The sequence below is a fragment of the Corapipo altera genome, unplaced genomic scaffold, assembly GCF_003945725.1.
Source record: "Corapipo altera isolate COAL_440 unplaced genomic scaffold, ASM394572v1 1, whole genome shotgun sequence".
NCBI lineage: Eukaryota > Metazoa > Chordata > Aves > Passeriformes > Pipridae > Corapipo > Corapipo altera.
The window spans coordinates 39394919-39467007 of NW_020884873.1; the positions used below are offsets into that span (position 1 = coordinate 39394919).

General features: G+C 38.0%; 2 protein-coding genes and 1 long non-coding RNA gene across 5 annotated transcripts; 2 read left to right on the forward strand and 1 right to left on the reverse strand.

Moving 5' to 3' along the window:
- Positions 1–12541: 12541 nt before the first annotated feature.
- Positions 12542–48150, reverse strand: PNPLA8 (patatin like phospholipase domain containing 8). 2 transcript variants are annotated; one of them, XM_027657958.1, is made up of 10 exons: positions 48028–48150; positions 45838–47050; positions 44753–44902; positions 43378–43529; positions 42626–42720; positions 39149–39320; positions 34335–34392; positions 31923–32117; positions 15418–15613; positions 12542–13390 (listed from the first exon to the last, which is right to left on the reverse strand). In XM_027657958.1, exons 2-10 carry the CDS (start codon positions 46957–46959, stop codon positions 13116–13118), a joined length of 2415 nt encoding a protein of 804 aa, XP_027513759.1. In that variant the 5' UTR covers positions 46960–47050; positions 48028–48150; the 3' UTR covers positions 12542–13115. The 2 variants fall into 2 exon arrangements, with proteins under 2 accessions (XP_027513759.1, XP_027513769.1); XM_027657968.1 differs by having other exon boundaries at positions 48099–48137.
- A 271-nt stretch (positions 48151–48421) lies between these two features.
- On the forward strand, positions 48422–49796 carry LOC113958439. Its single transcript, XR_003531520.1, has 3 exons — positions 48422–48646; positions 48753–48965; positions 49645–49796. It is a non-coding gene; the product is annotated as an uncharacterized LOC113958439 (long non-coding RNA).
- An 11004-nt stretch (positions 49797–60800) lies between these two features.
- On the forward strand, positions 60801–68377 carry LOC113959094 (arg8-vasotocin receptor-like). 2 transcript variants are annotated; one of them, XM_027667870.1, is made up of 5 exons: positions 60801–60826; positions 63526–63763; positions 64817–64953; positions 66331–66343; positions 66375–68377. In XM_027667870.1, the coding sequence occupies exons 1-5, from the start codon at positions 60818–60820 to the stop codon at positions 66470–66472; spliced, it is 495 nt and encodes a 164-aa protein (XP_027523671.1). In that variant the 5' UTR covers positions 60801–60817; the 3' UTR covers positions 66473–68377. The 2 variants fall into 2 exon arrangements, with proteins under 2 accessions (XP_027523671.1, XP_027523662.1); XM_027667861.1 differs by lacking the exon at positions 60801–60826 and having other exon boundaries at positions 62703–63763.
- The last annotated feature ends 3712 nt before the right edge of the window (positions 68378–72089 follow it).

Genomic DNA, 72089 nt, shown 5'->3' on the forward strand with positions numbered 1-72089 from the left:
TCACATTTTTCCATTAGAAGAGATTGGCTGAGACAATTAAAAACTTCTTACAACCCTACTTCATAGTTCAAGGTTCTTGAAAAACTACTCCACACAGATCAAAAGCCTACAGACATCAGGCAATTTGTCCAAGGGACTTCTAAAGTGCCGAATACTAAGCAACTCCATTTTCAAAAACAGGAGCTTAGTATCAAGCTTGACATTATGATTTAACGTGTCTCATCCTTCAGCCAAGTGTCTCATAGGTTGAGTTTGTCTTCAGTGGAGTGTTTTCCATTATGGAAATGAGCTAGGAAACAATGCCAGGATTCTGGAAAAGCCTAATAATAGCTATTAGAGCTATAACTCTTGCTTTAGTGAAACTTTATTCCAATCTACCCAATAGTCATGCATTTATTTATTATACGTATCTATAATGTGAATGGACTTAATGATTTTCACACACACTCACAAAAACTAAGCATGTGCTGAAGTCTTTTATGATGACAGAGAAAAAGAACAAAGTCATTGAAAAAGTAAGGCCTTTTTCCCAATGTATGAATATAAATTTTCATCACATGTAGAAAGGCTTAGAATAAAGGAAAGGTTTTGCTTGGGAAACTTAGCAGAAGGAGAGGGAAACTTTGGTGAAAAATTATTTCAATTAAATCCTTTTGAAGTTATCCTTTAGTCTTGAACTACAAAAATGCCCAAAGGGCTTTTCTAGTCTGCTTGCTTAGGATACACCTTGTTCTCTAAGTCTGCTGGACCTTCTGAGGATGAAATTAGTTTTAAATTACAAACACACAAGTGCCCTAATGGCTTGTGTTTGGATTTCTTGAGCAGTGAGAAAATCTCTAGATAAATTGCCTGGCTCTACTGGGTTCCTAGCAGAGAGACATCACTTCATGGTCCTTGGAGCTTTCTGAAGCAAACAGTGAAGAATCAACTTTATTTTTTTCTGCATTACCAAACATATTTCCATCTATTGGTCACCATATCAGGATAATAGTGTATTTTTAAAGGTCCAGAAAACTATAATTACTTTAAATGAAAGGTTTCACGCTTCATGGTTTGTTTATGGTAGTCCAAAATACCATAGAATAAAACAATTTCTTACCCTGCAAGTGTACAATTCACAAAGGCAAAACACCCAGGATATGAGGAAAAGCAATCCTTGTACAGCCCATCACCTCAGTTACCATGTACTGCAATTCTCTGTGTGTGAGTACTCTCAATTTTAACTGGACTGAGGTAGTTAATAAATCCTAGGGTCACAGTCCAAGCACCAAATGGTGCTAGAAGATGTGATTGATGATCACCGGAACAGCTAATCACTAGCCTTTTGGGAAACCTGGAAGAGGAGAAAAGATCCCCTGAGAATGTTCTAGTTGTGTGGACCTCCAGGTATGAATTGGAAATTTAGAAGGATTCAAGAAATCTGCCCCGATGAATCAAATACTTCAAACTACTTGGAAAAAAAATTGCTGGAAATGTTTGTTATGGAACAAATTAATTAAACCCAGTGCATTTGTGCATCACAAGATGTGTGATTGCACAGATTTAACAAAAGAAAGGAATTTTAAAATTAAAAGATGCTGATATTTTCCAAAAGCTATCTGGTGACATACTGTTGGAAATAATTTCCACATGCTTTTGAGATTGAGGTGCAATGAATTTCATAGATAAACAGCAAGCAGATCTGTTTAGTTTTACTATTCTGTCTCTAGCAGATCAGCTTTTGCTTGTGTTTCTGTATTTTGATAATTTCCAATTCATGGTATACTTGTGTAGCGCTCCTCAGTACAACACCTGAATGTTTTACTATGTTCTCTTGTGCTTGATCTCCCCCAACCCCCTTCTCTTTGCACATAAGCCCCGAGATTCATTATTTTTCCATTCTTTTCTGGCAAGAGCATCTCATTTTCAAACTGGAGGAAAGTTACACAATTTCTAAGAATACTGGAAATAACTCTGTCACTATTTACACTTTGCCAGAAGAGCAAGTATCACATACAGCAATTATCATGACGTTTGGGTATCTTCCATGTCTATGGTGTATGTCACTCAAATACATGAAAAACTGTGGTTAATGATGTATGATCCCTGGTGTTCACACATTCCTCTCACTGGAAGTGAGCCCTTTTCCAATTTGTGTTCCTAAGATTGTCAGTCTTTCGTTCTGTAACTACCTTTGCTCCTTCCAAAGTGCTCAGGCAGGGCTCACATTTAAATGATAATCATTCATCTCCTCTGGTGCCAGAACTTGCTTACCTGCTTGCTGTGATGCTGCCTGCTAAAAAATTCCAGCAGTTTCCCCAGCTCAGGAGTTCCCTCGAGTATTTTGAAAACTTGCAGAAGTAAATTAGCGTAGTTACCAGCTATGTGCCCTGGAATCAGGTGACTGGACAGAGCACAGACTGTGTGATAATTCCTCAGTCACCAAGAGTGGTGCAAAGAGGTTTCCCTGATTTACTCAAAATGACTAATACCAACTGAAATTTTTTTTTGTTTCACTGCCAACCAGTTGAGGGAGGTGATTGTCCCACTTGACTCTGTGCTGGTGCGGCCTCACCTTGAATATTGTGTGGAGTTTTTCACTCTGCAATTTAAGAAGGATATAAAGCTATTAGAGAGTGTAGAAAGAAGGGCCACAGAGATGAAGAATGGTCTAGAGAGGAAGACCTACAAGAAGCAGATCACTTGGTTTATTCAGCCTAGAGAAGAGGAAACTGAGGGGAGACCTCATTGCAGTCTGCAGCTTCCTCATGAGGGGAAACAGAGGGGTGGTCACGGATCTCTTCTCTCTGGTGATAGGACCAGAGGGAATAACATGAAGAGCGATAGGACCAGAGGGAATAACATGAAGGAATAGGCTGGATATTAGGAACGGGCTCCTCACCCAGAGGGTAGTTGGGCACTGGAACAGGCTCCCCAGGGAAGTGGTCACAACACCAAGCCTGTTTGAGTTCAAGAAGAGTTTGGACAATGTTCTGAGGCACATGGTGGGATTCTTGGGGTTGTCCTGAGCAGCGCCAGGAGGTGAACTTGATGATCCTTTTGGGTCCCTTCCAACTCAGAATATTCCATGATTCTATGACTTTAATAATAAAGACAGAGAGGAAGCAAACCTAAAAAGGTAAAGCATTGCAGTTTTGTTGCTCCTTGGTGCTGGAAGTCCCAACTGGTGACAAGCAAAATGGTCTATTGACTGGCACCAGCCCTCACAGGTGTAGCTAGTGGGCTCTGATGCCCACAGCTGGAGACAATGTTGGACAGCCTTAGGAGAGGCTGTGGAGACCTCTGGATCTATGGGACTGATTCCATGACTTTTTAATCTAATACGGTCTGTAAAAGGGAGTACTCCTAACTGGTTGTGGATACATCCAGGTTTTTTTCTCTATATGTACATGCATGCATTCATTATTTTCCACTACCATGGATCACAGAAACAGTTTTTCTGAGTTCCCTCACATATTTCAATATGCTGAATAACCATTTTATTTAGCAATTCAATAGTAATTTGCTTATTTGATATATGAGTATCTGTAATCATTACACAAATGAATTTGGGGCTTACTGTTTCAATCTGTGACTTCAAGCTCAATAGATTCATCTGTCATCTAGACTTCTCTTCAAAAACATGGTATATACATTACCTTTGACATCAAACTTTGTTTTTTCTGCTAACATCCACTTATGTTATGAAGTTACTTTTTGTTCTTGTGATTAGCGAGGAACCTTCTACCATCAAAATAAATCTCTTGGCACCATCTATATATGGTTTTCTGTTATTTTAGCTATGTAATAATGATTTTCTTATATCTCTGATCATCTGTTTTTCTGAGAAAAATTTGTGCTCTGCTCAAAGGTTTAGAAATGCTGTAACACTGACGTTTTTAAAGCTGGAGAGACAAGACTATTGCTTTTTTTTTTTTCTATAACACTTTTATAATTCTGTGTTCTGTGGCATAAATTCAAGAATTAACATGAAGAGAGCTATTTTAGGCAAGTACACTCTTGTCCAGAAATAAACAGAGAAATAGATGAACACAAGGGCTGTTCTATAAGCCATTTAGCAATTGTTTGTAACAACAGCATTAAGTTTCAAAATTAGGCATGTGATTATTAAATACTACTTTACAACACAGCATTAGAGGTACAGGATGTCAGAAGTCAGACAACTTCTACAAGACAGAGCTAAAAAAAATAGGAGTTCTTCAGAATGGGGAACAATGACATAGAAAAAAATTGATCTATTCTAGGAAAGAAAAAGGGAACATCTTGAAACGGTACTCGGGTCAGAACTCCTACAGAAATGCCATCATGCCTTTTGTCCCTAAGGAAGAAAACCTAGACCCGGATTCACGACAGCTTTTGTTCTAGACCTTTAAAGCAAGATGAGAATAAGGCTAGATGACTTATCTGAACAAAACTATGAAATCTTAGGTCTCTTTGCAGTGATGTGGAAGGGTAGGTGCAGCTGAGTGCATGGCTGACTACTTGCCACTATCTTGTTTTATTGGGACTGTAGAGGCAGATGCTTAGAGATGATACACAGCTCTAACACATACACCTGAGTAAAAGCTCAAAGATGTAAGACACTAACATTGAGCCTTATGTGATCTGATTTGTTGACCTTCACAGCAGTGACTGTAGACCGGAGGCTAACACTAAAACATAGACTAGCTGCAGCAGTTATTGTTTAATTCAAGCTAACAGAAGGCTGCAGTGTTATATCTATAAATCTATTTGAGCCTGTCTGCATCAGATTAGAAAATCAACTGTATTCAATCATTTTCTAATCTGCTGTTTACTGTTGTGGAAAGGGGTTTATAAGATGCAGAGTGTTTGTTTTTACAAATATAGTCTGACAGGGTGACTTACCTTCTGAAGAAGCTCTTTATTCTCATTTCTTTTTAGGTAACTAGGGAAGAAAAGCTGTCTAGAAACTGTCATTGTAAAAAAGTACATACTTCTGAGCACCTAATTAGAAAGTTCTCTTTTCTACTTTGAACAGGTTTTGGCTCTGCTTTGTGTAAGTTCAGAATTCTTCATTGTCTTCCCTTAACATGCCTCTGGCTGCATCCATAATGCTTTAGGCCTCTGGGAAAGACTCAGCTCAAGTCCAGAGGACCTATGTTCCTCAATGAACAGGACTTTCACATGACCAATCAGATCACCTCACATGCTCTGCAGTGATTTCAGCCTGCCAGCTCGTATTCTGTGCCCCCTCCATGAGGCATGCTTTCGTAGAGTCACAGACAGCAGATCTCTGTGCATGGCTGCACAGGCACGTATCAAGGCCAATTAGGTTTTTCCACCACCAGCAGAAGGGTACCCTCTCACACAATAGAAAACTAAATTTTGAATAGCAACCTGCCTTCCCCAGGTCACTCCATGGTTACAGCCAAAGTCACACAACTGTCTTGTAGGCTTAGCAGAGCAGCACCCATGCTGATCCTTTGGCTTGCTCAAGAAACACAATCCCTTCCACACACATCTGAGAACCTGGCCTAACACCCCTCAGCCCAACACTGGATCTGGCTTGGGAACTTCGTTGTCTCATTGTACAGTAGGACAGAAGGTTGGCATGGGAGTCTGCTTTTGAAGAACTGTCCCAGACAGAAAGGAGAAGGCTTGGCACCAGCTCTCTGCTAAAAATAGCTGTCTGCCTATTTCACAAACATCCCTATCTGTCAGCTGGGCACTTGGTATCAGGTCTATCAAGGATGATCTTCATAGCAAAGGTTACTAGAACAAGGTATATACTGTGAGATGAATTTTACTTGTTATGGGAACTCCACATCTCTGAAGTGTTTTTGCAATGGGGACCTTCTGCAGAGGGGCCTCTTGACAGTCTTTCACAATGCCTTCAGGGTTGGCATGTCCCATTATAAGCCCAACTGGAAACCAAACATTTCAAAATATTTTGGGCACCTGAAAAATTGTCTTTTCTAGTGCTTTTAGTGACTTTGAGTTGTTGTGACCATGGAGTATTGTTTTCTGAGGCCTGGCTGCAAGAGCTTCTTCTTTACAATGAGCTATTGTGAGGAAGGAGAGCAAAGGCATTGTGTCCTGACTGGTAATAATGATCTAAGTCTTCTTCCTCATTATCTCCAGAAGGAAGGAGAACTATCTTTTTCTGTGTGCTTTGACTTATTAAAGGCCTGATGGGACAGAATGACTACTAATAGGAAATGGCTACAACTCTAATGTAGAGGAAGAGAGGATCTGCTGCCTGTGTGCAGCAGCTGCAGTGTCTGGTGCCAGCAGGGACCATTTGTAGAACGACCAAGTGTCCATGCATCAGGAACTGTGTGGCAGTGATGTTGCTTTCTGGGAGTGCCACAGGGACAGCACCTCATACCAGTGACCAACTCATACCAGTCGTTGACAAAAGAGAGCAGCAACCCCATAGTTGTGATCTAACACATGCTGGATATATTTGGTTGAGGAAACTAACCTCTTTTTTAGCAGTATTTGTTTTAAGTTGAATTATGAGGCACCTGCTGCAAATGCATTGGTTTGAAAAGAGATGATGTTTACCTGAGAAGCTGCAGTGTGCTGAGCCCTGCATAATGCATGAGGAAAAGCTTTCAGTTTCTCAGAGATGGCCTGAAGTGAAAGCACTCTCCAGACATAAAATATAATGGAACAACATCACACTGGAAGTATTTTGGCTTTTTTTTTCTTTATTATCTCTAATATACACAACTATTTATATATATATATGAACCCACACAATAAACAGCTGTTCAGAACACACTTGCTTCCTGACAATCTCATCTAAGTTACTCATCTGTAGCCCTTCCCAAGGATTTATGACATATCTAGTGCAAATTATTAAAACTTTGTCTTCTATAGAAATATTATTGTCTTTCCTGCTGGATTCAGAACCAGATTGTTTAGACCTGCTTGGTGATGTCCTAAAGTCTAATATTTAGCAAGAAATAAACCAGCTAGAATGCACACAATGCTCAAGTTTTGAAGTTATGGCATGATTATGCCCTAATAGATTATGTAAAGTAATGCTTTGAAATCAGATTTAGTAGTGTAAATGACTTTGTCCTTTGATTCCACATATTAAGCAGTACCTGAGATACCTACCTTTCCTTGCAGGATGATAGAAACATTCCTTACCTTGTAAACTCTCCAACAGTTCTGCTTTTTTTTCTTTGCAATATATAGGTCTTGTCATTCCATAGTTAGAAGTTTTCTGTGACTGCCCGACTTGCCTGCCTGAAAATACATTCAAATGAGATGTACAAAGGGACAGGACAGGCCCATATGTCTGATTTCTACAGAGCAGTCAGTGAGGAAGCATGGAACAGTAGCTTTGCTGAAATTATGCCCTGGACACAGACCAGGATTTTAAGATGTTACTTTTGGGGATTTGCTATCCAAATTTTGAGACATTCTGGAAGACTGTTTCCCTGTGGTATTAGTGTGATGATTATTGCATTATTCAATTAGAAAATAATGGTGTAAGAACAAAAAGCTGCTCCCTTTCCAGTTTACAAGGTCTTGAAAATGAACGAAAAGCTTTCAAATGCTAAAATCACAACTTTGCTGAATTTACAGTGCACTTTAATGGTATTTAGTTCTATGCCCACGTTGTCTCTGTGGTTTTACATGAAAATTTTATATAACAGCTTCTTCCTGAAAAGCAAAGATTTCAAACTACTACTGTGTATTTATGCTATTGTGATTATATGGGGAAATAGCTGTTAATGATGTTGTTATGAGAAACTGATAAAATAAATGAAATAATAAATAAAAATAAAGTTGAATTGCTGCTAGGCATGCATTACCAGGGATGTAAGTACCGGAGTGTTTCAGTGCTTGTTTAATTTTTACAATATGTGAAAAATTGCTAATGGTTCGCCCTTACCAAAATCTGCTAATTTTATTAAAATAAATAATAGAATTGTCCTTGTTAAATCTTGAAGAAAGAACAACTAAAAAAATTAGTTCATGTTTATAGGAGTATCTGCAAACAGTGAAGGCCATCAGCTGGACCAGATGTCACACTGGAATTAATGGGTAAGTACCAGGAGCAGACATGACTGTAGGTTTGGGAGTGAGGAAGCTGGAAATGAGGAGGGTGAGCAGTGAACAGGGCAGCAGCCCCTTGAGTTCACAGCTCAGTGCTGTGTGGCTGGAGCAAGGAAAGCCTACTCCTCTTGTTCCTGCAGTCTGAGGAAGAGGCATTTGGTATGCTTGTTTTTCTTTGTAAATGAATATGATTACACTAAGAATATACCTTACTTCTAGCACCAAACTATCCCTCAAATGGAACAGTTCTGCAAGGTCTGAAAATTTGACTCACTTTTCAAGCAGCAGTGAGAAAAAAAACCCCAAACAATGCATTTCCCTTCCTGCCTTATGTAGTTGAGTGTAAAAGACTATGGGTTTGTAGCACAGCTGGCCTGGGAGTGCAGTCCTTAAGCAGAAAGAGGAAGCCTTAACACATCCTCTCCTGCAACAGATTATGTTTGGATTTAATACTTATCATTTTGAGAACAGTCTTTTAATAAAAGAAAATCAGCACTATTTGTTGAGCCAGCAGCATGAAAATATTTTAATCTCAGATGAAAAACTAATGGTGTCAATGAGTAGGATGCACACACCAGATTTTTCCTTCACCTGTCATATGTCCTGTAGTATTTCAACCTGTATCAGCTCCCATTACCAGCTAGGGAAGGAAAACAAAATAAATAAAACATAAGTGATGGATCAAAGACAAGACCTAATCCTTATCTGTTAGACCTAATGAGAAGGAGCTGTTAGACACTTCCACAAGCCTAAGGCTTCTGATATATATGCAGGATTAAAAAGTTCTCACCTGCCAAGTGGGTTAGGGAGGATTCAGTTGGCCATGGAGACTGGTAGCCATTCTCACAGTGTGTTATAGAACCTCATTCAGCAGCTCAGGTTCTAAAACTCACACTAAAACAGTTTCTTTTGCTCTGTTACATCTCTGTATAGCCATTCTGTTTAAAATCTTTCACTTTCTGGTTAAATTTACTTTCTGGCTAAGTGTGAGCACCTTTGGTTTTATGCAAGTGCTGTCTTTTAGCCTACTATCTTCTCCTTCTTGAAGTATTTTTACATAGTAGTACATACTCTCCTTCCAGCCCTTGTTTTGTTAGAAACAAACTGCACCCTCTTAATCTTCGCTTTGGCAGCCCTTCTTTGCATCTGTTTTAGTCTGAAAATCTCTTTCTCTAATAGCACTGACCAAAACTATAATTATATTCAACTGCTGTTGCCCACAGCTTGTGCAATAGAATTGCACAATCTTCATATCACTGTTGAAATGGACACTGACAGGAAGTATCTTAAAGTGATCACACTTCAACATTTAGAAGTTTTACTTTTTTTGGTAATGAAACTTTCTCCAATTACTATCTCTTTCTGCACAGATAATTAGAAACTAAGAGGTGACCTAAAGGTTATCTAAGGAAAACTTAAGAGGCTTTTCTCTTTCTGACTTTGCATAAAGGAAGATTATTTTATGGCTACACCTTTTCATTTCCCAGTCTGGACTCCTTCTTGCCTTTCAAAATCAGAGCAAAGACATTTATGTCAATTTTACAATTTACACTTTCTCAACTCACTCAACTAAAGCATATCAAAGAAATAATAGAAAGGCTTGGATTGGAAGAGACTGTAAAGATCATCTTAGTTCCAAGCCCCCTGTCATGGGGAGGGACATCAACAAACCTCCTGATTTTCTTTCCAGGATACAAACCTGGAACATTTTCAAATGGCAACACTCATCTGGTCAGACAAACCTTGTTTTCTCTGAATGCACAAGCAACCTAAAATGCTTATCTCACTACCTTCTTGTTATTGCTTATTCTAGATTCAAAATTCACATTCATCTGTTTTTCATGTTTGTTCACATTTTCCTGGTCAAGGAATTTGCTCGTGCACTGATACACTGTTAGTTCTGTAGCTGTGACTGCTGCCTCAATTTCAGTTTTTTAACCGTATAATCACACAGCATTCCCAAGGGTACTTTTTCAAAGCAAAGTTCATTTTATGTGTTCTGCATTAGAATATTCCTTTTCCCGTTGTTAATTATACACCTTTATTCTTCGGAGGCACTTTTTTCATTTTAGCTATTTTCTTCTCAAAGCCAAGCTGCACTGAAATCCTATCATTCAAAATATTCAAGAGCCCCTCCTAGACTCATCTGTAAAGGGAATTATGTTCTTTGGCCCATCCAAATGATCGGTTAAAATCTGCTAGTATTTGACCCAGCACTAATCCTCCTGCTTGCTATCAATAAACTCCCTTAATTTAAAATTCTTTTTCCTTATTTCTTTATTTTGCCAGTCCTGATTCCTCTACAGTTCTCACTATTCCATTTTGTTCTGTTAAAGTATTATGCAGTATTCCACATCCAATAATGCCTCAATAAACTTCCTGAAAATAGTTTTACTTTATATATTGTAGGAACACACCCACAATAGTTAGGATCCTTGCAAACTGCTAAGTTTTTGAAGTAACTAAAGACTAATTACAGCTTGAGTGATACAACTGTTGCATCTCCACATTTTAAAGTGATTTAGAGAGGAGAAAACTCCTAATTAGTCCCTGATAGTGCAGCACTTGTGGCACTGAGGATCAAAGAGTTTAGTTTGAAAGGATTCGACACATTCATCTTGTGAATTTCTATACACAGTAGCCTAAACCAGTCTGAATTAATTACTCTACAGCTCAGCTCAATTACATACATACTTTTAAAAGCCACACCTAAGGAAAATACTGTTACAGAACTAAAGAGGAGGGAAAAAGGGTGAATGAAGATAAGATAGTAGCTTGCAGCAAAAACAGTGTCATCACAAATCCCAGTCTCGCCCTAATGGAAATAAATGCCTCCCTCCATGAGGAGGTTTTATTTGTATAAAAAAATTAAATGGAAATGTTATGACTTTGTTCACTAAAGGTCTGTGTTTTCTTAAGTAATACTTGCTCCAAAAAGCTGTGACTGGAAACATGAATTCAGATATCTCACAGATGATGGTGTAACTTTGCTCTTTGACAGGGAAAGAAGTGTCTTACATGTGTTGTTCCATGAGATTACCCGATATTGTCTGTTTTGACTTAGGATGCGGCAACACAGTTCAACTCTATACAAGGTGCCTTCGTTAGAATAATGCAGACATTTCTTTTTTATATGCTCCAATCATCTCCAATCATCATGAAAAAAGTTTGATCTCTTGTTACACTTTTACTCAGTTCTTAGTCATTGGACTGAAAAAGGTAAGTTGTATGAATTTAAGTGGCATTAAAATCATAAAACATTCCTTTTTAGTATCTTTATTGCCCTACACAAGGCATTACTTTTAGTGCTTATATTTTAAAAAGGGATGAACAACACACATTCTTTCACTTATCTTTAAGTTGCTCTATCTTTTTAACTTTTCTTTCTCTCCATTCCTCCTCTTCTCCCTTCCTCACACACTGAATGATAAGGCTTCTATAGCCCTTATGCACCTAGAATTTGTTTGCAACAATTTTAAAAAGGTGAAGGCTACAGCTTCTGCACTAATAATAGTTACTAGCTTCATTGCCAAACCCAAGGCAGAGAACTGAGGGAGAACCACAAAAGTATGGATATCTAAGTAAAATGACAGAGGTAAAAATAAAAAAATATATCAAATTAAAAAAAGAACATCTCAATCAAATGTTTTCTTGCACAGTCACAGGATACTATGCAACAGCTCCAAGGATAACAAAGGATCTCAGCTGTCTTCCTCAAATTCCTTTCCTAAAGACAGTTTAATAACATTTTCAATGTTTTAAGATAACAAATAGAGAAAGTCACTATCAAAATGTTGTTTTTAGTAGATAATGCAATGGCAAGTGATTATTCCCAAAAAGCAAAGTGACAAATGCACTGTTTTTTGGGGAAACTGGACATTTTAGCTACTGCATAGAACATATATTTTTATCTAGTCAATATATTCATGCACTGTAGCTGTCTACTAGGAAACAAAAACTTAGGCACCTGGCAAGCAATCAAACAATCTTATTAACAGGTATGTGCCCAACACGTGACAGCTGCTGTGTCTAATGCAAATTTTGCTGCACCATTCTGAAGTGCTGCCATGTACCTTCCTGTGGCTGACAGTGCTGTTTGACAGGCTATGTTGTCACAGCACACCACACCCCCTCCCATGGCATAGGCAGAATGTTGCAAAGGAATGGGCAGTAAGATTGTAGTAAGATCTAAATGTTACCTTCACAGCTCTGAGATAATTTCAGGAGAATGCATATATGGAAGTTAGAAATGCATATTATTTCATGTATCAATTTCCTGCTAATTTTCTTCTTGACCAGATACACCTGAAGTTTGGCAGCCAAAACTGAAGCTTCTATAAAAAAAGCTGCTCATTCATGTGAACTACTTCATGATCATATTTTCTTTATCCTGTGACTGGAATAGCTGGTCAAGTGACGTTTTGGGGTTTGGGATTATTTTCAAATAATGAATCAATCAATTGGAAGTTATCCCCATAAAAAAATAAGAAGCAAGTTCTAAAAATATCAGTTAATTTTGATAATTTAATAGGCCATTTACAGTCATCCAAACATCTTACTCAATACAGTTATGTACAAAATCCATTAAAATAAAAAAAAAAAGTTATCTTTCCAATGTAAAAGTGCAATTAACATAGGCAAAGTTTTTGTAAGAACATTACATTGCTATTAAATTCACTGGCTACATAAGAGCCTAACAGGTATATCGCCTACACTAAAGTGAATGAGGATTCTTTATTTGTTAATTTTGAATAAGCCTGGTAGTTGATAAATAAAGGTTTTCTGCCACCGTAATTATGGTACAAACATCCAAAAATGCATTGCACAATTGTTTTCATAATTTCAGTTTTACCAACTTGAAGAAACTTAAGTAGAGCAACAGTAAGATCCGTTAGGTTCAAAAAATAATTAACACCATTAAACCTTGTAACAAGTAAGTGTGCACAAAACAGTCATCTTAAATTGCTTTCTGTGAAATTCTGATAGCTTTCCAGAGATGTCATTTACCCTGAATAAACACATTCTTCCTTTACAGTACCAAATGGATTTTCTGGAACAAGATTTCATGCATTACATATTCACAATTTGGAAAAAAAAGGAAGGCCTTCATACATGTCAGCCTTTAATCTCATCCAGTCCTGAAGCCTCTGCAAAGTTGTTTTTTCTTGTGTTAATATTTTTGCAGCTTTTCTCAATTTTTCTTCATTTCGTTCTAAGTAGCGAATTCCATCTGTCTGCAGCTGATTGAGTTTCTCCTTACGACTTTCATCCAGAGCGATGTCCTCATTCATAAGAGGGTTAAATCTGAAATAAGTATCCGGAGGTAACAGTGCATCCAGCATGGTATGAACTTCTGTATTGAAAACAAATGAAGGAAACAGTTATATACACATGATAGACAAATAGTCCTACAAGTGCTCTGAACAACAACTGCTCTGGAGTGACACAGTAAGAGTAAATATGTGCTGCTTTGCTGAGTAAACATTTTTCCACCACAGCCTTATCAAAACCCCTTTCTCATTAGAAGCTTTGTAAATGTCTCTGCAACTCTGTTTACTCTGGAAAAGCTTAATCTCTCATTCCAAGACAACTTTACTGGTATGGCAATTAAGTAGGCTTTGCAGCTATCTAGATTTTTAATTACATTCCATTCCTTTACAAGTGAGAGCGCATCATGAAGAGTGGAATGTAACTTACATATTCCCATTCAGGATACCCATGATTTGTTACACTCAGTATTAAGAGAAGCAGCTGTTGTGAAAACCACAGATACACGTTCTTCTGTAATCTCAAAGACTGCTAAGTAAAAATGTGGGATTAAAACTTTCTTTTGTTTGCAACTAATTAATTTTTAACATATTACTACAGATTTGGGGTTTGAATTTAACATTCATTTAATTTAAAATGTTCAATTTAAGTTATTAGACTTCAGTTAACTAGTATAATAATAAAAAACTGGCTACATAATGCATTTGTATGTTCTTCTCTTTTATAACATGTTTTCTCTCTCCCTTTAGATCTCTCTTCTCTTTGTTGGTTCCCTTAAAATTGCATTTCTATGACTTCCTTCAGCTTTCATTCTATCTTCTTTGCATTCTTACTGTATTCCTCCATTCTTTTAAACACCTACTGTCATGTAAAAAATTTAAAGTGAAAAAAATATCCTGAGTAAGATCACAGCAAAAGATTCCTGTAAACCTGAAATCTTCTTGGCTTGGCCTCTCTTCTTGCAAATTACTCAGCTATGTCTGTTCTTGTCTCACCACATCCAGTCTTTCTTGTCCTATTTAATACTCTCCCTTTTTTACCCTCATAATATAAGTTCCCATTTGCTCAAATCTACTCTCCTCTCTTTCCATTTCCTCACCTTTGGTCTCCACAGTGTACTTTCTCCTCCTCTTCCCATCTAATTTCTTGCCTCATTTTTCAGCTGCATTGAAACTTTTTATTCCCTTGACAGGAAGTGGACACCATATATCTCCTTCTCATAATTCCCACTGCCTTTCCATGACTGTGCAAAAACCAAAAGGCAACCCAAATCTAGCTTTTTCTTACTAATGACAGTCAGTTGACAAAGACTATGCAGTAAGGGATCTAGACCTTAAGAGCATTTCTTGTTCCCTTTTTGCAGTATCAGTTTCCTTTGTAAGGGGAGGGGGGAAAGCAGCTGTTTATCAATATTTCCTGTTTGTAAAAACAAAACAGATGTAAACTGCTAGTGACAGAGTTCCAGTGTACTCCCATCTAGGAACCAAGTTTATTTTGGAAAACAGATGCTTGGCTCTTCCTAGCAGCAATGGAAGTCTGCCATTGCAGACCACTGGCAGATACAGTCTAGTCCTTGGAAAAGTTCAAGTATAAAAGCACATATAAAAAGAGATCATAAATAAAATTCTACTTCTGAAGCTGTTAAAAATCAATGTTCTATATTAACTATTAAGCATTTCTTTGTTACATGAAGAATAAATAAAATGTAAGAAAATAGGATTTTCAAATGAATACCTGAGTATGCCTTTATCCTGAAGCACAAGTAAAAATGTATCACTTTGTATAAATCCTATTATATTATCTTTGTGATTCTGATAAATCAACCTCATATTAACAGTTGAGAACATATAAACTAAAAGAGCTTAGCAACAACACAGTGAAGATGAAGGAAAAAGATTAATACCATCATCTCCAGAAAACCTGTAATACTGGTACTAAAACACTGTACCTGAGGAACTACAACAAGACACGCTTCTATTAGTTTCATGGGGCTGGTAGAGATGAAAAGGGAAAAGACAAAAGGTTGCAGATTGCTCTCTGCATTGGAACTATAATTCTAAGAAACATAAAACTGAAGACAGTCATAATACAAATATATCTTAAAACACCAACCTTCCGTATCAGTTGCACTGTTGATAACATTTGTGAGTTTGGCTTTCAAACTGGTGTGTGTGACATTGGTCTTCACCTCACTTTCGTATCGACCAGTGCCCAGCGATATCAAACACTGCAGTGGAACATTTGGCCAAAGACACTTGCACTCATGAACTGCCAGTGCAGAAGGATTATTCAGAAGCAGACCTCCATCCTGTAAATTAAGAAGAAATACAAATATTGGTACTACACATATGTTCATAAAAGAAACTGCAACTATAAATTAAACTAGCATAGCCCTAATATACAGAACCAATTAAATTCAACAAGCATTAAATTCCAACTTCAGTGTAATTTTCTTTTTGTGCTATGCAGCAGCTGCGTAGCTTGGCCTCCTGGGCTCATGGGCACTGTCAGAGTAGCTGCTGGGGCCGTGCTTGGTTCTGCTGTTGTGAGCATTATATAGAAGAGGTAGGCTGAAATAGCAGTGTTCACTAGAGTATCTGAAGAAGCTATGACTTCATTTTTTGAAGACCTTTTTTGTAAGACAGATATGCATACTGACAATTTCAAACACTCAAAAAGTCTGTGCCTCAAAATGCTTATTACTGATATCACAAGGATATATTCTGTAACAAAATCTAAATCAGTAGCTGCAGATTCTAAAATAAATTAAAAAAGAAAAATGACAAGAGTTAAGCTTGGCCAAAGCTACTTTGTAAGCAGTCATTACACAGGATGCTATAGCCTGGTTTTAACACATGGAAAATCACTTAGGTTGAAAGGGACCTGTTGAGCTTATCTGGTCCAAACTCCCTGCCCATGCAGGTTCAGCTACAGCATGATGCCCAAGGCCATGTCCACTTGGGTTTTGAGTATCCCCACAAATGAAGATTCCTAAACCTCTGCCAGCAACCTGTTCCAGTGTTTGATCACTCATAGTAAAAAGTTTTCCTGTGTTCAGATGGAATTTCATATATTTTCATTTATGCCATTGTCTTTTGTCCTACCAGTAGGCACTACCGGGAAGACCACAGCTCCCTCATCTTCATTCCTTCCCATCCTTTATTTGTACACATGGATAAGTTTCCCCCTGAGCCTTCTCTTCTCTAGGCTGCATAATCTCAGCTGCCTCAGTTTCTCATATGAGAGATGCTCCAGTCCTTTCATGATCTCTGAGGCTCTGCACTGGACTTGTTCCCATGTCTCTTTTGTATTGGGTAACTGTGGCCTCAGCAGTGCAGAGAGGCAGGACCATCCCTTGTGACCACTGGCAGCACTGCTGTTAATGCAGCCCAGGATGCTGTTGGCCTTCTTTACCACAAATGTGCATTGCTCATGTTCAGCTTCTTGTCCACCAGCACCCCAAGGTCCTTCTCTGCCAAGCTGCTTTACAACTCAGTGTGGGTTTGTGCATGGGGTTATTCCTCCACAGAGGCAGGACTCTGCCATTCCTCTTTTTGAACTTCATGAGAATTCTCCAGCCTGTTGAGGTCCCTTTGAGTGGTGGTCCAACCATTCATGTATCAGCCCTTCCTCTCATGTTTGTATCATCCATGGAATTCCTGAAGGTGCACTCTGTCTGATCATCCAGTTCACTAATGAAGATGTTAAATAGAATTTGCCCCAGTAATGACCCCTAGGAACACCTCTAGTGACTTGCTTCCAACTTGACTTTGTGGCACTGACCCCAATCTCTGGGTCCTGGTCATTCAGCTAGTTTGCATCCACCTCACTGTCTATTTATCTAATCTCCACTTTATGGGAGGTAAATGTCAAAGGCTTTACCAAAGTTGTTGTATACAACATCCGATGCTTTCTACTTGTCCACCAATTGCAGAAGGTTATCAGGTTGGTAAATCATGGGTAAACCACTTCGTAAATACATGCTGCCTACTCCTGATTACCTTTTTGTCCTTATGACTTTAGAAGTCCTTTTCAGGAGGATTTCTCCTATTACCTCCTAAGGGATTGGGCTGAAGCCAACTAGCCTGTAGTTCCCCAGAGCTTTCTTCTTGCTATTCCTGAAGACATGAATAATATCTGCACTCCCAATTACCATTTAAAAATAATCAAGAGTCATCTTGCAGTGGCATGAGCCAGCTCCATCAGCACTCATGGGTGCAACCCATCAGGCTTATGAATTTATGTATGACCAGTTCATTTAACTGCTCCCTAATAGGGTTCTCCTCCACCAAGCACAAGTCCTCCTTGCACCACTTTCCCTCTTGCTTCAGGGGTCTGGAGATTCCTCAAAGCCATTTTTACTGGCAAAGACTGAGACAAAGGCAGCATTAAAGCATCTTGGACTTTTCCACATCACTTGTCACAAGTTGTGTTGCCCCATTCAGTAGCAGGCCCACATTTTCCCTAGTTTTTCTTTTGCTGTGTATGTACTTGTAGAATCCTTTGTTGTTGCTCTTCACATCACCCTCCAGGCTAGTCCTTGTTTTTCTAGCCCTATCTCTGCAAGACTGGTCAGGAGATCTATACCCCTCCTCTGTCACTTGCCCCGGTTCCACCTTTTGTACACTTCCTTTTTATGCTGGAGTTCAGTTAGGACCTCCTTGCTTGTCCCTGCCTGCCACCTTTGCTTGATTTCATACTGGTTGGGGTGGTCCTTTCCTGACTTTGGAGAAGTGATCACTGAGTATCAGCCAGATCTCCTGGCCCCCTTCCCTCTTTAAGCTCGTAGTCCATGGAATCCTTCCAAGCAGAGCTCTGAAGAGGATGAAGTCTGCTCTCCTGAAATGCAGTGCTGTAGTCCTGCTTTTTTCCCTGCTCCCTTCTCTTAGGATCCCGAACTCCATCCTCTCATGGTCACTGTAGCCAAGGCTCTCTCAAACTTTCACAGCCTTAACCAGTTCTTTATTCTTTGTAAGCAACAGGTCCAGCAAAGCACCTTTCCTTGTTGGTTCCTCCATCAACTGTAACAGTTGCTGTCATCAATGCACTTGAGAAATCTCCTTGGTGGCTTGAGCTCTTCTGTATTGTCCTTTCATCAGGTCTCGGGATGATTCAAGGCCTCCTGAGGACCAGACCAGGGAACATGGAGTCTCTCTAAGTTATCTGAAGATCGTAATTCAGCTCAACACTACCAGGAACAAATGCTACTGTGGAATTGAGGAGAGATGTCTCTTGCTACCAACATGTTAAAAACTGGGATAAACCACTTTAGGACTAATAAGAATCAGTGTGACTGACAATAAGTCTGAGAAGCATTCAGACAATGAGATTTTTATCCAGAGAATCACAAAAAGTATGTTCAACACTTCTTGAAAGTAAAATGACCTTGACTCCAGCTAATAAATAGATTATTTTGGAATTTGAATTCAATAGAACTTTCTATATTGGTAATGCCTTAAAGGGAGCAGTTATAAAGGCAAGACTTAAGCTGAAAACATTATCAAGAGCAGAGATGAATATCTTTATATCCATTCAAAATCTATACAAACATGTAAAATATAAAAGAAACAGAATATTGTGTACAATAAGCATTATGCAAGCACCCCCTTATTCTAAAGCTCCCTGAACTCCCTCTATCCCTTATCTGACCACTGCATTACTAGAATAATAAAAGCAATTCTACTCAGGAAGAGCTTAGAATAAAAAAGGTTTTAGAGCTGGTAAACACTTTACAGAAAAACTCCTTTTAACTACAGCTGTGCTACATAAATAAGTAAAACCAGGATTACTGAGCTTGGTTTTTTAAGTTTGCTTTCTTTTAATTAAGCTTTCATTTCAGCCTACAAAAAGCTCTTTGAACTCTTTCTGGATACCATCCGTTTTCCTCAAAACACTAAAAACACTGCTAAAATGAATGGTCTCTTCAGTGCCCATTATCCTTTGCTTATGTTTAAATTAGCTTCTACACAGAAAACTAAATACAAGGATGTTTTTGTCCTCTATATAACTCCCCATGAATCTTAATCTAAAATCTTCATAGTTATCTTAGTGGTGCTTACCTTCTTTCTTTAAATCCTAGATTAAAAACATGCTTACAGAATAATTTCCACGATCTTGTGAATATAAATAAATTACACATGACTGCTTTACCATGAGAAAGTCAGTTTTATCAGAAGTTAGGGGGTATATAATACCAGAATACTACAATACTTTTGTAACACTAACAAATAAAAGATCAAAGGAACATAAAATACACATACCTACACATACCACATTCTGTTTGTGATGAGAACTAACAGTTTTGTTTAAATATGGAAATCATTGCACCTTCTCCAATTTAGGTTTCATGAAATGACAGTAAAAAGGGCAACTGATTTTTTTTTCTTCCCCTCCAAAGAGATAATGGTTGATAATGACCACATCTCGATCAATATTGTGCTTCAAATCAGATTACTCTGTTAAAAAAGTGGTGTTCATCATACTGCTCTTTTGCTTACAGTCATGAAATACTGAGTCCTACTTCTAACTTTCAAAAAATCACATGTATCTAGTATCTACATAAATGCTAGAATATGAACAGAATATTGGATAAATTACTACATTATCAACATACACTTGATCTAAAGCAAAACCAGTAGATCAAGTGAAGTGATTATCCCCTTTTATTGAGTACTCACAAGGTCAAACTGCTGATAGATACTGTGTACAGCTTTGGACACCTAGTTACAAGGCACTGAAAAGCTGGAACACATACAGTAAAGAACCACTAAGATGGTTTGGGGGCTGAAGCATAAGACATATGAGATGTCTGGAACTAGGTTTCCTCGCCCTGGAAAAAAGAGAAAGCTAAGGAGGAATCTAATCACAGTCTTCCCCTATCTAAAGTGGGAGAAGAAACAGCCAAATTCCTTCAAAAAGTACAGAATAAGAGCCAGAGAAGCTGTGGAATCTCCATCTTTGGATATTTTCAAAACTAAACTGGGCAAGGGCTCTAGCAACCCAACTCAACTTTGAGGTTTAGCCTGTTTCGAACAGGAAGCTGGACCAATGACCCCCCCCCGCGAGGCTCTGTCCTCCTCCAATTTTCCTAAGGTTCTACTCTATTTAAAAGAAATACTGTATGAATCATAGATGCATGTTATTTTAGCTGTAAAATGAAATTACATTTTAAAAGCCATTTTTATTAGAAATTTAACTTTGTCAGTCTAGTCTCAGTCTTGTGGAAAACGCAAACATTTGCAGTGCCAAGAGAGGTTTAGGTTGAACATTTAAGAAAAATGTCTTCACCAAAAGAGTTGTGAGGCCTTGGAACAGGCTGCCCAGGGAACTGGTTGATACACCACCCTTGGAAATATTTAAAAGACCTGCAGATGTGGCCCTTTGGGACAATGTTTAGTGGTGGACTTGGCAGTGCGGGGTTAATGGTTGGACTTGATGCTCTTAGATGTCTTTTGCAGCCTAAATGAGTCTATGATTCACACTTGGAATCTGTAACAGAAAGGGTAACTTACAGGGACTCTTCAAATTACTAAACTACTGATCCAGAAAAAAGTGCCACTGGCCCAAGTTCGGACACAGGACTCAGTGTTGGGCAAAAAGCCAGGGCAGATCGCTTTTTCTGCCTGTTCTCCCATTCTGAGGTTGCCTGGCCTTCCCTACCTTTCACAGTCTCTTCTCTTTCAGTCAGTTCTCAATCCAATCACAAGCTGTCTTTTCCAGTTCCCAAACACACGAGTCACCCCTTCCCTTTTGTGTTCTCTGCTGCCACGGTCAGTGCACTGGCAAGTACCAGATGTTTCTTCATATGCTGAACTTTGCAAAACCACCCCACACTTGAGTCAACCTAATTTGCTGGCAGTACACCAAACACAAAGTGCCACAGTAGGAATGCTAATATAAGGTTGTATGAAAAAGGGTAACTCCCCCAATGACATCATGTAGGCAGACAGTAGGGAAGAAGGATTGTTTAAAATGTATAATAAAAATAATGGAAGTAATTAAATAAATTTTAAAATGGAACTTAGTAATAATAAAACCCCAATTTTGTTACTGATAGCAAAGCAGTGAACTCAGGGACTAGGACATTATTTTCAGTCTTTTGCCAAAGGCTTTCCAAGTAGTAAAGATTCAATTGTTATCTTTTATTTAATATCCTATCAGCTAATTCCCCGATGAAGTCAATTCATTTTTTTATAAAGATTTTTTACAAAAATTCCCTATGCAACTGTGAGCGTATATTTAGGATTTGCTGGTTGGTAAGAAGAAGTCAAAAGCTGTAGCTAAAATTTTCTATTAGTGTTTTGACCATTGCAAAATAGTCAGGCAAGGCTCCCTTGTGATTTGACTAACAGATCTTAAATTATTTAAAGCAGGGAAAATGCACCTTTTGTAAGCATATGTTCCAATAAAAACACCCTGGTGGAGATACCCTGCTTGCCTAGTTCTAGGGGTAAAGAAAGGCCTGGTTAAATATTGTGAAACAGATGGGTGCAAATTCTACCATCAGAAGCAAAATAGATTGGGAGGTCTCAAAGAATGTGCTCCAGAGCACTTAGAAGCCTAGTAGCACAGAACTTTCTGAAAATCTTGTCCCACTTAAGTGATTATGGTAAATGTGTATAAAGTCACCAGTGACATATTTAAGTCAATACTTAGAAAAAACAGTTATTTAAAAAATCAGTTTGAACCATACTTTACCGTGGGTAGGGCAGTTGTTTCCCATAAGTTCAGAACACTCTCTACATTCACAGGCTCTTACTGCATTTCCTAATTCTGTCAGACTCAAGTTGTGTCTTGTAATAATTCTGCATAACATCTCGTGTGTTGCACAGTTTCACTTAAATGATGCTAAACTTTGTGAACAAAATAATCTAGCACTGTTAAGGATATATAATGTAAGAAAGCCAAGTCTGATATTTGGAAGCTGCATTTGCTTGCTCCATAGTAACCACTTCACCTCACTGCCTATGCAGACATGCTTTGCATTTTAGTTCACTCTTACAGACTTGGCCTGTTGTTTACTTTCACCGTCTTTGCACAAAAGTAGAGACAGAATTAGTACAAAGCTATCAGAGGCTAAGATTTTGAATGGACTTCTGAAAAGTATTTTTTAAACTCCATGGCTAAAGTCAACATAAATATAATAAATATGCAGATTAAGGATAATGCTTGTTAATGCAAATGAGGAGTTTGAAGAGTATTTGCATTACAACAATGGATTGCTTCTTAGAAAAATTAAGGTAACTACTCTAAAAACATTTACTCTTGTTTAAAGTAAAATAGGTACACCTTGCCAAATCATTCTGTAAAATCAGCTCAATACATTTATATAAGTAGCAGCAAATATCCTCAGAGTAGAAGACCGGAATGAGAAATGGAAAAATTCTTTCACTACCCAGAAGATCTATCAATACAAATAACTTCAAGATTCACATCCCAGCCTAGTCCTCTCACTGCACTGTGCACCCATTATGAAAATGTCACTACATCCACCCTAAGGCTTTAAGGCTTACTCATTCAAGCATAACTGGGCTAACAAATTACATTTTTTAATATATGCTTTGGGAAAAAGAAATCTATACATTAAGACTTAACAGTAAATAAACTAACCCCTATCTCATTCAGCACTAATACACTCTCCTCAATACAAAGCTTATATGATCATACTGTTCTTTTAAATATATACAAAAATGTTTGAAATGTACATTAATTATGGCTCTGCTCTTGGGAGTAATCAGTCAGTCTGGTCACAGTGCTACTGAGGATGAAACTGCTGAATAAGAGCTCCCAGTAAGACAGGAAATCTTTATTTTTCTGAACAAGTATTTGACAAAACATATAATGTTTTATAAACATGGAACAGGACAGAAACAGAACTGTTTCCTCTTTATCGTGCTGACAAGCAATGGATGGTGGTGTTAATATTTCTAAAAAATCTCCATCTAAAATGTATAGTGTCCTAAAACAATTTGTTTTAGCTTCATCTAATAGTGTGTCCGATCCACTTTGCCACAAAGATCCATCCTTAATTTATAATCATGCTAATAGGGAGGGTACTGGGTCAACTACATACAATTTATAATACAGTCTGCACTAGGCTGATTCCCAACAGAGACCTTAATTGGAGACAGATATTAATACAATCCTCTTGTACACCAAATTTCTAACAATCACAGAAAGAACCAATTCCCTTATTTAAGGGGAGACAGACCTACTGATTTAAATTCCTGAAATAAATATCTTGTGCTCATTACTTTGAAATGCTATATCCAAATTATGATTTCTCTTCAAACACTAATAAACACATAAGCAGTTACTTGTCACAGTTCTAAAATATGCACTGAAAAAGAGATTCCCCTTGAACTGGTAAAGGAAAAAATTCTTTAGAAAACATTTGTATAGAATATGAAAAACAAATGCACTTGTATGTACATTATTCAATGACACCAATATTAAAATTTCCATTACTGCAGTCTTTGACAATTAAAAAAAAATCTAAAGATGCATTAGCTACATTTGTACTTCCGCTACATGAGTTACAAAGAGAGAATTTAGACCGAGATCATGACAAAGAAAAAAATCTAATAAAGTTTGACAGTTTACTGAAAAGCTTCCTTTTCAGTACAACTATTTTCCCATGCAGTATTTACTATTATTTCCTCCTAATAAAACAGCAACACCATAATACACTGGTCATACACAGAAATGTCATGTTAACTGCTTCTATACTATTGCTATTATATGCTAAACATTTAATAATATATTTTACATTGTTTTACCCTCCATTAGACATGTTTGCTCTTGACATTTCTTCAGAATGAATGGTTAGCTGAGGTAGGCTCCTAGGTGATTATCTTCAATTTTTAACTCATCCCAGAGAGTCATTAATTCACAGAAAATGACCAGCTGCTCTGAAAACATCACTGAATTCATGGGTTGTTATAAGACACAGAAAATGTACTCTTACAGGGTACTGATGAAGTTTGCTAAATATTAGCAGGCACCATAAAAGAAAGAATTATTTGGCATTAAAATACATTGTCAGATATTTCACTAAAAGTTTGTGCATAACAGATCTAATTAAATGAATTCTGCAATGAACAACAGCACACATCACCAAAACAGTACATATTTTATAACTGCGTTTCCCAAATGATGAACTGCTTGTAGTATGACAAGCAAAGGTCATGGTGTGTAACATAAGAAAAAAACCTGGCCCATGGTTGAACCTACACTGACTCCAGACACAGGCCCAAACACAGGTTCTCCTTACGATGTGTGTGAAGCACAGGCAAGGTTCAACAGGACAGTTAAAAAACCCACAAACCAAACCAACCAACCAAAAAATACCAACCTACGGGTCTGAATAAAATCCTTCTGGATTCAGATGACGCTTGGGGTACTCAAGTCTAGAATATTTGTCCTTTCTGACAACATTTAACTTAGGATGCACATAAATACTCCATTTGCTATGGCAGAGTGTATCAGAATAAGGAGAAAGCACAAGTTGTTGCACTAAAAGAAGCACATTAATATAAACCCTCCACATGCAAACAAGAAATCACAGATCCATGTCAGATTTTCACAATTTCAAAATTCTTTTAATTTTATTTCCCAAGCTAACACAGTGGGGACAGGGGGAGGGGGAAAAGAACTGAAGGAAAAGTTCTGTGCTTTCATGGGTCCCTAAGAAGTAACTAGATGACAAAATACAGTCGGAATCAGAACCACCATGAGAAAGCTCTGAGTAGAGCTACCACAGAATGATTCAAACTACCAACTGTTGCTGTTGAAAGGCAACTGTAATTCTAAGGTGTACCTTTCTCTGAAAAAGGAAATACATGACACAATTAAGACAACACTGTGGATGGAATACACTGCAATACAGTGTTCCAGCCTGACCAAATGAACTTCTCTGAATTTTGCTTCTAATCTAGAAATGCTGATTTTGAATCTGGTATATCATTCAATTTTGCACAATGTGTCTTGGGTCATGCCCAAAACATACTGGATAGTCCATTTTCAAGAAAGATTACTCACACTGCAGCAGGTGCAGTGAAGGACCATTAGGATGACGAGTCTGTTTTGCAAAACTGAGACAGACTAACAAAGTAAAAAAGGATATGAGTGTTCTGTATATAAACATGAAGTACATACTTCGAGAAGAAAAGTAAATTAAACTAGAGAACAGTAAGTACTGGCACAAGGAAAATTTGTATCCATTAGCTAGGAATAGACTTAAGAATGAAAATGAAAAATTTTCTGGTCATGAGAAAAATGAGGAGATACCTTATTGAAATAACCTTCTACAAGAGTAGCAACAGCAAAGACAGCTTTATGTTTTATCAACAGCAACCTCTATTGCAGTCGGCAACCACGACAGAGGACCCAATTTGACCTGAGGGAAACTGGTTTGTTCTGTTTTCCCTTATTTTTTTTCCTAAGGAAGTGATAGCTGAAATAATTGAATTCTGTAACCAAAAATCTAGAATTATCTGCTACTAAAAACAACACTGTAAATATACCCCAAGTAAAAGAAACATTGAAATGCAAAGAATCTTTGAAGAGATTGCCAAATTATTTCAGATTTGGAAAATTAATACCACAGATTAATCCTTATATTGGAAGAGAAGCTCAGTACAGGAAATAGGGCTTAGACGTTGTGCCCTATTCAACGAATGGAAATGCACTCAGTATTGAACTAATTGGCTTTATGCACATTTGTATGCATGGTGAAAATTATTCCTATCACATGTATCCATGGCAAGACGAGGGCAGTTTCCTAAACTGCAACAAAGAAGGCAAATTAGAGGCTTGACGGTAGCTGACAAAACATTAAATGATTTTTCACATTAAGCACCAGACCACTATGCATCATAAACCAGCTTTCCTTAAGGAAAGAGGTAATAGTATAATCCCACTACATTCTTAGGTTCTTATTTGCAATGAATATCACCAGGCTATTTCATTTCGAAATGTGGCCCCATTTAAGTCAGTATTAGACAAATACACAACCAGGGACACTGAAAACTATAAGCCATCAAGAACTGACAAATTTTTCTTTTTGATCTAAGGAATGGTGGCCAGTACCATCAGAACTTGAGTGCAACAACCTGAATTGTTTGTACAGAGATTACTGAATCGACTCAGTTCATAATTTTTCACTCTACCCAGCCTCCTTAGACTTTACAAGATTTGTTTTACAGTAAATATTAGCTGGTCAACAGTGCTACTGAAGACATATGGACTCAGAAGTCTAAGCAAAAAAAATAGTTAGATGTAATACAGCTCATTTGAGTGAGGTTTTGTTTTTTCTTTTAAATAAGCACTCTGAATCAATTGAGAAAAAAATTATAATGCTTTCAAGTTAAATGCCTAAACAAAATACACTCTCACATCACTAAACAAATCTTCCAGTAGCATCTCACTTAGCAAGCCCCACTGGGGAATCTTGCAAGCAATCTGCTCTGCAAAATACTACTGGTGCAATAACCAGCAATTCCACAAAGGCTGGTAAACCACATCATGCACGTCCACCTTCAGAGCTGCTAACCAAACCTATAAAATCCATAGGAGAGAAATAAATGCAGATATCCATGTAGCTAACACGTTCCAGTAAATTCCCTCTTGCTTAAATAGTACGTGACACTGCCTTGAAGGCTGTAGGAAAATGTGTATGGCAACAAGTAGACAGAGAAACAAAGAAATATTTGTTTCTATCATTGTGAGAACAAGATACACCTACTAAACCAGAGTCTGCATAAGCTCTGGTGCATACTGATCACCGTGGCATATCCTAAGAATGAAAAGAACTTCAATGTGACCTATATTCTGTGTCTTCTTAGAGCCTGAGAAGCACCCTTGAATCTAATTTTAAAAGCTACCGTGTAAAACCAATTAGGGTAGGATCCACTAAGCGAATCACTTTTGAAGGTCTCTCCTGTAACAAGCTACAAAAGATGAATTGGCTTTACAGATTTACTGCCTAATCAAAGGAAGGGGAAAGTTTGAAAAATATGAAGAAATCACAAAATATCTTTTCTCAATGAAGGTGTGACTTGAAACTTTAGTTACATCATACTATTGTACCATATATATTTTTTATTTCTAGGCTGTCTTCTCACCTCACATCCTGCTACACCTACTTTATTAAAACTCCACTAACTGACCACGTGCCAATTTAACTGCTTTACTACGTCATCTTGCTCAAAGAAAAGAGTTATTTGAACACTGTTATAAATTAACATCAGCACTATAATAAATGGAACTGTAATACAACAATGAAATCACGGGAAGCTGTCAAGAAAAAGGTGATCAAGCCCTTTGTATGAAATTGGCTATATTTTATTTGAGAAAAATCTGTGGCTTTGTTGAATTTACCACCAACCCACACACAATCCCTGCTGTCCTTTGAATTAATCCAGTGGGACAAATTTAGTTTTTGCTGTAAAACCTAGTAAATTAAGTGTGCATAATGATTTTGTTAAATCTTACATTGCTCTTTTAATTAATTGATAATTTCCTCAGCATACTTTACTGTTTACTGAAGTGACATTGAGTACCTCAAATGTTTTTCACACTACAGAAAAATAAAAAGGGAAAAAAAAAAGAAAAAGAATATATAATATAAGAAATAACACCCTACTGTGGGAAGTAGGAATAAAAAAATCACTGGTTAGTAGAAGGACTGGGGAGAGGTTAAGAGCTTCATAAATACATTTCAAAATAAAAGAGCTGACATGTGGCAATACGGCTTCTATATTGTAACATCATGACTTAGTCTCTCTTGACTTGCACGGTTCCTGGAGAAGCATGTTACAGGGATTAAATCCCTTTGAATGTTAATGTGTTCCTCTTTTGAACCACAAAGAATATTAATCCTCCTCTCCTCATCTACCAACAGCTGCGCTGTTTTTTCCTACTTGACAGAGCGGAACCAGATAGCATGACACGATCGACCTGAATGTAAATATTGCTGTTTGGTTTGGAACTGCTGACTTTTTGTGGAAATTTAACAAACCAAGATCAGCTCACCTGCAGCACAAATAAGCATGCAGGCACCTAGAAACACCTTTCTGAACAATGACATCAAAAGAACTGTAAAACTAATTTACTACCTCACTAAAAAAATTAACACACTTAACAATCCCCTTGAACATTTACAGTGTCTATATTACAGAAGTCAGGCTGGAATGTTTCCAGAGAAAGAGCATGTGTGTGTGTGCACAAATACACATATAACTATATAGATTACGGAAAAGCAAGTCATAAAGCCAACAGCTACAGTTCAGTTCAGGCACAACTCCAGCACAGACATCTAGAGTCATACATAAAAACTCCATGAATCCATGTCAACCTTAAGCATAACTCTCTTTCAGCTACTTCATATGTTAGTGAAAGGACTCCAATTCCAACACAAGCTAGATACCATAAGCCAATTATAAATAAATTAATAAGAAACTAGCACAGTTTATGTCCAGAAAATAGATTATGGTGATTAATGCAAGTCTCCAATCCAAGAAAAAAATCCTCAAAAGACCATCTTTCTGACACTGTACTACAATTTTGAAGCCTTTGGCATAAATTATTACTTATACTTACTGCACACTACGCTGATGCAATTTTAAAAATCATGGTACTGTTGAGAATATCTAACAGAGTTATGCTTCATTTATTCATATAGTTCAAAAGCAGTCCATTCTGTTAGACAGTATATAGTGTAAAGTGATAATACAGAAAAGAGCAAGAATTTCCATATATACTACAAAGGTTAGGATCACACCTCATCTGGCCGAGGAACTTAAAATTACAATTGCAGTGCACTTTCAGAATAAAGATGCTTAACAATAATCTACTATTCCTGCATTTATGATATGAACTATAATCAAGAACAAAGATTTGCTAATATTAACATATTTTAATAAGAAATTATTGTAAGTGGGAATATTACTGCATTTAGGATTCTATTTATTTAAAAATGTACTTATGCATATGTATTCCTTTCAATTCACTTTGGATACTTTTAGCAGAGATAAAGCTCTTGATTACCTTGCATTTTCCACTGAGGTACTATTAACACCCAGGAAAAAAGGGTAACAGTCTGCTACATGCACAGAGGCTCTTACCTCAGGGTTAAAACAAGGTAATTCAAGGTTGCTTGATTTTGCAGTGGTGGATTTATAATCTGAGATAGAAACCTGCAGGAAGACAATCCTGTAGCATTTGCCATGTAGTAATTTGCTAGCTAGGCATCCAAGTACATCCCACAGAAACCAGACAATTACGGAAACAGATGTGGTAGAAAAAGTGTAATCTGAGGGGAAAAAAGCACACAAGACTGGAAAGATTGATTCTATAAGAATTCAAGGTTTAAGTATTCCTGCCTGTGTAGAAGAGATATTTACAGATGATATGGAAATTCGAGTCAGAAAATTCAGCATCTAGTTCTACTACAATAAACAGTTTTATTACTGAAAATAGATTCAGTTCTTTATGGCTTATAAAGGTGAATCACATCCTAAGTCCTTCCTTTCTAGTAATTAAAATACATGAAATAGAGAAGAATAGTGAATTTGCAAAACTTTACATCTATTTGTAAGATCAGATGTAAAGGCTTTGTCCAAAGACTCTGCAGCAAGGAAAAAATAAATTATACTTCATTCCAGCCCTCTGTGTCTGAAAATACTGGATCTGATCCCTATTAACACTAATTGCACATTCTCTAGTCCGGTAAATTGGACTTGAAAGTGAACAGATGAAATGAATACCAGCCTTACTGCCTATCACACAGGTCTGGCAATTCAGAAACAATATTAAGACAAAGAATTGTGTAAGCACTGTGTAGAAGTTAAGAATCATGTTGTTTATTCAGCTATTCTTCACACAAAAGCACAGACCAATTTTGATGTACTCTCAATTCAAGGAAATAGGGGGTGGAAAGGTGAGAAGAGGAAGAAAACTGCTTCACATAGCTTAATACTGACCCATTCAAGTAGTTAAGGACCAGCTTGGAATAGTTCCAAAAGCTAAAGCAACTCCCTTCCCAGTTTTGCTTGGCCAGATGGAAGATGAACATGTTTCAGGATTTCAAGCTGTGCTTTGGCTTGGAATTTAATGTGTTGCTCCATTTTTAGCTTTAAAAAAGCCCCAAAATTTACTTGCTTATTTGATTAAAATGTTTGAAGGATAACAATATATACCATACTGGGGAGGCTGTGGGGTGGGAGGCAGGTAAGGGAGGCAGTGGGGGAAAAAATGCCCTAAATAAAAAGGGAAAACAGTAAAATGAAAGCCATCTCAGAATCCAGTTGATGTAGTAGCACCATCCTGCCCCTCCATGGGAGCCCTTCCCCTCCACCCTTCAGCTTCTGTAGAGTTTTTATACAGCTGAATTCTTCCATCACCTTATAAATGTTGACTCAAAATATGGAAGTATGCTGGTTTTTTTCAGATGAAATTCTAGCTGTTTCTTTGTACCAATGTTTATTATCTCATAATTTTTCTCTATTTCATCTTATACTCATTTATCTGTTAGCCTTTAAACTTCAGTATTGCTCAGGCACATTTCAATGCTAAAGACATTACAGAGCCCTTTCAATGGACACCATCAGAAATTCTATATGTGATCCAGGTACATCCTTATTACTCAAAATATGCTATTATTGTTTCCAGCAATTACGGCCGATGCCATCATATGAATTAAAATGACAGAAATGAAACAGATGCTTTCATTAAACTTAAGTGATACAACCCTATGCTCACTTTAGTAAGGGTCTCTAGTTCAGTCACTCTTTGTAGTTTTTTTCTGTCACAGATCTGCACTAGATATTTATAAAAATAAATACTAATAGTTTTAAATTAGTATGTACTGCAAGAAGGATTCTTTTAATACTCAGAGAACTGCGGACAATAAAGAGGCACTGGAGGACGAAACCACTATGGTTAAAAAAACTACGAAAGAAATTAATTTGTCTTGCTCTTTACTTATCAGGGTCACCATCAGAAGCTGTAATTCAATAAAACAGAATACACTGCTAATAGGAGACACTGCTTTATCCTCAAGGGAATTTCTTTTGCAGTTGTCCTGAGTTTAATCTTACTGCCATGACATCTCTTATTCCTTTTACTAGCACAGAACCAGGGTAGAGCTGAATAAGCTATCAATGGAAAGAATTAAAAAGTAGTCCTTTCAGTAAACTGAAAGTATGCACTAATAAAAAGAATACTTAAGTGTATAACCTGTTCTTTTCACACTTCACAATATTGTTAGAATTTTAAGTCACACCACCTGTTTAGTGAAATAATGCTCAGTGAAATACCAGTTGTAAGCAGGAAGACAGAAGCAATTTGCAACTCATATAAGGTTTCCTTCCAGGCAGAGAAGAAAGAAACAGTAGAAGAGCTTAAGTTTGTATTGAGAAGACTAAGATTTTTAAGCCTATACCCTTTCTAGTTCTATAAAGGCTATAGAAGCTGAAAATATCCTTTCTTACCCCTATCTGTCCTAGATTTCCTTTGTGCTATCAATTTATTTGTTTAGTTTTGATTTAGAGATTCAGACCACTTTTTTTCCTCGGGTGTAAAACTGAAAATATTTACTAAAGGAGATTTCAACTCACCTGATGAAGATCGCTGCCCAAAACATATTCCTGGAAGTACCCTGGTGCAGCAGATGATGCTCTAATGGCCTGCCACAGCTTATACTGACAGCCTCCAATATAATGGGACTTAACACCAGGAAAGTGGTTGTAGTTTCTAAACACAAATGCTTTCAGTGGTGTTCCTCTGTTTACAATGGTGCTTACTGCAGCTACCTAGTGATGAGGAGGAACAAAATTAGTTACATACGATGATAATATTAATATAAGAATGACAGCTTCCCACAATGTGAAATTTAATTTATACCTTAAGTGCATCTCTGGAATCTTACTAGGTTCATTGTTTATTTACATTTTTATAAAGTCTATCTAAATTTTAAAAAGTGAAAGTAAAAAACAAATAAAAAACCCAATCCCTAAAGAAAATGCTATTTTTAACTTGAAATTGTTTCCACTGGCTACTCTGTTTCTATGAATATCTACAATGTTTAAATAAAAAGCTGCTGTCAACTATATGATTAAAGAATATTTTGCTTTTAGGAACAGTATTTTATTCTCAGAAGTCTGTAATCAGCAATGCAACAATGCCATTAAATATGAATATCAGAACTGTCAATCAATTTCTTTCCCCCAAAAAATGATTACTTAATAACAAAACCTGAGTTAAAGAATTGCAGGAAGAATCTCCCTCCCCCAAAATAAATCAAAAACCCACCCAAAAACCAAAAGAAACAAATGTAAGTCTTTCAAGGTTTTTATAAGGACACTGAAATGTCAGTAACAGAAATCACATATAGTATATCAAAGTGAAAGGCCAAAATGGTATTTCCATTAAAAAGCAAAAAAAGTATGACCAAAAAAAAAAATGCATCTTACAACTATAATCATGAGATGAAGGTGCCTACAGTTATGTGTGTTAGAATATGCAAGACCTTTTAGTGTTGTTGCAGCCAGCCTGGCTGGCACTATCAGAAAAACACTCTTTAGCAGCCAAGTGGCTGCTCAATTCCGTTTTGTTTACTATTTTACAGAGTAGGGTGTTTTCATGAAATTTACCCAAGAGCACAGTTGATGGTGTGATATCACTCTATGCATTTTCATTCTTCAGCTACTTAATTTAAATAATTTTATTCACAGTAGATTCATCCTTACAGAAAAGAAAACAAAAGAGTAACTTCTACATGACAATGCAAAGGCAAAACATGTGCCTGGTTCATACTCAATCATTTGATGGAGGGAAAGTTTCCTGTTTTTGTCAAAAGGTAGGTTTAGTTCTAAGCACTACTAGAAGAAGAAAGAAAAACAACTTCAGGAAATTTAATAAAAAACCTATTAAATGGATGTTTGATTTTATTTTTGGCAATACCCATGTATTCTTCCACTTCATGATGCAGTCTAAGTTGCCAAGTGCTCAGCACCTTCAAGAAAAATCCATCTTGCCATGATTTAACAGCAGCAGAGCACACAACTGCATGTTTTATTTTGATTTTGCTATACTTTGTAAAGAGTGCCACCACTGAGAGCACTACAAAGCAATTACTGTGAACAGCTAGTTTCAACTCTATTTATATTCACATTTTATTACTGAAGAACATGGAAGGAAGCCAAAGATCCCAGTTCAAAGATAACTTTCAAGTCAACATAGGATAGCTTCTCTCTCAGAAAGCAACATACCACACCAGCCTTTTCATGTCCTTGTTTTAGACATGGACTAGGAACGCAGTCAGTCAGGCACATGTTTCTATGTTTAGAAAAATGTGAATATCTTCCATTTAACAGTAAAGCAATGAATATAGTGCTATGACACCAAAACACCTGTTAATTACAGATTGTTCTGAAATATGTCCTATTATATTTCTCTTCTTTCTTCACACCCTATCCTTCACCAAAAATAAAATACCCAGGCTTTCTCATCTTTCACTCTCGTGCTGCTGCTGTATCTAACACCCCTCCAATGACTTGGTGCCTTTTCTACCATACAGGAAGAAAAGAGATCTCTAGGCTTAAGAATGTGCCTGGAGAAAACTGGGTACTCCAAATAAAGTGAGAAGAAGCCCTGTCCTCTTACAACACAGTAAAACAGATCACGGATGACATGACAGGATCTCCAGGCACTAGAATTCTTATATGAAAAAAATAAGCTTTACACAACGTCAAAATGTTGACCTAGTACTTCTATGCTTTCAAGGTTTCTAACATCTCTGAAATATATTCCAACTCGAAGTATTAAAAATATGAGATATTGATGCAGAAGTTTAAGAATCTAATTAATTTTTATCTTGTAAAAGCCCAGGTTATTGCATTGGAAGCCTGAAGAGCTATCAACACTCATGCTGTTTATCCAATATTCTTCTAGGGACAGAATTTACTCAGAACTCTTAACAGTATTAGTGAAATACACAATTAGTATTTACCTCAGAAAACAGTACTTACCTTTGGACATTTGGACTTTCTTGCAGTTTCAATCATAAGATTCGAGCCCATTTTTTCTCTACAAAAAAGAGTGTACAAAACTGAAAATGCTCCATCAGTTTAGCATCAAAAAGATGTATATTTTTATCATTCTTATTTCTGCAACCTTTGCATTTAAAAGAGGGAGTCCTTGAATTTCACTTTACTAATCAGATTTCTGCAGCTGACTTCAATGGACCAACATTTCAAACCTTCTAGGCTGTTGGAAATAAATCTGAAGAGTGTTCGAGGTCTTGATTCAAGTTACTTCATCACATATTTAATGATAATCATTAGGATTACTCAACTACTCAGTTAGATGAAGCACTTTGCTACATTCAGGAATCAAAAACTCAACATCCTTATTAAGCAGTTTCATAGTAATGAAAATTACTCTTCTGCACTGTTACAAAAACAAAAGCTAAGGAGAGAAAGATGTCATTCCACATGATTCAAAGAAAGTTAAAACACCTACATGTAATCTTCCATAACAGTAATCCAATATGCATTTAATATCCCTTTTTGAGGAAAAAAATTTTCAGATGCATACAGTTTTATGAATCACATGAACGGGCAGTATTGTAATGGATCATCACATTAGCACTAGGGTCAGTATTCCAATTGCTAACTAGAAGGTAACCCTCCTGTGTAGTAGAGGAGACTGGAGTAAATTACCACACTAGCCAATAATCTCACCTCAGCATCTATTTCAGCTTTGATTTGCTTACAGTAAAGGTCTAAAACTCTTACAGAGTTGGTGGTCATCCATAATGATTCTAAAAACAGGTTGTCCTTTAAGCAAGTTTTCTTCCTCCCCTAGAACATAGCCCACCCAAACACTGGTGGTACATTTGCCTTATACTGCAAAGACTGTTAACAGTATTGCCATACTTTTAAAGCAGGGATATTCCATGTGTTGTTTTTATGAGATCATCCACCTGCAGCTCACACCCCCTTCTGATAGTAGGTGGTAGGACTTCCACCGGTAAAAACAACACCTTTATCAACCTAGTCAGGTCAGAAGATAAAAGCAGCTTTACATGCTACAATAGAAGCAGTCCTCCATGCAGACAGTAGACTGTACTTGTAGCTAGGACAATTTACTGCTCCACTAGTGGATATCTGTGCTCGAAGGATGGCTGTGTACATGTCCTTGAGAGGGAAGAAGGAAGAAAAACAGCTTCCAGTCCTATGATTGAAAACTCTTGCTGACACAATTCTTCTATCAGTAGCACTGTTTTATTTTTTTTCAATAAATGCATTAATTCCAGTCTCAGTCACCAGCAAGGAGGGGAAAAGTGCCATCTGCACTCCCTAACTGATTACAGAAGGAGACGAAGGCACACAAAACCATGAAGTAGGAATAAAAGATATGAGACTGACAGAGGTGAGATATCAAAGACATCTACTGATTTGCATCACTTTCATCTACTTCTGAAATATCTATATTACCTATTTTTTCCCAAACCCTGAATGAAAAGATTAAAAAAATGCATAAGCAATATCCACTGCTTAATTATAGGAACCATCAAACTGAATAACTATCTCCTCACATCTTGTTTTTTATGAAGGCCAGGAACTGATGCTTCAGATAGGTACAAGAAATCCCTTAAACTACTATGCAACTTTAGACATTAAGGTCTAAAGATAAAAGTTTAATATCACCTCCAAATTTATTTTAGTTCTCTTGCTAGCATTAAAACAGTTAATTGCGTATTATATAAATGTTTTTGTCAAGCCTCGCTGTTCGGTTATTTTAACTAAGTCACAGCAGAAGTAATTCCACAGTTTCTTCACATACTGCATTAAAAAAAGAAAGTCTTCTAATTTTACTTTTATTGAATATTCCCTTGATCACAAAGAAAAGAGGAGACTGGTAATTCTCAAGATACCTTATTTATCTCAAATTACCACTTTATCATGGAAAAAAAGCAAACAAGTTACAGACTCCTAGTGCCTTTGTGTATGTTGTCTTTAGGTCACTGGCTACTTTTTAACAATCTTGCAATAGAAACATTCTCTAAAATGGGGTAACCAGGACTGTAAATAGTATTTTAAGTGAAACTGTACTACAAATTAATATAACGGCATCATAATATTTTCTGTATTTTCAATGCCAACTGACAATCACCTTGTTTGACCACAAGAATATAGATGTTTCATTCAACTGTCCATGACAGCACCCAAATCACTTTTGATATTAAAGCTACTTTAAATCCTGTAACCATTTTACATTTTTCCACTCACAGGTTATTACTTTACACATAATTTCATTTCCCTATTTTTGCATCTATCTACTTTGCTTGTGTCTGTCTGTGCCCATGTCCTCTAGACATGACCTACATAAGTCTCTTTCACAAACGCTGCTGTTTCATTGCTTCAAGTCACTAATATTGCAACACCTATTTCAGTAACGCTATGAACAACACTCTGCCAACCAAATGCTTGAAGAAACATTCTAATGGGCTACAGCAACGGTGCAATCAAACACTTGAGAAAGAGCATTCAATGCGAAACGCAAAATTGTACCTTTTACCCTCTTCTAACAACAACAGTAGTACCAGGAAACTATTACATCCTTACCAAACCTACAGGAGAGACTTTTATAGCATATGCTGGTACAGAATGTGCTGCCCATCCAGTTGCTAGAAAACAGTGTTCAATTTGCAAAACAAATACTGGTTTGAAGTATTATTACTTGCATTCTCAAACACATGCATTACCAATTTTCCTACCAAAGGAGTACATGTAGCTTTTATCCTACGCTCCATAAAGTGATCGAGTGCTTCTCAATCCCAGTATTTTAGCTAGCTTGTAAAAAACCCTAGCTGCTCACTAAATTTCTCCAGTAGTTTCTTCAGACATATGCAAGAAAAAAATAGTATATGCAAACAACAGTCAAAAGAAAGCAGAAAAGTTGGAACTATAAGCCACGTTCTTCTTACAAATGGAATTCAATATAGCACTACCTAAGACTGATATGTGGTAAGTATAATTTTCTGCACAATGTAACTGATTAAAACCAGTCCTCAAACTGCAACTCAAGAAATATATAAGAAAAGTTAAAATAGACAAATACGTAAGACTTAAAATCAATTCCCTACAGCACTCTGAATAAAAAGTCAGTTAACTAAAATTAGTTCCATTTTCTGAAATGGAATTTATAACATACCTCATGAATGCATGCAACATTAGCCTAATGTAACATTAGCTTAATTATTTTCAGCGGGAATACTTTCTGTCAAAAAATATAACCACTGACATCATGGTAGGGCTAAACATATATTGCATGTCTGTATATTGTCAATGGATATTCTCTATTTCAAGGAAGGGAGACAAGCTAGCATTTAAACAACAAAAACCCACCCTGAACAAGTAAGGTTTTTAAATTTAACACAAAACATAGAGAGCAGTTTCCTCACACTATGACTGACAGTTAGACCTGACCTTCATATTGCTGTAAAGAGGTGCTATACAGTCTTTTAATTCCCTTTCTTAGTTCCAGGCTCCCACACCACAAGGAAGCCTCCAGGAATCCCTTCAATAAAATGTTGTGTAGGCATAGAATCTCCCTTCAACATTACGAAATTAGGTCAAGAAGTCATTTGTTGATCAGCACATTTAATTTCCAGTTCAGTCTATGGATAGTATATTAATTGCCTGGCTTCTGTCTATTGCACCGCAATTCTTTACCTAATGTGCTACAGCTGCAAAAAAACCAAAAAAATAGCATTTTAATTAAAAGCATGTAAAATACTTTCATATGAGGTTATTGTGATTTTCACAAGACTTCTTTTAGTTGAGCGGGGGGGAAAGGGCAAAGGCAGAGAAAAATCTCATTGCTAAAAAAAAACCTCCAGATATCTGAAAAGAAAAGCTCATGATATTAATTTGATAAACATATTTATTTCTAAAAATATGCAAGAGCACAGAGAAGTGGTGCTTCGAAGCCCCTCTCTCCACTTCAAAGATGTGATATGCTTAAAACTCAAACAGCATAGGTATTCCCACAAAAAGTCAAGGAAAAAACCCTCTTTCAATCTCATAAAACACACTAATCATGTTCCCAAAGGAACTTATTATTTATCAGAAGGAACCTTTTACCTTTTTACACTTTCTCTCAGAAAAGACTGTTTCAGTTCTTTCAGTAGTAGTGCCAGCTTATGTTGATTGGGAGACTATGATATTAGTTTGCTAAAAATTATAAACAATTGAACTATCAATACCGACACAGATGAATAAAACACATAATACAATAATTCCTTACAGTGACTTTTCCTGTGTAGCCATTAATACATGTGTATACATTTCTAAGAACAAATACCATTTAATGGGCAACTCTGACACTGAGGATATTTTTTTCATTGTGATCCTTACAGCTCATTTCCCTTTTCAAAGAAAGGGACAACGGGCAAACCCCCAACATTAAAAATCCCCACTACAGCACATAATTTCATTTCTCACCAATCTCCTATAAGAAAAAAGGCACAGCAGGTGGCTAGGAAATTTTGTAGCAAATCTGTAATGAGTCAGATCAAACAGAGCTGGCAAGCATACAGGAATATAATCAGAAATCAGTGCATTAAAGCTTACTTTATTCCCCAGAAACAGAAATCATTACATTAAAGGCTTTCAGTGTTTTGGTAAATATGAAAGCAGCTATTTCAAAAGAATTAGAGTATATGCTACTCCTTTCTAGTTGTTTTAAGAATTTTCATTACCAGTGAAGCAATAACAAAACCAAATGCACTCAGATACTACATTAATTATTTTTCACCTGACCATTATTTACTTACTTGAGCATTTTTTCCCATATATCACTGTCATAAAAGGCGTGGCTCCAACCCATTTTGACTGTTCCAACAATGACATTCTGCTTAAAAACATCTGATCCTAATTTGTGGTACAGTTCTTCACAATCATCCAGAGGGATATGGAACAACCCCAACATAAAAGCTAATATAGCTCCTGAAAAACAAATATTTTGCAATATAAAATGTAGCCTGAAGTGAGATTACAAAGATGTATTACCAGTTAATGTAGGTCAGAGGTTAGCAGAATATCTGTCTGGAAACAGGAAGACCAATTTACATTTATATCAGTAAATTTCTGTTCAGACATCACAGACCATGTCTTAAAGGGACATATATAAGATAGAAACAGTCTACTTTCAAAACCAGAAATATGAGAAGTTGAAAAGTGGCATTATTTCATTTTGTAGATTTCATCCCTGCAAACAAGTATAGGGCAGAAAAATTAAATCCACTGCTTTACTTGGAAAGAGAAATAAGTAAGAGAAATCTATGTTGTGATATTAGAAACATATTTGGAGCATTACTTGCTATTTTGAAAACTCTTAAGTCAGCAGAGAAAAATTCTCAGAAAATTCTTTAAAAATAAGGGAGTTTTGAGTACTTAGGATTACATTTGGTTGCAATCATTTAGTTAGTCTCATACATGCTGCCATCTAGTGTATGCCTAACAAAAATTATGACCTACCCTTACAGGAGAAAAAACAACAGCATTCAAAAAGCATGACTGTTGAATACCAATAAAGACTGTGGAGAAATACAATCAACACATTACACAATTCTTAGATATAATAAACTGAAAGGGACACATATAAGCTTTAAATCTAATTGTGCAGTACTGTGAGAGCATGTAATTAAGCGTTAGGAATAGTTAGGACACATGATTTTTTTCAATTTGCAGAAACATGCAATGGGTTTGAATAAAATTATTTCTCAAAGGTGCAAATGCTTGAAATAGAGTAAGAGTACAACACATGTGCAGAACAAACTACATGAAGGAAGTTATGGATGGTTTTAAAGGAAACATGACTTCCAAGCCTCTCTCGCTCTCACAAACCCCACCACCCTGACAGCCGAGCATCAGTGCATTGATGGTCTCAGTTTCTTAAAAAGTAGCACAAACACTTAAGGGAACTTGGGCCTATTTGACACAAAGTTTCATCAAGAGAAACTTAATTGCCAAGTCACCAAATGCCTGTATTCTAACACCTAGCACAGAGAAACACCATTTTCCCAAGTCTTGAAAATCCTCTGCTATCTTGTTTTCCTCTAAACTCTCCAGCATCACTTCTACATTATCGTGCACTTGCTATTTTGGTGAGCAGTTTCCAAGGTTTCGGGGCCTATTACCGCATCATTGCAGTGACCTTTCTCTGTGACTGCTGCATTTAAATGCTCTGACCCCCAGTGAAGTTGTCTTCACAAAGACAGACTCTGTGATGCTGAATTCACAGCAAACGGATTATTTCTAAACCTCAAAGGCAAAACAGCTAAATGATATTAAGAAATACAGAAAGTGCAGCAGAAAAGAGAAGTGCAATGCACAAGAGGCATCCTTCCTATCATTTAACACATCACTCTTGTAAAGCACAATTCATCCAGATTCACTGGCATATGTACTGTCAACACAAACAGAACTGCTAGTACGTGCTGACAGATGTGCACAACCTCTCCCAGCCACGTCTTGTCATCTATTATTGTGAGCTGGACTACTGCAGACAAAGCTTGATAGTATAAACAACATTTAAAAGAATATGTTAAGTACTTACTAGCAGTTACAAACCCAAAAATTTGGGGAAGAATTAGTTCTAAAGTTAGTTCTAGGGAGAGTAGTGGGATCAAATTAAGAACACTAGGCCTCTCTATCCAAGATAAAATGTCTTTGTAATGACTGAAGAAATTGGCGAAGTATTTTTCAGGGAATCTATCTTCCAAGGAACCACTTACTGCTAAATTAACTAACAAAGGATTTCTTTGGAAGATTACTTAAACTATAAAACAGGGAACTATATTGTGCCTACAAACAAATTCTGTCTGGTAGACCTAAATATTGTCCTTTACTACTGAGTCTATTAAGCAAATCTCTGGAAACACAAACATTTTCTCTCCTCATGGTCATCTGTGTTTAATATAATTTCTGAATTGAACTGTATAGAATATAAGTATAGTGCAAAAAACCTTGAATAATGTTGAATGATTTTCTAAAGGAAACAGCATATACCTCATGTTAGAAATCAGCATTGTGTGGCTAATGGTCTAGCACCATTTCTGAAGACGACGACTATCGCTTAAAGAGAAACTTATGCTTTAGTTTCCTACTTTCTAGGGAGGAGTAAATTAACACTGAGTCACAAGAGTAAGTCTGGGAGAGACCTGTAGAGGTCATCTAGTCCAGCCTCTGTTCAAACAGGTTCAATTAGAATAGGTTACTCCGGACTTGTTAAGCCAAGTTTTTAATATCTCCATGGATGGAGATTCCCCAGCCCGTGCAGGCAATTCCTTCCAGTGTCTGACCATCTCTGCAAGAAAAACAAGATTCTGCAACCCAATTATAACTTCCCATACTCCAGCTTGTCCTATCACTGTGCACCTTCAAGATGACTCTAGCTCCATCTTCTTTATATTTTCTCATTAACTGAAACAGCAAAAAGGCTTTGCTTTAGCCTGTTCTTCTCAAGGCTGAATAAACCCAGTTTTTGCACTCTCTCTCTTATATGTCATGAGATCCAGTCCCCTGATTATCTGCTTGACCCTGTGCCAGACTCACTCAGTATGTACAAGAACACACCCCACAAATTTAAGGTTTACAGAGAAGCCCCAAACTAGACATTCATAGCCAAACAGAGACCCTTCATCTGTAGGCATGTTCTTGTCCACACAAGCCAGCGCGGTTGGCTTTCTTTGCTCAAGGGTACACTGATGATTCATGTCCAGCTTGTAAGAATCAAGACTAGGTCTTTTTCTTTAAAGCTGGTTTCTAGATGGAGGGCTTTGTATTTGGCTTTACTGAACCTGTCAAGCCTGTACAGGCCAATCTGAACAGGGGCACCACTCTACTGACCACTTCCTCTAAATTAAATCATCCAAGATCTTGCTACAGGCACACTTTGTCCTGCTGTGCAGGTCAGTAACAAAGTTGGGAAGCATTACTGATCCAATATGAGTCCCTGAGGGGCATTACCTTAGTTGTCTGTGAAGTCCCATAAATATCTAAGATAACTGTATCTGTGTGCAAAGTGAAGATTTCACATTAATTGAAAACAATGACAAATCAGTTTGAAGTCACAACTATCATAAACCACCCAAAGTTCTTATACAGAAGAAAAAAGACAGACTTTAGAAATCACAACTATGCTTTCCCAGCTTACCCTCTAAGTCAGAAACTGTAAAACCTACATTTAATTCTCAGATGTTCTTTTACTATATTCACAGCAAAATCCCAAATTGTGGCTTAATAATTACCTGTGCTTACACCACAGATGTAGTCAAAAAGTTGATAAACTGGCTTTCCAGTTAGTTCTTCTAGTTTCCGAAGAGTCTGAAGTGCAACCAAGCCCCTGAAACACAAAAATCCCCTTCACATGCAATGGCAGTTTTATCTTACATAGTCATAATTAAGTAAAGGTGGTCTTAGAGCTAATTATAATTCAGTGACTACAACAATAAGAATATTGAATAATTCGGGGAATAAAAGTGTAGCAGAACAAAATTAAAATAGAATGATGAATACTAAATATAAATTACATACTCAGACACACCAACAGCTTCAGCCATATTGGTTTTTAGTAAAGTCTTGGGGATGATCATTCTGTGGATGCAGACTCAAGAGATTTTAGCTGCATCCACACCACACAGCACTTTAAGTTTGGTCTTAACAGGGCTGTATAATGCCCCTTGAAGTACAGTATTTTTCTGTGTGGGGTTTGTATGGCACCCAACTCAATGTGTCTGAAATAATGGGAGAGATGCATTACAGACCACAGACTTGTGTTTCTGGCATGGAACAGTGCTAACTCAGTTGGGATAGAGCAAGATAATTGTGTATGGCAAAACAAGCACCAAACAGAGCACCAGTCAAGCACCAATACATACAAAAACAATACCCGTGTAACACAAATGTAAATCATGAATTGCCTCTTTGGGCATACATTTATCAAAGAGAAACTGAAATTTCACTTCTAGTTACAGTAAAAAAAAGGCTACAGAAGTTTTACCTTGTTCCTCCTCCATCAATGGTGAGGACTCTAATTCCCCAGCCTTTCACAGGGTCAGTATATCCAATTAGAGCTAAAGTTTCTCTAACAGCAGCCTGAAGACTTTCATCATTAGCCTGTCTCAGTCGCAGCAGGCATGGGATTACTTTTTCCTATTGATGAATACAAAGGTATTTCATTCCAACCATATGTTTATAGCAAAAGAATCCATGCTTAAATTTACTAGCTTGGCATTTAAGTATAGAAGTAATATTAGTTAAACTTGAAGGAAAACTTCTTCAAAACCGTATTTACCCATCTTTCTCTCTAAAAATGGAAATAAAGGATGCCAATATTATGTTGTACACACCTCATTGCTAAAAGTAACTACCTATCAAAATTCAGCAGTCAAGGTGAAACACAAATCTTTCGAATAGCTAGAAAAGCTACATTCACCAGGAATTAAGTTTAATTGGCTTAATGTCACATTAGCCAAATACAGATTTGAGTATGTAGCACAACAAGTATAGGTAAAAGCCCGCCCGGATTGTGCTTAAAAAGTATCACATTGCTTCAAAACAAGAAATGCCTTCTAAGTACACTAATAACAAATATTAAAATTCTTCCTCACATGGAGTACTTTTTAAATGTACATTACCACAAATATATAGAGCATTACAATCAAAATGGGAAGAGTGGATATACTCTCTCATAATAAAGTAATTCACATATATTTATGTGGACTCCTGACCTGTACCCTGCCCAAATGATTCATCCTGCCCGCACTCCATTCCCAAAGGCTGCTTTTCCAGAAATTCTACCACCTATGTCACACATTTATCACATCTTGTGGAAAAAGGCACAAGGCTAATAAATGTTGTGATTGAGCTAGTACTTCTAGAACAGTCTACCACCCACCTCCTGTCCTCTCACTGCAGGGAAGAAAATGAGTAGGACTAGATTACATGCACTTATTTGATGGCTATACTTCACCCTTGCCTTCTCTCTTCGAAGGAAGCATGTAAACAAGCATAGAAAGCACTGTGCATATGCAGATCAACTGTACAGTACATTCCTGTCTGGTCAACTGCCTCAGAGGACACAGCGTACGACCTTCCCCTACCACTTGAAAAAAAAAGCTGTACCACCTCCCCACATGACCATGTCGTATGCTTCTAAATTAAACATTGCAATCTTAGGAGCCTTTAGCTAAACTGCTGATAGTTTGCACACGAATCTGCTTGAACCAGCTAAAGAGTTACAAAAAGAGACACTCAAGTTGTAATCTTTACAAATAAGACTAGTCCACAGAAGCAAATAACGAGGTTTTATGTTATTCTATATCAATCATCTGTCAGATATTTAATTTTTATCCAAGCATAAGGACTATTTGCACCTTAATTGCAACTCCTCTGCTCTCTGGAAATTCTAGAAGATGATAGGTCAGTTCTTCAACCCTGCTGATACAGACTCTCCGATTAGTGGATCTTCGTAGGGCTTGAACTAAAGCTCGAGTCCTGTTATCAATACTCACTCTTGCAATAATCTAAAAAAGATAAACAGATAATATAAAACTATTCTAAGAAATGTGTCAGATTTGTCAACACCAATTCCAGTGTGTTATTTTAAGATTTCTCAGAAGGAATGAACAGGATGTTGTACTAGAGATCTGCTACACGTTCCAAGTAAGCATTACTTAAACTGGAAACAGACAACCTTTTGATTCTTAATTAGAAAACTAAATAAAGTCAGCTCACAGCAAGAATACACCAAACAAACCTGTGTCAGCATGTGTACTCAGGTGTATTTTCAGGGCAACTCTGAAATCATGGTATATGAACCATAAACAAACCATGAACTGTGAAATTACTATAACTATAAAACCCCCCACAATTAGATCTGTCTGTATTTATGGAGTCTCTCTACATATACATGAACTAAGTATATGTATATAACACACACACACACACACAAACGTGTGTATATTTATATATATATACATGCTTTATATATAAACTTACATATACATATGTGTACTTCTATAAAAAGTATATACTTATTTTTATACATGTATACAGTATATATACCTATTTTTAAGTACATATATGTATTTGTAAGTTTATATATAGTAGGCATATATATGAAAATTTATACAGTTTTACATATATACTTATTTATCAAAGTACATAGAATAAATCACAGAACAGTTTGGGTTGGAAGGGGCCTTAAACACCCTCTAGTTCCAACCTCCCTGCCATGGACAGGGACACCACATTATGTACTTACATGTAGGTATGCATCTGAATAAAAGTATGTGTACATATGTAAGTACAGACAGAGGTATATACTTATTTACATAAGCATGTATGTATAGGTATGGTTCCATATAGGTATATACACTAGTGTAGTGTGTATATGTACACTTGTATAAAATATACATAGAAATAATACATAAATAATTAACACTAAACAAAGACTTGCCTTTTCTCTCTGAAGAGACAGATGCTTTTCCCTCTCTTCTGCAGTCTTGGCCTCTTTTGATTTGTCGTCATCAGTCTTCTCAGACACTTCTTGTTCTGGCTGTTTACTCTTTTCTGGTGAAACAACTTTTGATTCGGATCTTAACTTGGGAACCAGCCCCCCAATATAGCTGTCTACAAAAGCTTGTACACTGTTACTGGGATACGAAAGAAAGTTTGCAATACTTTTTTTAGTGGAAACTGGAAGGGCAGTATTTGTCTTTTCAGCACCCAGAGTCTCTGCTTCAGGAGCTAAAGTAGCTGCTGAATCCACTGTCTTTTTTTCACTCGTTACAGTATTTTCTGATGAATCAAGCTTATTCCTCTCTTCACTTTTGGAGTCCTGTAATGAAGCATTCCTTTTTTTCTCTTGTTCCATAACAGAATTACTGAAGTAAGAGTTGATATGATCAGCTATGAAGTTGTAAGTCTCTCCAAAATTTGTAGAAAAGTAGCTTATATGAAAAAGGTGGTTTTTAGTAGATGCTGAAACTTCTGGAGAATCTTGACAAGTACCACTTGAACTTACTAACACAGATTCCAAGTTTTCACTTGCACAAGTGGATTTCTTTGCAGCTGGGCCTCCGTTGCAATCCTCCTGAGTTCTGGCATCTGTGACTTTTTTATCATTGCCTAGATTTGCATTGATGTTATTTACACCTGCACTACTTTTATTTGCTTTTCCCAAAGTACCTGAGTGCGACTTTAATCGAGCTATTCGTGACACCAGTTCACTGTGAGTGCCAGACACAGCCTTTGAAACAGATTCTATGGTATTCTTAATTCGTGACATGCGAATGCTCACCTTTGTAAGTCCTTTGGAAGAAGAAGTTAGAAGTTTAGAAATTCTACAGTATAAAAACTCATGACTGTAAATATATTTGCTATACCAAAATGTTCTGCTTCTGGCCCATTTACATCGAGGCTCGCTTGTATGCAAAACTCTCAGGTGTGTGGCATGATTTATCCTCCAGCAGACTTTAGGTCTATGCAAACACAGATATTTGTTTCTTTGTTTCCACCAAAGATTTTTTGGGTTAATAAAAAAGACCAAATATGTGTCCAAAGATAATTGAACTGTCATTACTTATAAATAATTACACCTTTTCTATGTTGCTTTCTACTTCATTCCAGAAAATATATTTCAATAAATAAGTCTCATATTGTAGTGTTATCTGAAAAAGAAAAAAAAAAACAAAACCCAACAAAAAATCAACAATGGAGACCCATATACAGTAACAAGTAAACTAAAAATCACAGAGTGGTTTAAGGCAGATGCAGCTTATTTATGCTTTCTGTAAAGACAGATAAACATTCAAATCAAATAAGCTCATGGGAATATTTACTGCTCAGGACATTTGGTAGTGCCACCCCAACATTTCAACATGCTACTCCCTAAAGGCCAGTTTAAGCCTATCTTAAGCAATGTTACACTTCTCAAAAGCATTTAGTGACATACAGAAAATTGATTGCTGTTTTTTCCTATAGAGAGAAATTTGTCTTTCTTTACGAAATTACCTTGTGCAGAAATCACATTTCAAATGTCATTATATTACAACCCCTTTGCAGAATTCCTCACAGGGGAGGAGGGATGCCAATTCTTTGAGCAAAGTTCCATGGGACATGTCTATCCCAAGAGCCAAGGGCAGTACATAACCCTTGCTCTACAAAGAAAGATGCGACGGGCGGAGCAGCGTTTTACACACCACACCAGAGCTGCGCTGACACTGCAGGTACAAATCCATTACCTGCCCAAATGGCAAGTCCAGGCTTCTCTAGCCCCCGTGACAAGTGCCGAGGACGGCCGCCAGGTAGGCATGCAGGCCAACTTCTGCGCAGGCCGACGCCACAGTGACAGCAGAGGTGACACCGCCTCTGCGACGTAGTTACTTACAGTCTCCTCTGCCTGAGCTGTGCCTGTCCCGCTGGGTCCGCGCCACGCTCCGGGCTGCGGGCCCCGCCGACGGGCCGGGTTATAAAGGCACAGGGGCTCCTCCTGTCCCGGGGGGGGGAGCGGGCGCTGTTCTTGCCTTGCGCCATTTCGCAGAATCGCTGCCGAGAGCGGCCGAGTAAACAAGCACCGCGTCCCGTCCCGTCCCGTCCCCGCTGTCCCCGGCCCACCCCGCGTCACGTATGCCCGGCACGCGCTCACCGTGTTCCCCCCGCCTCCGTTCCCCGCATGACCCGGTGGCGACGCGACACGGCCCTTCCCGGCGGCGGTACCTGCCGGGCAGCGGCTTCCGCCTCCCCCCTCTGCCCCGGCCGCCACAGCCGAGCCCGGTCAGGGCCCGATCGCGGTCCGGGGCCGCGCCCTCACGAGCGGCACCGCCCGGGCGGAGCGGGCGCGAGCGGCCGAACCGGGAACGACAACACTAGCCGCGCGAGACCGCACCACTGCGCCTGCGCCGCCTCGGGTGCCGGAAACAGCTGGGGCGCGCGCCACCGCCTCACGGGCCGCCGCGGGGGGCGGGGCGGTGACGCGAGATCACGGCCGCGGCGGGGCGGGGCTGCTGCGCGTGCGCGCCGGCGGGGACGGGCGTGGCGGGCGGCGACGTGCGGGACAGCACGCGGGGGGGCACCGCCCCGTGACCGTGACGAAATCACGGAATGGGAGGGGCTTGGAACCGACCAAAAGGATCATCCGGTCCCAGCCTCCCTCTCACTAGAACAGCTTGTTCGAAGACCCGTTCCACCTGGCTTTGAACACTGCAAGGGTTGAGGAATCCACAATCTCCCTGGGCAACCTGTTCCAGTGCCTCACCACCCTCGCAGTAAAGAATTTATTGCTAATATCTAACCTCGATTTCCCCTCTTTCAATTTGTACCCACTATTGCTTGTCCTAATACTACAGTTCCTGACGAAGTGTCCCTCTTCAGCTTCCCCTTAGGCCCCTTTCAGGTACTGGAAGCTGCTATGAGGTCTCCACACAACCTATTCTGCAGGATGAACAGCCCCAACTGTCTCAGCCTGTCTTCATAGGGGAGATGTTCCAGTCCTCTTATGAATTTTGTGGCCCTCCTCTAGACTTGGTCCAGCAGTTCTATGTCCTTCTTGTATTGGGGACCCCAGAGCTGGATGCAGCACTCCAGGTGGGGTCTCACAAGAGCAGAGTAAAGGGGCAGAATCCCCTTCCTCGACCTGCTGGCCCCACTGCTTTTGATGCAGCCCAGGATTTGTTTGGCTTTCTGGTTGGGCACAGTGGAGCTCATTGTGTCCCATGCTGCTGGTGGTGTTGGGATCTCGGTGCTGTCCCCTGCCAGAGGCGCTGGGAGTGAGGGGCTGGGAGAAGGAGAAGAGCCCCTACCCAACCTCTGTGGCCACTTGGTGCAGGTGCTGTGGGAATATTTTGTGGCGTTTCCTACTTAACTCTTGGGCAAGGATGACAGAGTGGTTTTCATGCTTTCATAGGCTTAGTGGGCACCTTGCTCTTTTACAGCTAGGCTTCAAAGCAGCAGCAAAACCATGAGCTTCCTGTCTGCACAGGCTGTCTGAAACACAATTTTAGTGAAGTTGCAAAAACTTCGGGTGATGATGGCAAGGGAGCATGGATGTGCTGTGTGTGTGGGTGGAGTGATAGGATCCTTGCCCTGAGTGTTAGGAGGGTCACATCCCATTTGCAGTTTCAGATATCAGTTTTGTGCTTCTGTTCTTTCTCACAAATAAAAAAGTAAAATTAGTTTTCTTAGCTTGCATTTTATTCCCCACGGGAAAATTTATATTTATTACATGCTGTAATTAATATAATGTATTTTTTTATAAATTGAACAGGTTAAACTCTACACATCTCCCACTGCAGGACATCCCTGGCTAGATGCCAGATGCTCACTGAAGCTGCACTGTTACTTCCTTCCTCAGCTGGACACGGGAGAGAAAACAGAACAAAAGGCTCATGAGTTGGGATAAGGACAAGGAGAGATCACTCACCAATGTGGTAGTTTGGGCTAGGCCTTCCTTGGTGACCAGTTTGTAACCAAGGAAGGGCCCAGATTTACCCAGTATTCCCTACGATTTTTATGTAAGCCAGACTATAAGAAGAAAGGAGGAGAGGCCTTTGCTCTCTTTCCTTCTGGCGGCTTGGAGGTGCAGGTTCCCTGCTGCTGAGTCTGCCGTGTTGGGGAGCGAGGCCTGGTAAGGCCTTGTCGACCTTGGGAGGCAGAGGTTGCCGGTGATCGTCCCAGAGCAACTCTCGATTGTCCCAAGGAGAGTGGTGGGATATTTCTTTGCTAACTCTTTTAGTTGCTAGATATTGGGCTACTAATCAGGATATATATATATTTTATTTTGGTTTTGTTCCTTTTTCCCTTCCCCCTTCCCTTTCCCTTGTGAAATTGTATATATATTTTAATTGTATATAACTGTAACATAAGTGTAAATATATTTATATATCTGTTGCTATAGCTGTCTCTCTCGTTTCGGTTTTTCTTGGTTGTTTTTCTCCCTCTTCTCCCTGAGGTCTGGGGGGGGGGGGTGGAACTCTTGTGGTAAGGTTTGGAGACTTGGCAGGGAGCCAGCTTCAAACCATATCAACCAATTACCATCATGGGCAAAACAGGCTTGACTTGGGGAACTTAGTTTAATATAATACCAATTAAATCAGAGTAGGGTAATGAGAAATAAAACCAAGTCTTAAAACACCCACTCTCCAACTCTCTTTCTTCCCAGGCCCAACTTTACTCCCAGTGGTACAGGGAGGCGAGGTATGGGGGCTGCAGTCAGTTTGTCACATGCTGTCTCTGCTGCTCTTTGCTCCTCAGGGGGAGGACTCCTAACACTCTTCTCGTGCTCCAGCGTGGAGTTCCTCCCACAGGAGACAGACCTCCATGAACTTCTGCAATGTGAATCCTTCCCATGGGCTGCAGCTCTTCACAAACTGCTCCAGCATGGGTCCCTTACATAGGGTGCATGGTGTTCCTTCCTTCAGGAACAGACTGCTCCAGTGTGGATGCCCCACAGGGTCACAAGTCCTGCCAGAAAACCTGCTCCAGTGTGGGCTTCTCTCTCCATATGTCCATAGATCCTGCCAGGAGCCTGCTCCAGCATGGGCTTCCTACAGAGTCACAACCTCCTTCAAGCACCCACCTACTCTGGCGTGAGGTCCTCCAGGGGCTTTAGGGGAATCTCTGCTCTGGTGCCTGGAGCACCTCCTCCCCCTCCTTCTTCACTGCCCCAGATGTCTTCAGAATTGTTCCTCTCACATAATCTCACTCCTCTCTCCCAGCTGCTGCTGTGCAGAAATTTTTTCCATTTCTCAACTATTTTATCAGAGAGGCACTACCCCTATTGCTGATGGGTTCAGCTTTGGCTGGTGATGGGTTCGTCTTGGAGCCTGTTGGAATTGACACCTTCCAACACAGGGGCAGCTTCTGTTCTTTTTTTCATGGAAGCCACCCCGGTAGTTCCTCCCCCTTCCCTACCAAAACCTCATCACATTAACCCAATGCAATGAAATTTTTACACTCAAGGCGTGTCACTTCCTCAGTGAAGTACTCAGTGGCCCCAAATAGCTCATGAGCCACATATTATCTGGGATCCTTTTGCGTAGGACAGTGGCAGTTCACACCCAGGTGCTCATCTGTTGCCTCCAAAATGCTTTCAGAGCTGCTTGCTTTCTGGCCTGTTCTGCAGGTATGGTCTGCCTGCCTTGTTTGTAGATTACTACACATCTGGTTGTATTATCTAGTGGTAGTTTACTCCTGGGAGTTGGTTTTAGGGCTTGTGTGCTATTCTTTAATTTACCATGATATTTCATTGTATGTGGTTAAGCTCATTTTTAAACCAAATAGCTCAGACAGTAGTGGTATCTGCCAGATGCAGCTAAGCAGGGAGGTTTTGCTGCCCCTTGCTGTATGAGTTACTTCAGGTAAAGGCCAGTTACTCTTATGAGAGCAACGCAGTACTGATACATTTTAGACTGTGGTAGCAGTGTTTGCTTAAGCAGCTTCCCTGGGTGTGTTTGCCCTTCTGTAAGCCCCAGGACTCTTGTGTATTTACCAGTGTGGTGGACCAAATTGTATCTCATCAGATGACTTAAGAGACAGTGGCCCAACTGAAACTAGAGTCTGAGCTGACTTAAAACAGGTTAACTTGCATTCTTATGACAATAAAGGGTTAGGCAAAATGAGACCTACAACTTCAGTAAGAAGGAATTTTGGACACGATAAGCTTCATGCTGCCAGGACACATCCTGCTTCTCTTTGACTGGCAAATAAGATATTGGAGGTAGGAGGCAATTGATCCCTTCTAGCTGCACATGCCCACTTCCTAAACACTCACACTTTCTCCCATAATCTCATTGTAAAATTCTCTCCTGTGCCTGCTCAGACATTCGTCTCACCAGTGGGATATGTACAGTGGTATGTTGATTCATACCTTTGCTAAGGAAAAAATTAAAGGATTTCGCATTTCAATTCCAATCACAGACCTATGTGTTCTTGCCACATGGCTCTCCTCAAGGACAAACAGACCCATCTGATCTGACATGTTCAGAAGTGCATGATTCATCAGCTTCTCATGCAACTCTGAAAGAACTGAAAAACACTAGACGAGAAAAGATAAAATTATGTATTGCCAAGCAAAAATTCTGCGTCTACGCCTTCCCAAACATTTTGGCAATTTAGCCTTCTCTGTACTGCAATCATGATATTAAGAAAAATTATCTCAAATTTATTTAAAAGATAGACACTTCAACTAAGCTAATTTTATAAGCTCTCTTGGGAGTCAAAGGTGAGTTCATCCTGTTTGATTAAACACCTGCTTTTTAGATAAGAGAGGTGAATCCACCTACGGTATTCAGAGTGGCTAACTCCAATTTTAGCCATTTTCACATAATATGGATGATCCCATTTATGACATTTTAAGATACATTTAAATTTTAATAGGATGCACATTAGCTGTTTTAAAAATACTTCCATTTCAGTACTTTCCATGGGAACTCTCAAGAAAGAAATCTGTTGTTATTATTGATGAGTTTTTGCTGATCTCTATTAGACTGCATACCCAGCACTCAGATTCTTTCAGAGTGGTCCCTTGAAACATGATTGTTTTCAGTTTAGGACAACATTGAAAGTAGTTCGATTTTAGTGAGCTCTGTCTCTGTAACTTAATTTAAAAAATCAAAGGCTTTCAAAACATTTTGTCATTGTACATATTAGTACATGTTTTTGCAGGTAAGATGCACACTTTTGTAAATCAAGTTACACATCAGTTGTGATAAATCTTCCTGCTTTTATGAAAGAGACTTCTTTGATGTACGTGACTTTTGTCTTGTTATAGCTGAAATATTGTGGTGTCAATACTGGAAGTGAGTTAACTGTGTTCATTTATATGCAAGCTATATTTTTAATTGCTATTAATTATTTTTAACATTCACATTTGTATGTTTGTCTTGGACTGCTGCTTGGAGAGAAAGTCATAATGGGTTATAGGGCAGTTTGATAAAAATTGGATATTTACCAGAAATAATGGTTCCATAATTTGTCTTTCTAGGGTTCTCTGTCTTGATCTATGAAATATGAAATATTACACTCTCCTTCACTATAAAAGGTGGCATAAATACACTGAAATTAATTAATTCTGGAACTCCTTACAAAATTAAGTTTTACTCTTTGTTGCTATTCCAGTTGCAGAGTTCAGTGACTTCATCTTAGGTGAATTAAACCCAAATAGAGCATCTTCCATGTTGAGATGTTAATTTTGAGAAAATAGTTATTAAAATAAAATATATCTCAAAATGTCATAAATGGGATCATCCATATCATGTGAAAATGACTATAAATGGAGTTAGCCACATATTTTTGCTGTAGGTTTGATAGGAAGCTATAATATAAATAGCATTTGAATATATATAAGTGGGGTTTTTTACTTGCCATATAGATTATGAATTGTATCCTGGAAACACAGCAGTGTCACCTAAGAGACTCGAACAAATTAAAAAAAAACCCAAGTATTTCAAAGCACTGTGACAAATTCACATATATTCTGCTAGTAATGCTGTCTGAGATAATTGCTTAAATCTAACTTCTTCAGTCGAGCCTTAGGGAAAATGCTGTTTTCTATTTTCGTCAGCATAGTATGACATAGACAGAAGCTGTGTAGTGGCCACCAAATATACTCAGCTTTGTAAACATATAGATTCTGTCTCTTAACACTAGATGGCAGACAAAAATGGGAAAATATTTCCTTAGTTTCAGGGATAGAATGGGGAAAAATTAAATTGCAATTTGAATGAATGTTTACTGAAAGTTCTCAATAAGAATTAAGACCAGTGAACACATGACACAAATATCATGCTTATAACAGCATGGATGCTTTCTGCAGCCTTTCATTTGGCTGTGGTTTTTGGCACAAACACTGAAAATAACCAAGTAGAATATTTCTACATTATTTTCATATTGCTTTTTTATCTCTGTTACTTCCCTTCAATATTTTGCTCTTGTGAAAGAACTAAAAATTCTAGAAGCCTTAGAAAGGCTTAAGCAACTCAAATAAAAGAGAAGCTTACAGAGAAAACTGTCCTCGACAGGTGGTCACATAGTTGTGAAATTGCCTTCCAAAGTGAAGACTTATATTGTAACTGCTTTGTGTCTTTGCCTTACATCGGTTGCCTAAAGTAATTATGGTTCCTTTGCTCCTTATTGTCATTGAATCTTGGACAATAGTATGGAAGTAACCTGTTTGCTAAGGAGGCAACTCTTTTCATAGAATATTATAAATTGTTGTACTAAATATTATGTAATCAGTTCACCTAATAACCAGTGAATATTTTGGGTTGTTACCCCCTTCCTCTTCCGGAAATATCCACCAAAAGAGCTGTGGCGGAACGGTCAGAATCCCCAAGATTCTGCATCCCACACTGAATCCCACGCCAAAATGTCAGTCCTTCTAGCTAACAGCGATGTGCATATACCATACTAGAACTGCAACAAATCCCACCAAATTCCACCTCATCTCTCCCACTCGGTACTGCTGCTGTGACTGCACAGACACCAACCCAGACTGGCGATCTCCAGTGCCTCATTTGGACAGTGTTATGGACTAAAATCAGAAAATACCCAAGTTATTCTCATGGTGATTTTCCTGTTGGAGTTGTTCCAAATGAGAAGAGTAAGTGTACTGGAACAGAAGGATAAGTGAAAAAGTAAGTATGACTTTCCTGTCTTGTGGTTAGAAAATCAGCTACAGAGATATCCATAGCTTCTGGTCTAAGTTCCTCAGATCATTCTCATTACACAATAGCTTTTGGTATGAAATGTATATGTAGGAGCAAACACCAGACTGTGGCATTGCCCTTCTCACAGGAGTGCTTTACCCACAAGGATACATGCCCCTTTTTTTCCAGGGTTTCTTCTTGGTTTCATGAGTCTTCCATTCTTTTGTGCATAGTCACCTAGTTTCAACAGGAGGAGAAAGCTTTTTCAATTCTGCCTTGCCAATAAATTGGTGAACTTATTGTTCAGAAATGTATATTTAAACCTTCTCAGACTAAAAATAGCACTGATCCCCTTTTCTTGCATCACCTGGGTAAATACTCCATTGAAAATAATCTTACACTAGATATTGTCAATGACCTTATTCCTGTTCCTCTTCCTTCCAATTCCTGCTGTTCCTCCTCTCCTCATCCAGTGGCCTTCATTTTCTCACCCCATTTAAAAGGGCTGGACAATTTTCAGTCTGTTCATTGAAGGAATGCTTGTAAGGTGTCGTCAAGAGTTACAGGCTCTGCATTTTGAATATCTAAAGGTACCTGGCTCTTGTGCAGAATTAAGACTCTAGATTGTAATTAGGATCTGTAGTTTAGCTATGCCCTGCTCTGTTCATTTTTCTGCTTCACTAAATCCAAGAAGTTTCCTGCTTCCCACACAATATAAAGGTGCTTGGACCCCTAAATCAGGGGTTTGGATTCTGCTCAGGGAATTGGTACCTGAAATCTTTTATGCATCTATCCTTAATTTCCTGTGCCTCTACAGCTCATAAGGGTCAATGGCTCTGTCCTTGGTCAGTGCTTTTGTGCATTCTAGAAATCTACCTGCCTGTACCAATCACTTCATTATATACTAGTTATGAATAATGCAGTTGATTACTTAGAATTTGAAATTCAGACTCATGCTAGAGGTCATATTACAAATTCCTCTTCAGCCCCCTATGATTATCATAATAGTCATTCTGTTACCTTTCAGCACTCAAGAAGTGATAGATGTGAATTTTGTTACCTCAGCATCTGGTTGAGAGTATGATTGTGCAAGTGTCACACAGGGTTTTGATGTAAATGGAAGGAGCTCAAAACATAAAGTCACTTTAGGTCTGCTGGAATGAATTCACTGTCCACAGTGTTTGCAATTGCTTATTCAGTATTGCTGGTGAAATTTACTGTCATTGTTATTTATGTTATCTGTTAATTAAAACATTGACATATGGCTGACCTTTGCTCTGGATCTTGAAGTATTATATTAGGTTCCGTCTTAGAATTTTTGCCTTTATTGAAAAGCTCTGTTTATAGCTTCTTATCTGTGGAAAAAGTACTTTGTAATTCTTCTTCAAAACCAGTCCATGATAGTTTCTTTTTCCTGAAGTTACACATTATTTCTGCATTTTTCTTCACTCTGACCAGCCTTGATGAGGCTCCTTATCTGCCAGTTTCCCACGACCCTGGTGGCAGGTGAGCTGTCAGACCATTAAGTGTCCTGAAAGGGAATCCAGACTGGCTGGAATGCTGCAAATGAAATAGATAATTTTTGGCAGAAACCTACGTAATTGATTTGTAATGATTTTTTTCTATCTTAAAGTAGTCTGATGGAAGTTGTAGAAGTAACAGTAAAATCTCAGGACTCTACAAGTGAACACTATTAAAGTCGCACAAAATTTTACAGTAGCAATAGGAAGAAGCCATTAATTAGAAAATGGTTTGCAAATTGTGGAAGATAATTCTACCACCATAATGCAAATACATGAATGAAGAAATCTGGTTCCGGGCTTTGAACTGAGAGCTACCTTCACTCACTGCCCTCAGTAACAGCTGTGAAATCAGAAACAAAGCTAAAGAATGACGCCAGCAATAGTGAATAATAAATCTTTTACTGAAACAAGTTTTAAAAATATTGTTTCAGACATAATCTCCTTAGGGATTTAAAAGAGGTGCGTAGCAATGTACGTAGTTAGTGGTCCTGTTTTATGGTAAGTATCTGGGACATGACTAGTTATGAGTCACAGGGGACCCATACCCGTTGTTTTTTTCTCTGGCTTTAATGCCTCTGGCTAATTCCTACTGAAGGATGCACTTAATTTAGGAAGGTCTTGTTCCAAAATATTGCCTAACAGTAAATATAGTAATTTGATGTGTTGCAGTCTTACATTTTAAGGCTATAAAGCTGAATTTGTTTTTATATAGATTTTAATCTTACTAAAGTAACACTCCCTTCCTTTAAATAGTTAATTTACACATTTGAGAAATGAACATAGTTTCATGAAAAGTGAAAGGCATACACATGTACGCAACACATAAATATGTGTGATTCCACTCTGGGGATATAAACAGGGCTAGCAGGACAGAATGTTGCCACATGTTCATTATAATGTTAATTTGAAAAGTTAAGGGTGGTTTGTAGTTCATCTTGACTGAAAATTAATGAGATTTTGGGTTGTCCTGACATTTTCTAATAGTCTTTTGGCTTCATTAGAAGCTGTACTTCCTGCCCAAAAGTGATTTTGTCCAAATCAAAGCTTAACTCTTTCTGAGGAGTGAAGTTATTGACACTATTCTTCATTTTGTGTCTTCTTGTGTGGTGACAACGTCAGCTGCGTACATTGCATGATTGAATTTATGCTGTCTGTAATAGTGTCTGCAACGTATTTTTCTCTGGTTTTTGTTGGCACATTGCCTTTAGTTGTTGCATTTGAACCTGTTTTAGTTTCACAGAGCCAGTCTAGTAACTTTCTAACTATATAGGAGTGAGCCATTAACCCTGGTCCAAAGAACCTTGTATAATATACCTTAACATAACTATTGAATTAATGATGGTGTTTCTTTAAGAATCCAGAACTGTAGGAAATTGTACCAGTGCAGAAGCAATAAGACATACATAATTTTAGTCCAGTAAAAATTACTTACAGTGAAGTAGTTTATCCATTGCGTTCTGGAAATAAGCAATATTATAATACTGAAAAATATGCTACCTTGCTGTAAATGCACTTGTGCCACAGGCTAAGTCCTTGAACAGTATTCATTTGTAACTTTGGCTAATCTTGTGTATGAAATAATCCATTTGCGAGCCATTGCACTACTTCCAGAAGGATTTCTCATAACATTACCTGCTACTTGTACTTATTTGCATTACTTAATACATCTCCTCAAGTGTATTCTCTATCACTAGGGCAATTTCAATGCAATGCTAGGTTACCTCTTTTTATCTACCCTAGAGCATATTACTAAGTAAGTGTTTTTTATAAAAACATATTAAGAAGTAAATGTTCCTACCATCTTCTTTGTAACTGAATCTTTTACTGCATGCTCTAGTCCCTTCCACCCTCTAAGGCCCTTGGAAGCTGTTTTTACATTTTAGTGTTTGAAAAGAGATAAAATCATATAAGCACTAAGAAAATAATTTTTGATTTATCTAAAATTCTGTAGAGATGTGACAAATCATGTGAAAATTTTCTTTTCTTAATTAGTTGGTTTTCATGACTTGACAAGTGCAATCTACTAGTCCTTCAGATCTACAGAATCTCACAGAGAAAAGAGGCAGACCTGGGTTTCTTACATCAAAAGCAGACAGCAATATTTCTCACTTGATCTTTACTTAAATAGGAACCTTTTAGAACTTGTTTATGCATTCCAAAGTAAAAGTGTGCAAACCTATTATCTTCACAAGTTGTATTTCATAAGTAATATCTGTCATGAGATTAAACAGTTTCTGGGTTTTAGAAGCTTGTGGGGGGCTTTTAACTCTAAAATACACATATTTCTGCTTCAGCATATATTCCTTGCCTGGCTTGGCAGAAAGATTTGCAATGCGCTGCAATTCATACAGTTTTTGGAAGACAAAGATTGTGATGGGAGTTGACACACACAACTCACATGAAATACATAGATCAAGGGAGGTGTTTATTCCCCCCTACTCACCACATATGGAATATTGCCTCTCACTGTGGAGCCCCTGCACAGGAAAGGTGTTGATGAGCTTGAGTGAGCTCAGCATAGGGCTATGAAGATGTAACCTAGTGAGGGAGGCTGAGTGAGCTGGGCTTGTACTCCTCACCAGGGTGGCACAGCAATAAAGAGGTAAAAGAAGTGTTCTCATAAGATAGGATAAAAACCAGAAATATATACAGTGAGGAAATCTTAGGTCCCTTCCAATGCTGGGAGCTCTGCTGTTGTGCAGCATTGGATAGACATCTAGTGGATCTTGCCCAACACATTGCACAGATGCCGTCTGTGCAGGGGTTCCTCCTTCCTTCCACAATGTGGAGCCTTTTATTTTGTGGGGCAAACAATCATGTTTTTTCTCCTGACAGTCTGGGTTGCCATCTGAGTCATAACGTTCCCCGGCACCAGCACAGGCTTTAAGTACAAAGATCAGTAGAGCAGACATATCTTGTTCAAGATCACTAACTCCTTGAATACAGTATTTTCCACAGTGCTCCCAATATGGGTTGTTCATCCTGGAGGAGAGATGACTTCAGAAGCCCTAACATTGCCCTCCTATACCTATGAGGATGCTGGCAAGAGGTGTGAACCAGGCTTTTAGTGAGGTTATGGCAGAAGAATGAGAGGACATGTTCAGAATCGGGGGAGGGTCTAGTGGCACATAAGGAAAGCTCTTTCTCAGTGAAAATAAGCATTTGCAAACAATTACCCAGGGAGGTTTGGGGATTCTAAGCTCTTGGAGGTTTTCAAAACCTGACTGGACAAACTCTCGGTAAAGTGGTAGCTGTGTGATTCTGAAGTTCTGAGAACATATCTAATTTTGAGACTTAATCTGTGAGCTGAATCTCTTCCTTCTAGCTAACTGACAAACATTAGATGAGAACCCACACTGAGAAGTTCAGCAGAAGTTAATTAAAATGTGCCTTCCCACACTACTGAAAGCAAATAATTTAGGAATAGAATTTAACTTGAACAGATACAGTTTAGAATGAAGCAAAACTGGGCAATGGGAGGAGGACACTACTGGAGTGAAAGAACCACTAAGACTACTTAAATATTTTTATGTATTATCTTAATTTTCTTTTCTCAGTGAGTTACATTCCCAGAGTGGATCAAATTTCAATATAACACTATCCTGACTGTCTGCTAGCATGCATGAAAAAGATTGAAAGGACACAATTCCAAAATTATGAAGCCATTAATATACACTGAACTGATTATATACAAGATAGAGTCTTACACCACTAGGACAATTTGTACAAACAGGTCCACCCCCCTTTTTATAAACATGGCAAGGGCTACTTGTTTCTCAGTGTGCTTGCCCTTTAACCTGTGTCCACATGCTCGAGTCTGACACCAGGGCTGCTGCCCAGACACCAGGGCTGCTCTGTATGTGTGTAGGCCTAGGAAGAGTTGCATGTTCCCATGGATCTTGTTGAATGATTCTAGGTGATAAAACACCTTTGCCTGAAATATATGTCTACCCATACATTATGCATTGTGAAAAATTGTACGAATGTATGCTTCTGGTATAACATTCTGGTTAGCCTTCCAATAGTATCTCAGAATTGACTTGTGTTGCATATTCTGGTCTTCTTGCACATAATTGCTTGATTATCTTTCAGATCATGAAATGTAAATTCATGTTTATTTTCCATGCCTGACCCTGGGCTTAATTTTCTGTTCACGTATTCCTATTTCAATCCACTTAGACCTAGCTCTGCATAGATGTACATATTTGGTCTGTATCCTGCTAGAAGAATAAAGATCCCACCTGGCTTTTCATTATTTCATGGAGTCTGGATGGTCAAGGTAAATAATTTTGGAGTACATGCCTGAAACTCGGTCTCCATCAGAAGACAGAACCTGAGATCAGCCCACCTACTCCACAGCACACTGTTTGCTGTCAGCGGAATTGCCAGGGGTTCATGATTTGTGATCAGTTCAATTGGTCTTCTGCAAGTTTCTGGGTGAAGGGAGAATGAGGGTTAAGACAAACCCATTTGTTCCTTTATGATCTTGATATGCCTGTTTCCCACTAAAAGAGAGGGGTTCCAAACTGATGGGGGAAACTAAAAGGAAACAACCTCAAGAATCCAAGTTTACTACAAATAGGCTTTAATTTAGGAAAACAAATTATCAGGTATATTAGATTAAGTGGTTGTGATTCATACTCTTTGCAACAGTCTTAGAGAAAAGCCGTTGTAGACTCAGGCAGCTGCAGCAGTGTTTAGCCAAGTATGGATTACAGCTACTTATAGCTGCTGTTGGTGGAAAAGTTTCCTGAGATTGTTCAGCTTGTCTCTTATCTGTTCTCATAGTCATACCTTTGCATGAGCTGTTAACATCCATCCCGCGGTGCTATGAAAGGGGGAAAGAGGGAGAGAGAGAAAAGAGATCACATTGTTTTTGTAAACTGTTCTAGTCTACCTCACCATCCTGTTTATGAATTTTGCCCTTCACCTGTCTGTTGATACATGAAAACCTTTAGTGGCAAAGAGGTAGTAGTCTGTCTGTGAGCTTCCTGAGCTGGTCTTATAATATAGTCAAGATCACAGTGATCTATCAGTTTAGGTGCAGTATTATATACTCTTTATGAGCATGGATATTACTTTCAACCTTACTGGTTTCCTCTTCAAAAAGACTTCAAATTACTAGTGACCTGACTGTAACCAGAAAGATATGAGTGCCCTAGCTTCAAATAAGATTGCATACAAATATCTGTTTTCATTTTAAATGAATTCATTTTATTAAATCTCTCTTTTGTGATTAAGAGGGAAAGGCTGAGGGAGAAAAAAATGAAATTAATTCAAAATTGCTGTTCTTATCTGTGACTAACAATATGCAAGTCATACTGGAAGGTTGAAGAACAATGAATTTCCTGTGGTCATGATATAAGTTGCGCCACAAAAATAAGAAGGTTTAGGTACTGAGAAATGACCTCCCAGCTTTTAGCACTACAGTAGAATAAATACACTTGGAAATTGTTTCATCATAGAGACCTTTTCCTCAGTTGGATTTCCCACTGAATTTTCACTTATTTTTCTGTTAATTCTCAGTAGACTCAGAGTCCCAGTAAAAGTAATTTATTTCATGTGTTATTTTTCATTTTTCTGAGAAAAAACCCTTTAAGTCTTGACCCCATCTTTAAATAAAAAGATTATTTTTAGGGCAGTTCAAATAGTTTTCATTTTAGAATCAGGTGGCTCCAAAAAGAGAAAGAAAAAAAGGGGCTATGGAAAAAGGCATTTATTTGTCTGTGCTGCATTTAGGGTGTGGTTGTGCCCCAGGAGCCTGGAGAGCTGCAGTTACGATGCGCCTGAGCTCAGGGACCCAACTTTTTTCTACTTATAAGCATTCCTCCCAGTTCAGCTGAAGAATGCTCCTCTGGTTTGCGTAGAAAAATTCTTGCAAGAGGTCTCCTGAGTAAGGTCATTTGAGGATGACTTTGGCCACAGCTGTTTACAAGTTAGGGTTTTGACCGAAGTGAGTAATTGAATCATGTTGAGCCTCTGAAGTTTGCCTTTTATTTATATATTTCCCCCAATTGTGTGGCTCGGTCTGCCATTGGCTGTGGTCCCTGCAGCCTACCCGAGGGCTCTGCAATTACATAAGGCTCTGTCTGCTGGGAGCCTATATAAAGCCTTTGTGCACGCCAGCAAGACAGAATTTCATCAAGATTCAGGTCCCACTGCTTTAGTTTGCACAAGCAGGAGGAGTTTTGCTTGAAGATACACTGAAACTCGAATGCCAGCCTGGTTTGTTTGCCAGCAGGTGCTTCACAGCTGTCAACCTGAGTCGTAAGTGGCAGCTACTGTAAGTAGCTTCTGTGCACTATGAAGAATTTTTCATTTCCTATGCAGGATAATACATATCAGACTGAGAGTCCTTCTCACAGATTCCCGAGTTTGACAAATCAGTCAGGTCCTGTTGGAAGACCAGAAAGAGATGAACAATTAGCTCAAGTAGAGATTGCTGTACTGGGGGTCATATTTCTGACAGCATCTGTGGGCAATTTTATTCTCGTACTGGTGCTGTGGCGAAGAAGAAAGAAGCTCTCTAGGATGTATGTGTTCATGCTTCACCTCAGCATTGCTGATTTAGTGGTAGCCTTTTTTCAAGTTCTGCCTCAACTCATATGGGATATTACAGATGTTTTCATAGGGCCAGATTTCTTGTGCAGAATTATCAAGTACCTACAATTGCTAGGCATGTTTGCCTCTACTTATATGATAGTGGTCATGACAGTGGACAGATATCAAGCAGTTTGCTACCCTATGGTCACATTCCAAAAGAAGAGAGCTCTCTGGAACATCCCTATTTTCACCAGCTGGTTTATAGCACTGATTCTTAGCCTACCACAGGTATTTATCTTTTCTAAGACTGAAATATCTCCAGGTATCTTTGAATGTTGGGGTGAATTTATTCAACCATGGGGCCCAAGGGCATATGTGACTTGGATTTTTGTAGTTATATTCTTCATTCCCTCAGCCATTCTTATCACATGCCAGGTTAAAATTTGCAAAATAATCAGAAGAAATATATATGTGAAAAAACAGAATGAATGTGAAACAACAAATCAGAAGCAAGTCCTGCCATCCCGAGCAAGCAGTGTGAACTGTATTTCAAAGGCTATGATCAAGACAGTAAAAATGACAGTGGTGACAGTTGTTGCATATGTGCTCTGTTGGTCACCTTTCTTCATTGCGCAGCTGTGGTCTGTGTGGTTCCCCAGTGTCGTGACTGAAGGTAAGATACTCTCCATCCTCATTACTAACTGCATAGCAAGCTAGCACATTGCCATCAATTCCTTTATGTTTGCACTTTGCTTTTGTGTAAAAGTTACTGTGATCATTTGAGTAGGATTAAAAAGAAATTTCTGGACTGGTTATCTCATTTATTTAATTAGGTACAGGGAACTTCATGTGTTATGTGATGAAAACTCCATGTGTGTGTTTTGTGTGATTAACAGCTTAAAGATTAATGAAGAGTGGGGTGAAAAGTATCATGTGCTTCAGCAAAGGCTCAGACTTTTAGAGGTTTTAGGTAGTATAGCAATGGTATTTGGGTTGTATTTAGTATTTATTTTTGAGATGAAAAGGAGTAATTGACTATCCAAAGGAATGAGATAAATATTTCTTATTTACTGGATAGAAGAGGGGTGTTATAAGACATCTGATTTTTTTTAATATTGAAATCATATTGATGAAATCTCTGTAGTAGCCACTGTAGCACTGGAAGTTGTAAATCAGATGTTTATAAAGCTAAACAGCAAGTCTGAGAGAGTTATCAAAGAACGCCAGGTTGTAAACAAGATTAATCTTGTCAAACTTGTGCTATTGCCTCTTTGTGAAAGGCAGACTCTATAAATTCACCCATTCTGAAATCAGAGATAAAAAACAAAAGAAAAAGAAGATAATAGCTTTGTCTGATAAAAAAAATCTTCTGATCTTTGTTTTAAGAATTATTGCTGTCTGTGTGACTTGGAGTCTTATTCTACATACATTTATATATCTATATCTGTATTTATCTGTATTTGTATAAAAGGTTAGTAATTGCTTTTAAATTTAATGCAGCTACATCAAAAAAGAACTACATGGAACTATTTAATTCTGAAATGCACGCAATAAAGTGTGCTTCATATCTTCAGCAATTCCAAACTGCATTAAAATGTGAATTTTCTACTATTAGATAAACTTTAGTATATGAATAAGTACAGCAGAAAGCAGCAGACTGTGAAAATGGTTCTTATTTGTACAAGCATTTATTTACTCTCTTATTCCTTTAACTCTTTCATTCTAGGTTCAGCATTCACCATTATCATGCTCCTTGGCAATTTAAATAGTTGCACCAATCCATGGATTTACATGTATTTCTGTGGACACATTCCATATTGCACAAATAAGCAAGTGGAGAATACCTCAGCTCAAGAGGAATCGGTGATCACAGGGAGCATTCACCTTGTAGACAGAGACCCTGAGGAAAACAGTGCTTCTGCATAAATACTGACTACTTTTTGATGTTTTATTACATTTCCTCTATTTGTAAGACATATCAATATTTTATGATCATCCCTTATTTTGTGGATAAGGAAGCTGGAAAATTGTCTTTTGTTGCACAAATATATATTTCTCTGCAGTTCTGTAGCATATACATGAAGTTTTTGTGTTGTGCAAGCCAGACTCAGTGCTTCCATCACCACTGTCTTATCAGTTAAAAAAAAAAGCATCTTAGATGTTTTGTGTCCAAAAGTACTTTCTGGTCTGTGATTCTGGATTTCTAAGTAGTAATATTTTGCAACTAACTGATCCAACAAATTGAGACATAATTGTAAAGGAACCTGACATGACTAAACTTGAATATGTTTTCAAATTGAACAACGAATTGTTCATCATTGTGGTCTGATTGGGGAACAGTCTGACAAATCTTAAAAGGGCAGCACAGAGTCAGAAAAATCTTTTGCCGGCTATTAATAGTAACTAGTTTAAATCAATTCCTTATATACATTTATAAAATGCCAAGCCACTTAATATAATTAAAAAAAAAAAGAATTTGTTGTGCTTGTTACACAACACCTGCTTCAGTTTCAAATTCCATTGTGGATGGCAGGTATCAGCAGCATAGCAGCAGCCCAGATTTTTGGCTTCACTCCATGGGATTTTATCTTCCATGCGTTCCCTGATGTGCAAGCAGTTAACTGGACACCTCCCTACACCTCGTACCCATGGATATACATACTTTAACTAAAAATGGGTGTTAGGAGTGTACACTTTCATTTGGTATTCAGACCTGTTTGGCATGCAATTTATTGGCTGAGTGTGCTTAGAACTCCTTCAGGTTCAAATTTAATTATTTCCCTTCATGGTAAAAATAGATCTACCTATTTTTATCTCAAAAATGCTGTTTGTTTGCTGGTTTGTGGGTGTTATATGCGGGTAGCTAGTTATTCCCTTTCAGTGTCTGCAATCTAATCAGAGGAGGATGGAAGGAATATTAGCAAGGCTCTTTCTGGTGAGAATAGAGCTGCATTCCCAGAGACCTTTGGTGACACTTGCATATCGTCTGTCTACATTATACTATGTTTCAGCAGTGCTATTCACATGTAATTTTTCTGAGTGCTAGCAGTCTCAAATATCAGTGGAAAAGCTATAAAATTGTGGGGGTTTAATTGTCTTTAAATCATATTCAAATATTGATTTAAATTAAATACTGATCAGATTATCAGAAGTACTGCTGTACAGTGAATAGTTACTCTTCAGGTTGATCTGTGCTGATATGACTGAATATTTTATGATTTCTATTCCCTGTATTGTTAGACCAAATACTGCTGTCCTTTGTGATGGGAAAAGCTAATGTCCCAGTCCAGCTGGCAAGAGGAACGGATTTCAGGCAAGAAGGAAGAGAAGGAGGTGGACGAAGGCAGTACCAGAGCCAGACAGGAATAGGAAGAGTCTATGAAGTCTCTTATAAAAATTGCAATTGATATTTTTTCTTGTGTTTTCCCCCACTCTTTAGTTAATAGTTATTAATTCTACCCCACAACAAATTCCTTGTTGGAGCAATTCTCTAACTCAAGTGGCAGTGTCGTTATCTGGGGTAAGAACATCAAAGTTATAATCCATACTATTGATAGGGTATTTGTTATATTCAGCCATTCACTGACTTTCTAAGGCTTTCAATCAATTAGCTCTCAGTTAGGTTTTCCCTTGTGACTGAATATGATGGTTAATGGTGGGATTTTTAGTTTTCTACCTCTGTTAATTGCAGTTGGTTACACAGTATAACATGCAGTGTTGAAAGGTGGTGTAAACAGAAATGTTGCAAGGAATTACCTGTCACTGTACAACTGTATTTGCAGCAAAACTCTTCCAAAGGCATTCATTTGCAAGAAAAACAGGCATTGAAATAATGTGCGAGAGTCAGCCAGATCCAGAACTGACAGAAGTCACAATTCTGCTCAGACACTGCAGTGAAGCTGTGCTGTTTGACACCACCTGCTCTGGCCTCCAATTAAAGTTAAAAAGTGTAACTTCTACTTATATTTCTGCATTGCTCATATATTTATTACTGGCTTTATAAATAATTTGGTAGAGCTGGTAGCCTAAATAACAGTAGCTTAATATGTTCTTTAAAAGTCTGAGAACAATATTAACTGACCATATTTCAGATATTTTGATCATGTGTTGAATGAAATGTCAAAACTTCTAAAATTCAGTAATGGTTGTTTATTGTTTGCAATTTTCAAACCAATTATATTTTTGTCTTTCAAGTGTTTTCTTTCTGATTTTTTTCATTTTCTTTCCCCTGAGATCAGTTCTGCTGTTAAGGAGAAAAATAAATGTTACTGTATTATGGTACAAGCTACAGGCTATGGACATTTTTAGTTTCAGTCTGCCTGGAGGTATTTGAACACAGGTATTCCTGCTTTTTTTCTTAGCAAAATGAATTAGGCTGCATTTTTCGGATGAATTCATTATCCTAAATGACCTGCCCTGCTTACCCCATGGGCAGCAGTGACAGACACACTCAGTGGGGAGTTTGGTTCAGGCCCACAATTTTCTGTCAAAATTCATTTGCAAATGATGGAAAATTCATTTTGATAACATTTTTCTTTTCTTTTTTTTTTTCTTTTTTTTTTCTTAGTAGAGTGCCCCTTACAGAATTTTTCTCAAAGAAAAGACATTTAAAACTATAATAAAATTTTTCTATTTGTAAATTTGACCATCAGTATTTTTTGAAGTTTTAGTTTGAACATCTTGTGTACTTCTTATCCTCTATAGTTGGATTCCTTGTTTGGACTATATCTTTCCAATTTACTGTCACTTAGATTTTCAACAGGTATTAGATTATCTCATTAAGAGAGAGAGCTGACTGTGGGACAACAGTGTAATCTGTCCAGAGTGTTTAGTCAATGTTGGAGAATCAGAAACTGAAACGTACAAGTCCCTGGAGGCACTGTGGAAGCCCATAAAAATGAAAAAATCCAGTTATCAGATGAAAGTCTTTCTTATCAAAGCCTAGATTCTATTTTCTCACACAAATAATTTCTGAGTAGAAAAATACCTAGTGTACAAGTTCCCACTCTTGAAGTGAATGGCTATGTTGTTGATGCTGGCACTGCAATATGGTTTCTGGTTATCTGGGTGGGGATTTTTTTTTTGTTTTCCAGGGTTTTATTGCCAGTTGGGAAAGGCACAGTTCAATAAAAGGAATTAGATACTTTCTTAAAAATTATTGTTTTATGTGTTGCAGTACAGATAAGAACAATCAAAGACAATGTAATCTATTGATTTGGTATAGATTTATTACAGAAAAAAACTCACAAAAATCAACTTAGTAGAATAAAAGGAAAATCTCAACATGTGTTTTGCAGTCTTAACAGTGTATTTTGATACTTCTGTTGTTCTATAGATGTATTTGTATGTATGCTGCATTTGCATAGTCAGTCCCAGTTCACATTTTTGTAAATGGTGAATACTGAAGCCAGATGTGTTGTGAGATAAACTTTTTAATCTTTCAATGAAATAATGCTGACAAATTTCAAAGATGGTGCCAAACTAATGTCCTGCCAATTTCACTTTGGTCATTTAGTTCTAGCAACAGGAACCAGTTACTGAGTCAAATAAACTGCTCCTGTCTCTGCCTTGTTGGGGGAAGACTGGCAGAGTGATGTGGAGATCAAAGCTGGAACTAGCAGAGTTTATTCTGTGAGGCAGACATGGCTGTATTGTCTACTTCCCCAACACATGCCCAGGACAAAAGTATCTTCAAGAGGTTGCAAATTTTAGCTATTCTAGGCTTAAGGGTAGCATTAGCAGAAAAAGGCAGAGCAAGATGATCCAGCTACTCAGTTCTTTCAGGCAAATTCAGTTTGGGTTGGATTCCTTAGAGGGGGAAAAAAGAAGAAAAAGAAAGCGAGCCATTTTCTGACTTCATAAGGTAGAGGTTTGGTCCTGAATGCCTTGGCTATCTTCAGGAAACCTCCATGATTATGAAACATACTGCTCATAAAGCAGCAAAACAGGATTGCAAACAGTTCAAATGTTACTCTCTATGGAGTAGAGGGTTTATTTATTCTCTATGGATGATCCATATATGATGGTCCATAGTTGATCCATATAGGTTTGAATTGAAAGGAAATCTCTCTGTTAGAAAATCAGAGATAAAATCTGATGTGATTTGTGCTACCACATGAAAACTCCAACTGCTGTTCCAAATCCTACTTCTTCAATCCTATGTGTGTCAGCAGCAGGCCCCTCTATGCTCTCACAGCCCCAGGTAGAACCTCATGATCTACAATCCAGTTCCCAAATTCTACCTGCCCTAATCTGTTGTCGAGGTATGCCAGGTTGTCTTCACTTTGCCTCTCTGAAACAGAATGGTAGAAGCTGTGTTTTTTCCTTAGGCTTGTATGATGATCCTGCAATTGCCACTTGAGGACTTTCTGAAGGTCATCTCATTAAGAGGGCAAATTCTGGGCATTTTTAAAAGCCCTCTGTAAAATTTTCATTATTTTACACTTCGGTCTTTAGGAGCAAAACTAAGTGGCCACAACCACTCCCTTTTGCTTCTTTTTTTTGCCAGCACAGCAGTCCAAAGCATATGCTTTCCACCAGTAGATCACAGCAAATCATTTAACCAATATAGTCTATCATCCATCTCCATAATGAACTTTGAAGATAATGAAGCTCTAACTAAAGGCCTTTCCATCCAGATGTTGTCCTAGAGATGCAGTGCGAACATATTCAAATGCTATTGTATTCATCAAGTGCTTTTTTCTATAATGACTGACACTTTAAAAGACCTTCAGAATTGTGCATTTATGTTTCTTGCATGCATTTCAGTATACCAAAAAATGTTAAAATTGTATATTACCCAAATTTTAGCAACAAATCTCCTGAATTCTGACTGAACAACACAGGAATCAGTAGGCCTTCGTGGAGGAACCATTTCAATACCACTTGGAAAAGAAGTCTGAAAAAATACCAGATTAAAGCATTTGATGTTGAAGATCTCTGGAGGCTATGGTTGGGAAGTTGGATAAACTAGAGAGACATCTTCTTACAACTCAACAATGACTTTTCAAGACAATTGATATAGTAACAAGTATTGGACACAAGTAAGACTTGATATTTTGTCATTGTCATTGCCATCATAGTCATCATTATGATTATTTAAAAGAAAGCAGCATATAACCTACAATAAGTTTTAAAACAAAGCACAGATTTGGCACAGTGTGACATATGTATACCAGTTCTGAAGCTGAAATAATATAAAAGGTATGATTTCAATCACAAATGCAAACTTTATATACGATGTTGCTATTTGTTTATCTAAAAGGATACAGATATATTCTTTGGTTCCAAGTATATTGTTGTGTGTTGAATTCCATGAAAGTGCCTTAAGATGAATTTTGGCATGAAACGTTAAAAAAGTATTTCATGTTTGTACGTTTCACTTATGTATGTGTTAAATTTTTTTTTTGCTTTAAGAGGGTACTCTGGTACTCCTTAGCTTATTCTTGAGTTCAGTTATTATCAATATCACCACCTTTGAAGAGATACTAAAAATAAATTATCTACCAGCTATCACTGTGTATTTGAAATATTTGCCCATGTCTCTAAATGTGTTAATAGATGTCTGACCTCAAATGTTTTAATGCAGAGTGGCTCCAGCTTTTGACTTCCTGATGGGAAAAATTGTACTTCATCATGGAGAATACAAGCCTTCTGGCAAGCAGAGTCATGATGTGAACTCACTGCTTATTGATACATTTAATACCAATTACAGTCTGTTGGGAATATGATTCATATTCCTAATCCTTTCTTGATTAGGAATATGAATCATGCAATCTCATGTTCTGAAGTGATATGTGTTTAGATGTAACTATCTTCTCAAAAAATTAAGTGAGAAAAACCTCAGAAAAGAAATACTTATTTTTTCCTCAGCACCTGGGAGTGCTGAGTCTTGGAGTTTAATGCATTTGCTGTGAAAGATGGGGTTAAAAACACTACTGTAGCATTTAGGCTTGTTTTGTTTCCATTTACACAGAGAAATAATACTGGATTGTACGATCCTTTCATGTAGACTGTGTTAAAGGAATGATATCATGGAAAGTCAAACACTTTGAGCTCTCGAATCACAGACTCATAACATTGTTAAGGTTGGAAAAGACCTGCAAGATCATCAAGTCCAAACATTAACCCAGCACCATCATGTGCACCACTAAACTGTATCCCCAAGTGCCACATCCACACACCTTTTGAACACTTCCAGGGATGGTGATTCCACCACTTCTGTGGGCAGCCTCTTCCAGTGCCTGACCACCCTTTCAGTGGAGCAGCTTTTTATTAATATCTAATCTAAACTTCCCCTGCTACAACTTAAAGCCATTTTGTGCGATCCCGTTTCTTCCTACCTGGGAAAAGAGACCAATCCTCACCTCACTCCTGCTTGAATGTCAGTATGCATGTGCATAATAAACTAGTTAATGCCATGGATCTGCCGTAGGACTGCTCTGCAGCTGCTCCTGTGGATCATGGATGAGGTATGCCCAGCATATACACAGTCTTTAGGAAATTTCCCTCCCAAATGCTCCCCAAATAGGAGTAAGATGGCACTAAGAGTGCATATGCACTGAAGGTGCACACTGTATGGCTAAAGCATATTATGTTTATGTTGTGAACAGTGGTGGCAACAGATGATCAGAACTGGATGTGTGTATTATTAACAAGGCTATCTGCCCATGGAAATATGCACAGAAACAGGCAAAGTAGTTAAGAATTATCTCAGGTGGTGTCCATATTGAAGGCATTAGCACAGGCGTATCCTTTACTTTCTGTGCTTTTTTTTTTTTTGTGTCATGAAATAGTGCACTAAATACCCATCTGGGCATGAACACATTAAAAGCGAGTGTTGACATCATTGCGTAGCAGGTACTGGTGACTGTGTGGACAAGTCTTACTGGGGTGCCACTGCCTGTTTTAGGAACCCAGAGGGCAGAGGTGCTTTACTGCCCAGCACTCCCCTCACCTCCACCTCTTCCTTATTCTATAGGGATAAAAGGAGGAGACAA

What these genes read in the sequence shown, in the direction of transcription:
- LOC113959094 (XM_027667861.1), top strand. Translation starts at nt 62,851, where the DNA reads ATGAAGAATTTTTCATTTCCTATGCAGGATAATACATATCAGACTGAG. An exon ending in CCCCAGTGTCGTGACTGAAG is followed by an intron (nt 63,764 to 64,816) that starts GTAAGATACTCT and finishes CTTTCATTCTAG; the next exon opens with GTTCAGCATTCACCATTATC.
- PNPLA8 (XM_027657958.1), bottom strand. Translation starts at nt 46,959, where the DNA reads ATGACAGTTCAATTATCTTTGGACACATATTTGGTCTTTTTTATTAAC. An exon ending in ATTGATGGAGGAGGAACAAG is followed by an intron (nt 42,721 to 43,377) that starts GTAAAACTTCTG and finishes TTTGTGTTTCAG; the next exon opens with GGGCTTGGTTGCACTTCAGA. An exon ending in CAGTGCAACTGATACGGAAG is followed by an intron (nt 13,391 to 15,417) that starts GTTGGTGTTTTA and finishes TTTTCAATACAG; the next exon opens with AAGTTCATACCATGCTGGAT.